The 50,649-nt window shown below is 37.5% G+C and overlaps 1 protein-coding gene across 1 annotated transcript; it reads right to left on the reverse strand.

Annotated features, from left to right (window-relative positions):
* Positions 1 to 10,523: 10,523 nt before the first annotated feature.
* Positions 10,524 to 43,032, reverse strand: LOC135466356 (alpha-1,6-mannosyl-glycoprotein 2-beta-N-acetylglucosaminyltransferase-like). Its single transcript, XM_064743791.1, has 9 exons — positions 42,934 to 43,032; positions 25,325 to 26,646; positions 24,915 to 25,012; positions 18,879 to 18,978; positions 16,358 to 16,488; positions 13,063 to 13,138; positions 12,106 to 12,195; positions 11,190 to 11,314; positions 10,524 to 10,957 (listed from the first exon to the last, which is right to left on the reverse strand). The coding sequence occupies exons 2-9, from the start codon at positions 25,904 to 25,906 to the stop codon at positions 10,729 to 10,731; spliced, it is 1,431 nt and encodes a 476-aa protein (XP_064599861.1). The 5' UTR covers positions 25,907 to 26,646; positions 42,934 to 43,032; the 3' UTR covers positions 10,524 to 10,728.
* Positions 43,033 to 50,649: the final 7,617 nt, after the last annotated feature.

Below are 50,649 nucleotides of genomic sequence, written 5' to 3' on the forward strand. Positions count from 1 at the left end.
GGTCTTGAGAAAACAATACTGGAATAATATCATTTTATTTCCTGCTAAAACCTTAGTATTCCAGAATGTTATAAGGTCTCATTTTATTCTAAAAGCTTTTAGCTCTAAACCAATTAAAATCAACTTATGTAATTGCCTTAAAGGCCTAGTATTTGATTATAAATTTAAGACTTCTTTAAAAAACTTGATTGCCTGAAATCTCTATTGAAATGCCAGTGCACCATAAAAGTGCATCATGTCCAAGATGGATAACTGCATGTATCAATCGAAAACGTAATCACTGAAGTAAACAGTTGGTTTTTGTGTAAACAAGTCTTCAAAGACATCAAATTATGCTTGCCTTATATTATCTTAAAGAGGCCATACCAGAGATTTTTTGGCCAAAAAGCCATGTTCACTGATTCAGCCATGTTTATTCTGTATTTACCTAAAATAGCTCAAATTATCAACTCTGATCTTTTCACAATACCTCATGAAACAGTTTTTTGCAACTATTGAACCCCATGGTGTTAAAATATCACCTAGACAACATATTGTCTAGGTGATATTCAGAAATTAGATTGATGAAATTGATTTCTATCCTTTGTTTTCTTCATGAACCAAACCAGTACATTTTTATATAAGCATGATGGTGATCTAAATCTTTTCTTGTTCCATCAAAATCAGATGTTAAATTCTCTTAACTCTGCCTATAATCCGTATTCGAGCAAGAAAATTGGTGATTGGTTAAATGACCTACAATTTCATCTTTGCTCTTCATCTTTTCATCTAAGTTGCACATTTTGACTCATTCTTAAGAGCTTTGTTGGTCTTTTCAGGTTATACTTGGAAGATATAATAATATCCTTCTGGAAAAATAAAGATTTCAGCACCGGAAGTTATATTTTATGGCATTTGTCTTTGCCCATACAGAAATGCACTTTCTTAGATGAAATAATAGGTCATTTACTGTGTTGAGTGCTAACATGGTAGCATTCAGGGATGTGATGGTCTTGGTAGGCCTTCAGGACAATGAATCGTTCAGTTGTTTGTATTATAAGAGTAAACTTTGTCTAGTTGATGGACTTAAATAGCCTTGTGCATGTATTAATGCAGATTACCTCAGGATTGTCCTTCACATATCCGCATGCTGTCATGAATACTGCTTTTTGTCTTAATGATTAATTTGGCTAATTCCCACTAGGAAACTGTTATAAGTGGCTTTTCTGACTATCTTCCATGCACAGGATTGGTGAAGTTGTCTTCCATGTTCTTCACACATGTTATGTCAGTAGACTGTTAGGTGTTTGTTACAAGTGATGTTTGACCATTAACCTCAGAAATGTCACTTTGTGGGGATGATTGAACTCCTTAAAGAAAGGGTAAGAATCAGGAAAAAGTGAGTGAGCATCAGAAGAAAGACCGCAATGAAAACTACACTGTATGTCTGAAAATACCGTTACTTTTTTTTTGTTCTTTATTTATTTTATTTAATTTTTTCTTTCATTGAGTCAAATGCAGTCAGATTTGGGCTTTAAAGGATCATATTGATAATATTTGTCCCCCAAATGACGTTATACAACTTTTTTTTCATGTGGGCTTTGTTTTATTTATTATTTATTTGATTGGTGTTATATGCTGTACTAAGAATTTCACTAATACAATGGCGGCCAGCATTATGTTGGGAAGAAACGGCGCAGAGCTCAGGGGAAACCAATGTTCATCTGCAGGTTGCTGGAAAACCTTTGCACGAAAAGCCAGAGAGGAAGCCAGCATGGACTTGAATTGAACAAATCTGACATTAAATACTATAACAAATTGTTTTAGAGACACTAAAAGTTGATCTGTTGTTATGGAAGACATACATGTACATTGTCAAGATGGTCCAAAAATCCCATTTGACTGCAATTGAGTGAAAAAGAAAGCTAAACAATAAAAATAGTAAATCTCTTAACAGTTTTCAGTAGTCTTTCTACTGATGTTTATTTCTATTTTAAAAGTGTCTGGAAGATGGAAATTAGAAAGCTGTCAAAGTACATGTCCACAGAGTGTTCACTCAGAACAGTTGATCCATCACCATCTTCCAGTATCTATCCCAAACCCATTCAGATAGAGCTTTAAGGATCGAAAGTATATGTACATACAATGATGGTGAGGCTGGTTTGTTCATACCCCCCACAGTGCAATAGATAGTTCTATACGGTTTTCTTTTTATGATACTTGACTCCATTAATGATCTTAAAACTGTGAAAATCGTAAATTGTGGTTTTGGCATATGATAGGCTATAACCACGTTTGTTGTAGGATTTCAGGTCAGCATTTAACATTTTTTTTAGAAAATTTTCGAATGAACCTATATGAAAAGTTTATGGGATCTTTTGAGAAGGCCTAAATTCTTGTCATAAAATAGCTTTGTCCACTTTAGTTTAATGAACTACATGTAGGTACATCAAGTCCTTACATGTAACATATTGAAATGTAGACTGCACCCCCAAATATGACCACTTCTACCTGTACATGTACCTCCTTGATGTTTTAACCCTAGATATATGATGATCACCTTTAAGCATCATTTTGTATATGTATCTGTAATTTTTAATTTTATATGATTAATAAAGAGCCAATTAGTTTTATCAAGAGCTAGGTTTTTTTTTTTTTTGCACTAAAACTTCGTAGATATTTTGCATATCATTTTTCTGTTGTATGACCTTATTGGGTCACATTTAAATAATCCAATAGTATCGATATATATATTTCATGTTTAACCCAAAATGACCAAAAAAGGCCAGGTTATGGTGACGATTGTATCACAAAATGTATTGTGGTCTGGCTGGCTTTGGTTTAAATATTAAGTTTAGCTGCTTCATTTCAGTCCATTGAACAGGTCAAGTTCAGAAAGAGCATGCTTTTGTTTATGGGAAACCAATGGATTCATGGTTTTATATTTGGTTATTTTCTTTTTTTTTTTTGTTTGTTTGTTTGTTTTGAGCTTTCTGTGGGTGTGAAAGATTATTTATCTTCCTTTTGGCAATTTTGAGTGATACCCACCCAGTTGTTCTGCAGTGATATGCAGTTTCAATAAATATTTATATCGTAATGAAGTTAGCTACACTTTCTTCGTTGTGTTCGTTTTCATTAATCTTTCCATTGGCTGTCCAGTGTTTTTGTTACTGCTACTATAAAAGCAATTACTCATTCAAAGCACAGGGGAGCTCCACATTCCAGTATTCAACAACATTCTATAACCAGAGATAACTCTAGCAAAGATGTCAAGAAGGAAGCTGTGGTGTGAAAATGAACAATCCAGTATTACAAAGAACTTCCCTTAAGAACAGAATTCCCCGATGTCTTGATAGAAGAGCATGTAGTGGTGATGGTGTTAAACATTCAGTCCCATACTGTAGAAATATTCACCTGACCTCAACATACTGTCTCCACACAAGGCTGGTCATTCTTTCTATCCACTAATGCATGGTATTAGGTGTATGATTACTGATGATTGTTATATAAAGCAGAATTCAAGTAAAGTCACATGCATGAAGTTTTACCAGCTAATTTCAAGTGAGGATATTCAATACCAGTACAGGCACCATATTTGTTGATTGCCATCCTCACTAAGGCACTTGGTCTATAAACCTTTATGGTTGCCTTCAAGGCCAAAAGTCTCCATGCTAAGAAGTAAAATGTTCTATTTAAAGGCCTATAGCTATTGCATATTGTTATCATCCAGGACATACTTTGATGTCCGTCCAAAGGTCCTACTCTACCTGCATTTATGTCTGCTGTCATTCTTGCAATGTTAGGACAGATAGTAGTATAAATACAGCTGAACCTGAAATTCAAACCTCATTGGTCAGGGCACACAGTGACAGTTGTAGTCGGCCAAAGGTCCTCATAATGTATGTACATAATGAACAGCTCCAACACTGTGGATATACATCTTCCCTGAAATACCATTCCAACTGTTCTGTGTTAGGTGTAGAAGAGCATCAGGAAGCAATTGTAAGAAATATTCTCATGTTTCCAAACAGCTGTATAGTTTGTTGGTATTTGACATTGTGATTACATGTAGCATAATGATTGGGCATAGAGATAGCAATACCAGCCATTTTGGTAATACCATACTCAAAAATGTTTCACTTAAACAAGGGCAGTCGGTTTTGTGGGTTAATTCCTGAAAGATATTTCTGACTTTAGTCAAAATTTAAAACGTTGTCACAATGCTTAGTTTTGGATTTTGGAAGTTGAAATTTTGACACATTCAACACAGGATAATATTGATGAAGTGGTCAAAATTTTAAATCACAAATCTTGAAAACAAGCTTAAAGTTAAAGTTAACACAGGATAACAATGGAACCGGCTGCTTAGCCAAACAACAGAACTGTAGAACTAATCAGTGTTCAAGACAAGTCAGAAAGGCAAATACACGTATTTCTGTTTTAAATCAAATGTTTATTGTCAGCATAAATGTAATCTATTGAGGGTCAACACAAGGTAATGCACCGACAAGCATGTACAACTTTTTTTTTTCTTTATCAAAATTTCCACAGCTGCTTGTACAAAGTATTGATTGACAGTTTGGACATGATGTGAGATCATGAAGTTAGAGTCTTCAGGCACACCTGGCCGGCTCGCAACAACCACTGAACCTCTGTCCACCTCAACTTGACTCTTTACACTTTGGCAAGAAAACAGTGCAAATATCATTTGTAAAAGTATTGAATTTCTTGTACATTTTCTATTTAATCAATGCATGGTCTTAGTTCAATACTTCTTAGTTAAATACTTGGCAGCAGGTTTGCCTTTCTTATCAAAACAAGTACAAATGTAATTAACAGCTAGTAATTGGGATTCTTATATTGCACCCAGTAACTGGCAGCCCATATGAGTTCCAAGCATGGAACAGAATTTAATTTCAAATTTGCTGTCATTTGGCTTTGTTACAAGTTTGTTTTTCATTTTGTACTTCCAGTTATTGTTACATTTTAGTTTTTCAAATTTAATGTTCATATATAATGCTTGGAACTCATGGATGGTCCATCTTTGCACAGTAGAACAGTGGTAATATTCACCTTACAGTTGCCCATAATGACATAACCACGAAGGTGAACACCTTATCAAACAAATCAACTGGCCAGACTGGCTGTCTCAGACGTACACATGGAATGCTGTGTTGCTATCTGAGTTGACCATCACATAGTAAAGTGTCTGCTTTCAGCAAGGTGAATGGAGGCTTCTCTAAACTCCATGTACAATTAACCCACAAGTTTAAATATTACAACATGTATTTGCTCCAGATATACATAAGAATAGCCATATGCATCTATTTAAAATCACATATAGATGTACATTCATTCAATGGTTGTAAGTAAGGCACTTTAAATTCATGCACCTTGATTTTTCCATCATTATCCAAAGTTTTTCTCTTCATTACCACACATGCTAACTTTCACCTACTGTCTTTTCACCGACATTTAGTTAAGAATAGGATGAATAATATGAATTTTTCATTGCACACTGATTTGTGCCACTAAGTCAGATCCATCCTTCAACATCAGTCTTGAGAATAGCTAGGGGATGGGAGGGACATACTAATAAAAGTCATAGCAAAGTAGTTACACTAACTGAAACGGTTAACCTTTTTTTGTGTCATTTTACACACACTTTGTTGTGACACTTCCTCAACCCTGTATTTCAACAAATCTTTTTTTTTTGATTCAACTGACCACAACCGAGTATATCATAAAATTTTATTCCAATCTGGTCTTCTGTAGGCCAACATAACTGCTATAGAATGTTTCTGGTAAGGAATATTCACAACCATCTGACACAAATCTGATAACACCCTGCTGATTACCATTGATGTATGACTGGTAATTACTCTGGCCTCATGGCCACAATTTTTCAGTGGACAATTCATAATGTTTGCATAACGCTGTTAAAAAAGTTTTATTCTTTTTGTTTTCTGAAAAAAGACAAAAACAAAAAAACCACAAAACTGAGACACATAATTCTTTTAGAAGTTAACACCTCCTACTTCTGTCCTCAAAATATATTGGAATTCTTTCAACAGTATTACAATGTAATGAAGCAAACAAAGACAATTCTGTTTTTCCAGCATTCCCTAGACAAAGGAAAATTGCAGGAAAAACTAGATGGATATGTAAGATGAACATAATCTAATTGTGACCTAGCATTTCATCAAAGTTGCACATTTTGCCAGAGTCTGAGAGTTTGTTGATCTCAGAAAGGTCTTTTAAATTTTGTCCATCGTAAGGTGATATCCTACTGGGAAAATGTAAGTTTTGATCAAATATAATAATTTGGGGCATTTACTTGCTTCAAAAAATGCTCTTTTGGGCAGAAAGTTTAGGTTGTTGTCAGTACTTTCCTGCATATAACGTTGATAGAAAAAGTCAAGAAGCACCATCACATAAATGCTATTTCCAGAACAGTGCTGTTTCACTCCATTATCAAAAATATTTTACTTATACATGGTTTTTAAGTAGAAGAAATCTAGCCAGCTTCCAGGGGAAGCCACTGGACTACTTAGCCAGCAAGAGCCCTTCTCAGTAGTGTCTACATCTTACACATATCCCATCTAACTAAACTCAATAATTCTGTTTCATGAAAGAACTAAGACCTTTATAAATACTTGGAGTTCTTAAATTCTTTCACAAATATTGAATGATAACTTTTATTGGGACTTATTGATTTATATCAGAATTGTTGCCATACTGTGACACATAGACAAAGACAAAACATACTGGTACTGTAAATGTACTTATTGTACTGTGATGATCAAGGCGCACCTAATTGTCCATCAAATTATACTTGTCAAGAAATAACATTTTTACAGAACAATTTTGAGCCCTATTTCACAAAACTGCACATGTACATATGTTTTTTCCATAATTTTTCTCATAAATAGCACTGCTTGTGTATAGCAGCATGACCCAAACTTGTCAAAGTTGTGAGGAAACTGATGTATTGGTAGTTTTGTGGAAGTCCATCCTTAACCTAGCAGTTGGGGAAGTGAAAGATGCAGCTGTGGTAAGCAGGAAGACAGACACATAGCCCTGGACCACTGAAAGTTAAACGGACAGTCCTAATCGCTGTAGAACATGCCGGCCTCCTCTGTGACTTTACAGTGCTTGTGTACTCCATATGTTTTCTAAGAGCACACATACCTATTTTAGTGAAGTAATAAAGGAAAGGTAATAAAGAACAGTTCAAAGCTCTGGACCATTTTGTTAGAGGCGGGACGGAGTTTTATGTGTTCCCCATTTCCACATGCTAGAAATAATGTCAAACAAATGTATTAGAGTCGTCACACACACAACAATGAGATCATAGCTGAACTTAAACCTTTAAAAATGGCAAACACATTGCAACTTCCTTCCAGAACTGAACTGCATAAAACAAATTTTCATTCTTGGCCCAGTAAAACAAACGTAAACACTAAAAATACAACAATGCCTTTGGTTACTTCCCATAAGGACATGTGATCAAAAATACATATACTAGGATAGCACAGCAATAAAACACATTAAACACAATTGCTAATATATTACTATTTTTCTTCATAGTATTAATCTATTTCTGACACTTCCCTTTCTTTCAGTCAATGCCTTATTAATATAATACATCTGACCAGTAATAAATCCAGCTGGCTGAACTCTCCTTATACAGATCACTGCTCAGCTCCCATTGAACTCCAGAAATAAAATGTGATCTTGAAACCGCCCTTACATTTGCATGGTATACACTGATTTCCTGTCATGCCACGTGTAGACGTGTGAAAGCCTCTATATGTAAACGATCTTTCAACACTAATCCTGCCATTTAGACTTCTGAATCAAACAAGTAAACCTAACATCTTCCATGTGTTGATTATGAACTTCCTGCAAAGTACACTGTACAGGCAATTCGAACATTTCAAGCCATAGGACCTTTTTCTTTTTAAGGGAACTGTAGCGATATGATTTCAGTTTGCACTTCAACAAGAGATACAATTAAAACATGGCAGATGCTCAATTGTCCTGTTTGATTGGAAATTTTAAATGGCTGGATTACTGTTAACTGATGGTTTACCGATGCAAGCTCTGACATGTCTACACATAGGATGATTTAAGGAATTTGTGTACATCAAATATAAGAAAAGATTTGAGTTGTAAAGAGAAACTGTCCTTGTACAGTTCACTGGGATAGGTGCTGATCTCAATGTATTAAGTAGAGTTCATCTACTGTGGATATCATTGTTATATACATAGCAACAAGCACATCAAAACAAAATCACGACATACCATTAACGTAAAATTGCAATAGAATAAAATTTGACGTGAGATAAATGTAATTTTAATGAAATAGTTCACACAGTGTCATAGTACTTGGGCTTCATGGATATGCCTTAATTTGAGCTGAAAGACACTGATGCAGTTTATGGTTTTGGTTTATGTAATATACTCTACTTATACCTAAAATAACAAACCTATCATGAATACTATTACTGCAAAACCTGTGATACAGCTTGAAATTACATCCTGAAAACATTCACACAATATTGCGACTCCACAAGCTGGTTCTATGTGATGATACACTTCTGCAGACACGTACATCCTTTTCCTTGCAATTATCACATACATGACTTTTGCACACTCTATGTACGTACCAGATAAAAATGCCTGAATTAAGTATGGTGCAACTGAATACGGACTAACTTATTTTCCATAGTAACCTACAATGTATCCAGTGGCAGTCACAATGGTTTTGCTCAGTATGTTGCCAGCCTTAAATGGCTAACAGCCTTTACATTGTGAAATAAATTACATGTAAACATGTGAGCGCGAAAACAGCCTAAACAAAAATAGAATGAGTAAACTGCATTTTAGATTTTTCAGACAAAACAGTGAAAGTTAACAGTGGAATTATCCGGATATATGAATTCACCCATTTGTATACAGGCCTATACATTTAGACAGACTCAAGACATGACAAACTGGTCGTTAACTGCTATGCCTCAATTTTACACAAATTAGTTAAACTTTATCTTACTCCATGAAACAGACAAAATTAATGCTGAATTTCAGAAACCACCTTCACTCCAAAAGAAATTTGCGTAACGCACTGCATTAACAAATTCAATCAAACAGTGGTAAATGAAGATAAAAATTAGAATGAAACACACACTCTGCTGAACATAGATCTGCTTCATACCTGATAAATCAGAGAGAACTGATTCACACAAGCTCAATGCTGTCACATGGCATACATTACTGCAGCTTTAATATGCTATACAGCCCAGCTTTAGTCCTCCCTTAGCGGTACCATGCACAACTACATATGTATGTAGCAAACTTCCAAAAATGAATATGAAGATATGAACTGTACCTGAGGTATTCAGTAATATTTATACATTTTTTTTCCAAACAAAATCAAATTAATACAGGTATAACATGATGTCTGCATCATTAAATGGCAGGAGCCGTCAAAGGGAACTGAAACTGGCAAGGGATAGCTTTGATTTATTTGTTTGATGTTACATGCCTTTATACTCAAGAATATCACTTACATGACGGTGGCCAGTGTTATAGTGGGAGCAAAGTGGGATGATGGCTTTGAGCAATATATACTAAGGTAGAAAGTTTTGAGTAACAGGAATAGTATCAGTAATTCCACGTATAAACAATACCTCATTAATTCCCACTCCAGCCATGCTTTGTTGCATTCATTCATCGAATGATGTTAGTCAAATGAAAAAATGGAATAAAATTTGTTGGGCAATATAAATTTTTTTGTTAAATTAAAAGAAAATTGGTAACCAGCTCACTAAAATCAAACACAACAAACCAATAAAAGAACGGATATAACTGATTCGTTTCAAAAATAAGTGTATGCAGACCATTAAAATCTCCTCTTAAAGTCCCATACGAAACCACTGCTGTCAATTATAAAAGACTGTCTCCTGTATGCACTGGTTTAAAAACTAGACATCACAATGGGCTGTGGAAGATGCTGGATAAAGCAGATCAGCTTACCTGTGATCAAGACATTGTTAATAATTACACACCATATACGTATATCACATTTTGTACAGTGTTTTTTTTTCTTGGGATCATACAAAAAGATGAGCACCAAACCAGCCCCCAATAATGAGTATACCTATATCTACAGTATGTACATGAAGACATATCAGCTTCCTGGGGACCTGTCCACAAAGTCAAACATTTGAAATCTGATTTAAATTGCAAAACATCACAAAAGGTAGAATTCAAGTTAACTTGACTCCTTCACTTGTTAAGACATTGGCCCTATGAGTCATACAAACATACTGTGCACTTTGAATCCCAACTCAGTTGGAAATTTAGAATTTACTGTGTTAACACACAGGAATCTAGTCTAGGACACGTGGGCAAGATGCATTGCACATCTGAACAAACCAAGGATTACATGTACCTAGATTATCTTTTCACTGCACATGTTTTTCTATGATTGGTCAAACTTAGTTAACTGTCAGACAAAAAAATGCCAAAAAGCAATAATGTTTACAATGTAAAAATAAACACTCTTCCTGTGTCAGAGAACTTGACTAGGGCCTCTCTAATACATTGACACCTTTCCCCTACCCCTTGTGATGACAGCCCTACTCTATGATGAACATCCCGTCCCTCATGACTTGGACCCCTAACCCCATGCTTGATGACTTGACCCCTGATGACCATGTGGCCTAAGGCCTAGCCCCACCTCTATCATCTGACTGGGACTGACACGTTCTCCTGAGTGAAGCTTAAGCATAGTTCTCTGTCCCTTAAATCCCCCCATCCACCATTAGGTTTGGGGTCGCGCAGCTTTAAGGGAGAAAATCCCGTTTTCACCAGAACATTTGGGAACAGGTGTTGTTTCTTCTCTCCAAGTAAATTCTCCACCTGCTTCTTTTTCTCTTGGGGTTGGCAGTCTTTTTTCTTCTGGTGAAGACCACTGAAAATATAGAAGAAAATTCTATAACCTTCTGACTAGAAACTAAAATAAGTGTTACAGGTCATTAAGCCATAGTGAGCTTACCATAGACTTTACAGTAAATATGGCACCCACTGAGACTTCTGTTTCAGAGGAGGCTAAATATCTGATCTTAACTTATCATTCTGGCAATAGAGAAAACACAAAAACTTAAACCAAGTCTTATGTCCAAACTATTAAATGCTCTCCTTACCATTCACCCATGTGAAACACCCGGGTTGCTTTCATTTTCATTACTTTCAGTTTCTGGGGTAGGCACTTCGTGCTTAAATGTTGAACAGTCCAATCCCAGTTGTAGTCATCAAACAGGCAATATTCCTGCAACAAGCAATAATATCCATTAGTAACAAAAGATTTTCACAAATATAAACAATAAAGACAATTTCAAAAAATTTCAAATATGGACATATTTCACAAAGTCAATGGGTGGGTATACTTAGGTTGTGGGTTGTCATTTTCAGTTCGCTGTTTTGTGGGGAAAATGTCTTCTTTTCAAAGACAAAGGAAAATCAGTTCAGTTATGAGTAACACAGCTTAGACCAGATATACATGTACATGTGGGTGACTTGCCTTAGAACAGGCGTCTATCGCTTACACGCAAAGGGGATGCGAGTAACATACATTAAGATTTAATTAAGAGATTTGCATGTAAGAGGCCACACCAGAGACTTTTGGCAAAATTTCAATATTCACTGATCACTTCAAATTTTCTCTATTTACCAAGAAAAGCCCTTCAAATAATATCTGATTTGTACCTGTACTATTTATAGTGTTAAAATGATTCGGCAAACTAAATTATAAAATATAAATCTTATGAACCATATTCCCAATTTTGAACTGTAACACATAGGCATGTGAAGTTGACATTTCATGAGAGGTAATTATCTGGTCTATTCTAAATTAATAGCAAAAATTCTACTGGATTTGTGTTGATCCATTTTCTGCCAAAAATCTCTGTTGTAGTCTATATAAAACAAGTGACAATGACTTGTACGTTCAAGCGACCTGCATTAAGAGAAGTGCACCCAAACTGCATTGAAACTAATGCAAGTGACCCACAATAAAACAATTGCAAGTAATCTGCACAATGCCAGGCAGGAGTGACTTACCTTGGCGCAAGCCCTCATCAGATTCCATAGGCGGTGGTCAATGCCCATACCCAGGTTATGTTTGGAGGATATCCAATGGGCTGTTTCCGCCTGTACAAAGGAGGACTTACATGTATATAGAATATTTACATTGCACTACCCTTAGTACATATATGCTTACTCACAAATATTTCTATGATAAGGTCAGAGTGAGGAATCCTAATTTACTCTGTTGCCTGAAGCAGCTTGTCATTCTGCTTCAGGTTAATCTTGCTGTATATCATTTTTTTCATTATACTGTTCGCTTGTCATATGAACTGACAAAAGTTAGGATATTAGTTTTCCACCCTGCTGATCTACATCACCAAATACATCATAGAGTTGTAGAGTTATCTGAAGTTTGCTGCCTGAAATTTACATGCTAATCTCTATCACAAACACAATGACATTTTTATTTTATGCTTTTTCAAAATGGCTTAAAAACTTGCAACATTTTGCCGCAACCTGTACAACGTTCAACATTATATCACATTGAGAGAGTAATCAAATCAACCACATAAGTTAGTACATGTATGATAAGCTTCGGTTATTCTACACATGACTGCTATCTTCCTGTCACTTAGGAACTTTAGATCAGACCAAGAAGTAATGACCTTGGCCTTGCACTACACTGACATAAAAAAAACAACAGAACATGGTAATATGATGATGCAGCATGGCTATCAAAATGCAAGTCAAAAAATGAAGAAGGACTAGACATAAAAACAGATTATTAGAAACAACCTGAAGACAATACCTTCCAGTCAGACAGGTTTAGATGTCATTTCAGGAATTGGATTAGGTAACAGTATTATCGTTAGAAAGTGTAATCCCTATTAACGATAAAACTGTTACTGATACTTTCCAGTGCATATACAGTACAGTTTCATATGATGTAAAAAATAAAATAAAATAAAGCAAAACAAGAATTTATCCTACCTTTCCTGAGTTGACTGGGTAATTCTGCGTCTTATCGTAATTTCCTAATGTTATGATCTGGCATTCTTTACAGTCTCTACAAACAAGCAGCACATGAATCTGTATCAGAATTGTGCACCATGCTTGAATATAACTTGTCGATAATCAAAATATGTACCTCAGACTGCAACTGTTTGAACATCCAACATGGCAATATGATTCACCATGAGAAATACACAGCCCCTAGCCCCAGGATAAGTGGAATAAGACACAATTACGAAGCAGAGCCTGAGTGCCAGAGATCCTGGACACTTTGATGGAATATCCGTAACGCACCAACTTTTTTCCCTAATAACTCGGGACATTGATTGAAGTCCATCACACAACACGCAGGATCTATCAAATACTACAAGTCAAGAGATGTACACACCATATATGCAGGGTCCTTTAGAAGTCTACATGTATACTGAAATCCAATCATGGACAATTAACAATGTCAAAACTGAAACCATCCCTCTTGTTGTAAAGCCGGCACAACAGGAAACCGTGTTCACTGGTCTGTACAACATATATAAAACAGTAGGCCCAACTTATTAATAATTGCCACCCTTAACATTTACATTAATATTACTATAGCTGTTACTCGACACTGATACCAAGGTCCATGGTACCACATAACCTACAAATACAGGTGCGCTAAAAATATCTGTCCAGGCCAATCTGCAGGTATACTGAATTTATACAAGTATACATATATTCCAGAGACAGAGTTATCTGTAAAATAGACAAAAGCTGACTGAACACTGATACATCTATACCCTAACATACTGTATGTATGTGTATACATGTACTTCCAAATATTTCATTTATTTATTTATTTATTTGTTTTATTCTGTTTGTCAAGAATACCATACCCAACATATTTCATGGTAAAATTTATCAATGAATGAAACCTCTTCCCTGAGGCACACATAGCAGGAGCTGTATATGTTAATATGCTACCTCATTGGTCAAAGGCTAGTCGTCAGTAACAGTACAGAAAACATAAAAAACAACAATATTATAATTATAATACACAGCACCTGGTGGGGAGGAAACTGGACAGAGCCCTGAGGAAAACCCATGACCATCCACAGGTTGCTGCCAGACCTTTCCATGTACAGCCAGAGAGGAAGCCAGCATGAGCTGGGCTGGAACTCACAGCGACCGCATTGGTCATAAAAAATGAGGACCTGAATTCCCAGTCAACACGAAATTATTTTGTAATTGTTTTTTTCTTATTTTGTGCTGGTTTGACAGTGTAATAATCATCTAAAGTCGCCTTCACAGCTGCAGTAACCTCTGAATCTTAACTCTGGCATTTAATGGAGACACTGATACATCTCCAGGGTACTTGAAACAAAATAAGTCATTTTCCTAAATTAACTAAGTATAAATTAAAAGCCAATGTTGAATAACCAAAACCATGAAAAAAAGAAGAATACAATGTGGTGAAAAATTTTCCCAGGTGATGATGAAATATTCAGTTCAGAGAATGACTGAGGCAATTGCATTTTATAAATTATACAGCCTGGTAATACCATAAATACTGTTTTATTACGCATCCACTTCCTCTAAAATTTAATATTGCATGTGATCAGGGTGAAGAATCCATCACACATTAACAACTCATCCAAACAGATAAATCACAGGGATGACAACAACAGCCAATGACTTTATAATGCATGCTACAAAACTGATACAATTAAAAAAAAAAAAATTCATTAAGAATTTATAATACCACATGCATCTTATAACTAAACTGAGGTTTACCTAAAATAAATGCCTGATACACTTTGAAACCACATCAGCATCTCTAAAAAATGAGCTCAGAACACAGCCTGCAGCTCTCCCATATCACACAGCCATGGAGGAAGACACAGTAAGATGTAACAGTATTGATTAAAATTGCTTCAATTAAAGCAACTGTGATGTAGATGGCTGTAGTGCACATCAGAGATTAGTCGAGGAGAAACAACTAACATCATCTCATTACCGGAGATGAAATGGGAGTGCGTCTCGTGTTTAACAAGAAAATCAGTTCGAATCTGCAGAGAACTCTCCAATCTGGCCGCTCAGCAGAAGATCCAGTTCATGACTCACAAGAGACTGGAGTTGCACTGTGATTTACCAGGATCTACTTCTGAATGGCAATCAGGCTGTATTTCTTCTGATGATACCGTCAACACTAAACAGTTCAGGCCTGTGGCACCGATAAGGATCATGCTGTCCATTAGCCCCAGCACAACCATTCAGACCCGACCACTTGTGTGTAAATGGTCAGGAGTTGGTGGACACTGCCAGGCAGGATAAGCACATCTCTAATCCTCACACACACCCTAATTCCAACAGTTCTAATACCATTCCCCACCCTGACAAATCAATAGTGCTCAATGCCAGTTCCTTGGACACACATACATGTAGGTATAGACATACATCAGTAGGCAGAAAATCACCAATAAACACTGAAATCACCCTTCTATCTGTTAATGGATTAGATGAAATAGGCAAAAGTCATATCTCATCATGAATTCCTCAGCATCGCCCTTGTTAATGAGAATGAATATGTAAACAAATCAATGCCCCAGGGGACTAAACCTCATATTTATTTAAATAATAGCAAGTAATAGCATGAAGAGAATCCCTACAGTTGGCTAGAAACCATGGGTGAATGACTCGCAGGCAGGCATCAGGATAACAGCTCAATTGTCCGTCTTCCTACAGACGGGGAGGCCAATGGTAATTACTCCACTCAATCTGAGCTATTGTGTCTGAGTACCTAACAGTATGCCATGGCACTTATTCCACAGAATTCTTTGTGCATGAGTTTACAACACAATGAGGTGATCGCTGACAACAGTGTGGCATAACTCTTAATCCAGAAAAAAATTCTGAAATTTAGTATCTGAGAAAGAGACAGATCCAGAACCAGATTGGAAAATCCTGTTAAATCTTATCTTATACAAATGAATTCCATTAAAAGTAGTTTGAATCTTCATTAAACAGGCTCTTAGATTCTAACTAACAAATTGGTCAGTTGACAATTAAGATTCAACATTCCACTACCATTCATCTGGCTTTCAGCTGCTATAGGAGCAGCTATTACTGTTAGCTGTGGGTATGATAAGTCTTGACCAGCCACGTGGCACATCCAAAATCATTCTACTGGCAAACCGAAGGCATAGCATTGGCACACCATTAGCTGACTAGTGGCTGGGTGACCATGTACTGTACTTCATACCTGTATTCTGCGTGCCATCTGTTCACATGTACTTACTTGTTCCTCAGGTGGTTTAACATCTGTAACACAGTAATAGAGTCCTCAGCCAGGTAATAGTCCTCCTCAAGTAACAACACCAGACCATGGTAATTCTTCATGATGGTCAGCCCATCAAACACTCGACTCAACTGGAGTAAAACATACACACAATGATACATGCAATGAGAAGAGTCTGGCAACCTATACAGAATACAAGATACATGTAAGCACACAGAGAGAAGACATTACTGTCTGTGTACTAATTATGGCTGAGTGACTGAGGGTTAAAATGCCACACTGACAATATTTTAGTCATAATGTAGCAATTTACGAGCCCATGTAAACTTTTCAAAGGAATTATCCTGAAATCAATTTACAATGCACATTTAATTGAAGATGTTAGTAAACTGGATTTGTTATTTAACAGTCCAGGTTGAATAGTATTGTCTAACTTTACAGCTGGAGTAATGTGCTACATGTAACAAGCTGTAAATGTTAAGCAGTGTGGTCACGCATGAACATGATAAGTTGATCAAACTGCACTTGTGTCCTTGTGTTCATCCTCATGCTGAAATTATGTAAACCCTATCATCAAGTGCTTTCTTCTTCCGCTAGATGTTCTCACAAAGTGGTAGTTAATCATAATTATTTCTGTATTTGATTGATATTTAATGCCATACAACAAATTTTTTCACTTCTACCACCATGATCAGGCACATGGGTGGAGGAAACCGAAGTGCCCAAAGTAACTGTAAACCACTGATCTTCGCCTGTTACCTCACAACCCTTTTGACTTAAAGTCAAAGCTAAAGCAGCAAGAGTTGGATTTGAACAGGTGACCTCCTAGGTGGCGGTGAGTCACTAAGCCCTGTGTTACTACACATGAAACTTTTGTTTAGGATTACACACACATAAACCATGCATAATTCAGCTACATGTGTGAACAGTCTGGCCATGAAACTTTTGTTTAGGATTACACACACATAAACCATGCATAATTCAGCTACATGTGTGAACAGTCCGGCCATGAAACTTTTGTTTAGGATTACACACACATAAACCATGCATAATTCAGCTACATGTGTGAACAGTCTGGCCATTAAGCAGACGAATACTTAATGGTGAATCCATGGGGATTCTCCTAAACTCTTATACTATTCATCACATACTAAAACACAAGGCCGTGAATGAAATATAAACAATTCATGATTTTTTTTCTGGAAACATTCTGCATCTAGAAGCTTTCTGTGTAGATTTACAGCCATTATTAGTGCCTGGATGACATGTCTAAACATGCTTTATACTGTTATACTGTACAATGAAAGTACAATAGTCCATCATTGGATTTCCTAGTCTGGTGACTCTGCTGGTTGACAGCTCATAAAACTGGCCTCAATGATAATGAATTGGTGTTTTGTTCACAGAGCAGACATACAGAATGGTAAATAACGTAAAACTTTTCCCCCTAAAGGTGAATTTTTCGAGGCAAATATATGTTCTAAAATATTGCTTTGGGAGCTGAAATCAGTTGAATATCATGCTACCTCCCACACAAACATCAACAAGCCTTTCGCATATTAACTGAACTTCTTAGAACCAGGCAATATGTACAACAGTTTATGGGCAAAACTTTATCATAGCCTGACATTTGCTGGAATTATTAGCTTTCATTTGAAGACAGGGCTATGGTAGAGGGGATGGAGGAAGAGAGGTCGAGTTTGTTCAGTTTCCCTGATGTCAGCTGACAAGGGATTAGGGATCTTTTCAATATTTCAAAGAAGCAACACTTAAATAATCTATTATAATTATTTCCTTGATTAAGGCCCTATCCCAGTATAGAGTAAATCACAATGACGTCTTCCACAGACAATGGCTATAAATATTTATTTATTTCTGTCATTGGTGTTTTACGCCGTACTCAAGAATATTTCACTTATCACGGCGGCCAGCATTATGGTGGGAGGAAACCGGGCAGAGCCCAGGGAAAACCCACAACTAAACGCAGGATACTGGCAGACCTTCCCATGTACGGCTGGAGAGGAAGCCAGCATGAGCTGGACTTTACCTCACAGCAACCGCATTGGTGAGAGGTTCCTGGGTCATGGCTACCAATAAGAACTCCTTCGACACAAATGTACCATAGAAAAGAAATAAAGATTATTTTATGACATTTCCTTAAGATGTGTCAATTGACGTACATGCAATGCTTTATATGACTCAAGCATGGCAAGCAGACAACACGAAGTGAGCTAGTGACAAACAGGAGATTTCTGCTGGATCCATCATACATGTAATTCTAATGCATGATCATGTTTAAACATAAAGTCTTGATTTGTTTACAGTGTAACCAAACATAAAAGCACTGCACATGTACATGATATTCAACCACAAAGACAATGTCATCAGAAAAACCTTTTAACTTTGCTCTCATTTTTATACTGCACAGATAATGGCTGTAAACTATCAATCAAATCTGCAGCCATGTGACACTTGAACGTAGTCATCACTGCCTCGACAACCCAAGTAACCGATGACCTACCTTCCACCACCAGTGGTGCTTCGTCTGGGAGTACTTGGCTTCACGGTAATGACCATATTTATCCGGGTGTAGAGCATTATTACAGTTTCGTTTCACAGCCCTTCAAAGATAAAACAAAAAGAGAAACTTAATATAGCTTCATGCAGTTCCTTCTTCTGCCAGCATTTGAATGTCCTACGTTTATGAACACTGCATGTGATACAGAGTAAGAATAAGTAACACAAAGACATCTTAAAAAGTATGTGTAGATACATAAAGGTAGAAATTGTGACACCAGAGTATAAACACCAGAGACTTTTCCAATGTCTTACTAAATAAGTTTCAAATGAAAATGGATTAGAGTCCACTCCTGGTCATTTCTTGGTACATGTACAATGTCAAAACACTGGAGAAGAATAAATGAGAGACATAGCCTAGAAGTTGATCTCTTTGTAAAGTCGTCATCAAGTTTCAAAACAAAGGATGAGTGCAGTATTCCAAGAGAGATCACATGGACAAGATTTTTTTCTGCTAAAAAATCACAATACCCTAAAAGTTTATCAGCTCTGGAAGATCTTGTCCCATACATGTAGTTTAAAGACAAATTTAACTTTTGGTTAAAGATTAGCTCATTGATTCTTAAGACATTGCCTGGACTGTACATATAGTTTATCAAGGACACCCAGCGCAGACACAATATGTCTCCCTTAGGCCACATATAACAGGATAGGGAGGAGAATATACAATAGACAATATGCTCTTGTGCATTTAATCAGGGTATGGGAGAAAACAACCAAGGAGCTAAATGTTTTTCTGACAGTCTGGACTAAACCATTTCACTTGTAAATGATTATTAAAGGGTGAAATATTTCCACATGTATAAGCAAAATGTTCATTTGTGTCAAGCAGATTAAAATAATTATCTATTGAACTATTGTTTCACATTGTTCTCTAGAACATTCCCTACACGATAATGATCAGGAATTCTGGACGCATGCCACACCTGATCAACACACAAATGTCAATTATAAGATTAAAGCTGCTTAGTGATCAATCTGTGATCCGTGTGCACATCACAATGAGCCTAGCTGGGCTGGTCTACAGGCTGCACATATTTAAAAATATTTTCATCTGGAAAACACTGGTCCTCAAGGTCTACTGCATCTCTTTGAACTTAATCCTGCTCAGCTGGCAATAAAAGAGCTTAAAAACAATACAGAGCAATGTTTGAAACTGAAAACATGCTAATCACATGGGAATGGTCTCGACTTTGTTTTCTTCTTTATGGCTGTTTTTTTAGGTGCGGGGGCGGGTTGGGGGGGGGGGGGGTAGGGGCATAACAATCCAATTTAGTATCTCATCTGTTAGGACAATAATTGAGCAATACATCATTTCTCTCCACAGAAAAACTACCTGATAAATTACAAAGTTGCTTTTCATCCTTTTGACAATCCCCAACGGACTGCACATCTGATCATCATTCATGGTTATTTCGGGCCAGAACTTTGGCATTATCCCACTGATATCATTTTAAACAATAAACAAAAACACCATGGCAGCTTTATACACAATGTTTTGCCTGGGTATGGCTGGCAGGCACGTGGTAGCCAAAGTTTAGGAGGTGGAGAGAGAAGCAGCAGCCAACCTGACGACCAGACAACCACGCTAATTTCCCTATGTGGACATAAATAATACCTCCACATATCCCTACTGACAAAACCTCCATTCCAAGGGCAAATGATGAGCACGGTCTGTCACAGCATTTCTCACTAAATCTCACCCATCCAATTCCTGTAAAATCATAGAGGACAGTCTGTTTGGGGGAGGGCAACTCAGATTGAAGCCTATACAAGTATGTGGTGTAAAGTGGAGTTCAACTGGGGGAAGCCTCATAACTGCGACCAAAATCACACTGATCTATTTAGACATTGAAAGCCCATCACCAGTACGGCCACCCATGGGGTTAGACATGTTAGATGTGTAATCCTGTAATGGGTACCATAAAGACAGCTTTAACTCCACAGCAATTTCCGCTGTGCTCCATTAACATGACTCTGCATCTTCATCAAATACACTTCTCTTGTCCACAACACCAGATAATCCTAGCTTTGACGGTATATACAGCCAAATCTAGGCAAGCCCCATAAACCCAGATAAACCTTCATTTGTGGCGGCAATTTTTGTGGATGAACCTTAAATTATTCCCACAAAAAAATCATAGGTCTACATGTATATTTCATTAGTATTCGTTATGAATAAACATAGTATATTATTGCATATTAATAATTGTGAGCCTCTGAGAATCACAGACTGTATTATTTCATTTGCTACTGTTTGCTACCGGACTGACAAACAGTTAATACGACACATACACATGGTCAAACCAGGTATTAGCCAGGATTCCGAAAGAGGGAGTCCAACATATATTTATAGCACTCTCTCACAGCCTCTCATGATTGTACATCACCATAAAACAGATCATAGCTATTCCAAAACTGTGTATACAAATACAATCCCTTGTTGGTGTGCGTGAAGTCTAGCTGTATGTCATATGTACAGTTATATGTATCAGGAATAACAGCAGAAAAAAATCCCCAGGACTTCAGACGAGCAGGTCATAAAGATGGACATGTACAAAATCCACTAACTCTCTTCCAAATTCAGCCAACTCGCAAGCTGCGAGAAACCAGCGGACACATTGCTGAATATTTCAGTCCAATTCACAACCTGTGCATGACAGCACACAGTATGAGGGCAAGGAATTAAGAAATAATATTCCCCCTATGGGTGTCTAACGGCAGTTTCAATCAATAAGCTGGACAACATTATCATTTTAGGTCCAAGGCATCAGATGAGACCTTAAATTTTACAACATCGTCCACATTATTGAGTGTAAAACTGCCGCAAGACTCCCAAAGCAGGAATATTACTTCTAGTTTACAGTCCTCATCAAAACATTTAATTAATGTTGATAATAAGTAATTAAATAAGAAAAAACTGAATCATGTAAAGACTTTCACACCCATGGGAAGTATTGCTGGAAGATCCCACCACAGTTATTCTAACTGCCATATGGCCTACAACATCACACATACCAGATAAAACAATTGCTTCTAAATGAGGCATACCTGTCTACATGAACAAGTACAAGGTAGGTGATTTTAAATGGAACGAGTATCAAATTGATTGCAAGGCGGCTGTTGGAGATTAATGTGCAATCTGTTTTGGATAATGTAGCAGATACCAATTTGTTTTTTAAACTTTGACAATGTCATTTTCCCAGGTCAGGACATATGTTCAGTCTCTCAGTGACATTATGACATCACAATGGGAGACAAATGCTACACAAAAGGGGCCAAATTGCTGTAGAACACGTAATTATTTTCTGTGAAGTTGCCATGCTTATGTACCACGTGTTTTATGATCACACATACACCAATAATCATGATGTGATACAGCAAAGGACAAAACAGTTCATAGTTTTGGACATTTTAAATACAAGCAGAGAAGAGTCTTACAAGTTCCCTATTGCCTTCGCAGGAAATCGAATCAAAAATCAACTGTCACATCATTGGTTACGTATGTTTAACCTGTTATGTCATGACATCATGTATCCATTGATTTTCATCAACATAAACAGCATTCCATATTATAATGGAGTCAAAAATGAAATTTTGGTCTTTGGTCGACTTTATCTATCCAATACTAAAAAGGTGACAGAATAATCAGTTCTTGGCCACAGCCTACAGTAGAGCACTTGAAATGTTCTTGGGTCACAAGGGTGACAGAATAATCAGTTCTTGGCCACAGCCTATAGTAGAGCACTTGAAATGCTTTTGGGTCACAAGAGTGACAGAATAATCAGTTCTTGGCCACAGCCTACAGTAGAGCACTTGAAATGTTCTTGGGTCAAAATGCTGCACCAGGAGATTGATTTTGATCTTTCATGCTCCAAAAATTTGGAAGAAACAATCCATTTACACAAAAGTGCAAAGTGTCTTTCTGTGCAAAAAAACACAAAAAACACACACACACGCTGTGCTCCATAACAGTTTAGAAGAGGAGGACTCGTAGGTGCAATGGAGCATGTACAAATCAGATGTGCCTGCTGAACATCTTGCCTCCAGCAGACCTGACTCTGGCAGCTACAACGCCTCCCATATTAGCGTACTGTTAGCCCAGTGACAGGCTTGGCTGTCAGCCTATGCTAAAGAGACTCCAACACGCCATCATTTGGCACAAAAGCACATATTCATTACTTTACGTTGACAGCCCTGTTGCCATCACCATGGACTGTCTCCTTTAAAACACTTTATCTGTCTTGTAACCACTATAAGAATAACACATGTGCATCTTAAGGATTTTGGTTTCCAGACAAGTAACACAGACATATACATACTGTCTAATGCATGTACATATAAGTTCAATATCATATTCAAATTTTAACAGCAGGTTTCATACAACATCAGAAACTCAAACTGAAATCAATACATTAAAAAAAAAAAACCACAACATTACATAATACATAATCACTTTCTTGCACTTGGGCACAACATTTAAAGCACCATTTCAAACAGTAAAATTTTTATCTAGAATAAAATAACTCCATACAAAATATATCTCAATTTCATACTTAAAGGACTTGATGGAACATGTATTTCTTTTTATAAGAATAACAAATCCTGCTTCTTAAATGAGCTTCAAACTAAAGTAACTGCAAATTCAAATTTAATCTCTGCTTTTTAATTCATATTGTATGTACATTTAATCTATATTTGATATTTTGAGCCAAAAATGAGATAGAGTTTGAGGTCATTTTATGTAATTTATCATTTATGTTTCTTAAAGCATGACTTTTTGATTGATTCAGAGTTATCTCCTTGGTGACATAGGCCCAATTTGAAATCATGTTTTATTTTGAGCTTTTCAAAATGACCCATATTTTAACACCTGTAATGTTACAACCAATCTATCTTAATTTATTTGAAGGATTGTCACAGTGCCTAATGGTTCAATTAATCATGTATACCGATCAGCAAATACCTGAACTACAGGAATAGTATCATGTATTGTGGGTCTGTAAAGTCTAAATGACTTTCAACGTACTGTGTGCTTGACTGAAAAGGAACACAAACAACTTACAATTTTAATTTTCTACATGTATGCTCCTTTCCATGCTGAACAAATAGTTTAATGAAAAAGCAGCAAAATGCTTCCCAGTCAGCCCACATTCCTCTGGGTTGAAGCTAATAACTGCTTACAACCAAACTTCACAACATTATCCCAGAGCTCTTTCTCTTCTTCCTTATTACCCCTTGGCTTTAACTCTTACTTTGCATCATCATAAAGCATGTGGTTTATGCTCTGCAGGCCTGTTATTGGGTAACAAAAAGATGTTTTGTGTAATTTAAGGGGTGTTTGAAATGGCTTCTCAGGGACTTTAGCTTTCTAATTCCCACAAAGGGTCACATTGAAGACAGTGGTATTGTGGTTTATGATTCCAGCATTTCACACACATCACACTGGTCATATATTTACTGCCAAGGTGCTTTTCACTGCCAGCACCATAATATAACAGAGTTTTTGTACGTTGTACTCCTATATATGGACTGCTATTGTTATATAATTATTCGGTGTATTGATCACTACATATATACAACAGATTACTAGGAAAAATAATTCTGATGTTAACTTTAGGAAAGAGATATGTGTGTTACTTACTGTTGGCTAGGCAGGTAAAATAACCCATTCAATAAAAAGCTCAGTACTAATATCCCAATCTTATGTCAACAGTTGTTTTCATTGATTTTTCCGTTTTCGTTCCACTTATGAAAGATTACTTTAATAGTCATGTATCATGTGACAAAAGTCAGCTTAGATACACTTTGTATAAATTACTCTTGCATTACAGTATACATGTATACTATGTTCTACTGCTTTGAAATATTTTCTGCATTTCACATTTCCTGTAAACACAACACAAAAACTATTAAGCTTCTCACATGAACTTCAACAGAACAGCATAAACACACAAATATGAACAAGCGCAGTACTCACTCATCTCTTTTGATATCTCTTGGACAGTCATTAGGGTCATCTCCAGGAAACTGGTTTGGATAAGCTTGGATGGAATATGGGAAAAAAATCTGCATGATCTGCAAATGAATTACAAGAATTACAGGTACTAAAAAAACTAAAATACTATAAAACCAAAACAAGTAACAAGGGCAAAGTACTTAAATTCTTACAAAGTGAAACAAAGACACAATGTAATGCCTAGTTGATAAGTCTTCTGTCTAATTAATGTTCTTATTGAAAAGTCAAACAGTATGTGGTTTTTACAAAACCCCAGATATGGAATATAGCCATTGAGTGCTCATGTAGTATCAAATTTATTATGAGAGTGAAAAACATTTGCCAATCTGAAATGTAGCATATCCTTAGAAATTTGAAAGTGGTAAACTTACTGGGCAGAAATCCACACTCTGGACAATGGCATTGAGGGTTTCTGAATACACATCATGACTGACTATCACAAGGGCTCGCTCAATCCCGCGCACATTTCGCAGAGAGTCCAGTAAAATCTTCAGATACTCTGCACGGCTGTGAGCTTGGATGACTATCACAGTGCTTTCAGAGTTCAGCTTGAGGCCAAACTTCCTCAAATTGAATATGTGTTGTTCATCGTTTATTTTCTTAATAGCGGCTCTGATCATTGTAAGGTTGGTGATATCTACGACTGGGAAAGTGCGATTCTCTAAATGACTCATGTTCTTTACTGGGGGGATGACCAAGCCGGGCTCACCCTGGTGCTGATCATTTCCCAGCCAGTTCCCACCCTGATCTCCGGGCCCATCCTGTGGAATTTGAAACTGAACATGTCCATCTTCCGATAGCTGGTGATTGTGCTGCATTCCGTTCCTACGGAAATGGTTTCCACTGGGTGGCCCAGCCTGTAGGTTCAGAAGCACATGCATGTTTAACAGGGCAAACAACAGGACAATAAATACAAGACCAGAGCGCAACAGCCTCATGGGGTGAACCCTCATACCTGACCCACACACACAGGGAATTCCTTCCCCTTCACAGCGAGCAAAACAAGGAGGCAAATCTGTCCGTCTGTGTACCGCTGTGTCCCTTAGTACGGAATAGTGAACGTCTACCTTCTACCAGAGGCTACAGGCATGAATCAAGACTGTTAGCAGAGATAGGCCAACATCCGACCTGGTCTGCAAGGATTAACATGTGTTCCTGGTACAGACACAATCCTATGTGATAGGGAGTGGGGGAAGTCACTAAGATGTCAACTCCTAGATAAACACACATTTCCACTCACATCCGGACATCCTAAAACCATTTTGCTTCCTCATCTAGCAATGTGGCACATGTTTTAACTGTCCCTGGCACTTGACTGCTCACGTAACTACTGAAAGGGAACCCAGTATGTTTTTTTTTTCCACATGGTTGTCTGTCAATAATACGGCAGTGCAGGTGAGACGGTGAAGGTCTGCAACGGTAGCCACATCTTGCAGATACCCCAGACAGACGTGGCTTGACTCACGTCCTTCCCAATGGTAAAGCTGATGCCAGCCAAACAGCCGTTAAATCTGTCGTTACCGCCGTGGTTCTAGCGCGGTCCTCTGATGGTCTGTATGATGGGTTTGGTGGGGCTGTCTGCCCGATGGCACTCTGTTCAGGCACTCATGTCGGGAATGGTGATATCACAACTCCCTAATCACTTGGCATCCTTCACTGGTCACCTTCCTTTAGCACAGCTCCCTGACAGCCACTGTAAGCCGACAAAATAAAAGGCAATCTTAATTCATATTCGTATGGTAGATGGATGACACTGGGTACAAACAAAATCAAGAGTGCTACAGAGGCAGACAATTAGATTCCGTCTTGCTGCAATGCTGTGTCGGGTACCTGGGGTGTTCGTCAAATTCTATTAGGGAGCAGAGGTTTGGAAGACACACCAGTATATAGGGTTACTGGAGCCGGGATGAAAGCTTGAGCTGGCAGCCTGGCTATTGATTCAAGGCCAGATCAATACCTAAACCTACTACTGCCAGCAGACAAAGCCTTTGGTAATAGTGACTGCCATTTAAGAGGTAATACACCACTAGAATGGTAAGCTAATCAAAAACAATAGGCTATTAATCAAGGCACAGGTAGATGTACCACTAATTACTCACAGTGTCAGTCATCTTTTTCAAAGCCTATTACGAGTACAAATTAGGCAATTCCTCTGACTTCAAGAACCATGAGATTAAAGTTCCTGGCTACCAACATGTACAGGTACATGTACATGTATACAAGTATGTGAAGGCACAATGTGTCACATACTCGACAACTTCTTGTAGCCTATTTATTTATTTGATTGGTATTTTACGCCGTTCTCAAGAATATTTCACTTATTCGACAGCGGCCAGCATTATGGTGGGAGGGAGACCGGGTAGAGCCCCTGGGAAAACCATGACCATCCGCAGGTTGATGACAAACCTTCCCACATACGGCCGGAGAGGAAGCCAGCATGATCTGGACTTGAACTCACAGCGACCGCACTGGTGAGAGACTCCTGGGTCATTATGCTGCGCTAGCACACTAACCAATTGCGCCCGTGTAACCTAAGCTATTAATGTGCTGTGTCTTACTAAAAAGCTAATGGTAAAAAATCCATGCCCATGTTACGAAAGAATACGAGTGAATAGTTTAACTGCGTTTCTCCTGACTATACAAATAAAATATGTCTAATCAATCCAATGAATAACTGAAGTGAGCTCCATATTACAAATGTACATGATGTCAGCATGTTACCAAAATCCAAGTAAATGACTTTGGTACAAAGAATAAAAAAAGTATACATAAATCACTATTAACTGGTAAGAGTTGACATTAAACCGAATGCCATCTGAATGACAATAAACTTTAATCTATACCTAAAGCCCTGATAAATTCCCTCACCATCTACTCAGTGCAGCTGGTAATTCATGAAGTCCTAAACAGATATGCAATTTAAATATCAGCACTGAATGTATTGTAGTACAAGTGTACTTTCATCACCATGGCATTACATACCCACAGACAGGAATCCCAAACTCTGCCAGGTTAATCATCAATTCCCATCTAACATTAATGTACAAAACATAAAACCTGAATCCACAATGTACTCCTTCCTACTGAAAAACCACTGTTGTATCTGACATCTGCACGATTTGTACATGTATGAGTTTCAGTTAAATCTACTTACACGTTAAACATGGTCGAAATCATTATTTTCACATTAGCATTTACCACTGCAAATTCAAGAAGTGGACCGACTTAAAACCTTAAGCAAACAAGGATATAATGTTAATCCCCCATTAAGCCGAGAGGGCCAGTATTACATGTGCTGTTTAGAACTCTGGTTGAGGTTTTCTCATACACATGTACTTATATATTATTTACACTGTACACTACTTATTTTTGCCAAATATAAACGGAAATAAATCCAGCCACGGTGTAACAAGCACATGACAAGCCAAACAATATCAGGATAAATGAACCAATTTAACAAATACAGACAGCCAGTTGAAACACAGAAACCCACGGATTTACACCAATTCCTCCTAACAAAAGATATTACTGGCTGATGAATAGCTGACAGGTACATGTATGTGGGTTATCTTTAACACTAGCAGACTAATGCTACACAGATAAATGTGAAGTATTAGGTGTGGTACACCTGTGCTCTGTTCATTATATTCACCTGAAGTGTTAAGGGTACATGTACTGTGCATATGTACATTATACATGTGCTGTATAATTCTCTTTGGAGAAGATAAATTTAACAGAGTGTTTATTATACCTCAATAAATATTAAATCCTAAACCTGTGAACTTTCTGGGAAGAAAGGAAACGCACCATGTTGAATATGCCACATTCATGTACATGTACAGTCTAACAAAAATGTAACTGCACATTTAACCTGTGGCTTAAGCTGTGCGTAGATCGGCCTTGAGACTGGGAGCAACTGTATTTTTGGCGACTGGAAGCAACTGGAAGCAACTGGGAGCATATGATCAGATGCTGGTTTCAGTCGATCTAAGTACCCTTGCGATCACCAAAACAGCTGACTCAGCAGTTGCTTTGAGTTGAACATATTCTACTATTCTGCGACTCAAGCATCCAGTTGTACCCAGTTGGGTTGATTTGCTTGCGTCCATTTGGTCACAGTTGTTTACAGTGACGCATGAGAATGACACTATGAAAATGGCAACCACTGAGTGGGCCGATAAAGTGGACAATAATCTCATCGATATTTGAAGGCTTAGCCGGTGCTTGTACGACACCTCTTGCAAGGCACAGATGAATCATATCATGTATATGGGGAGTGTAGAAAAGTTGGAATAAATGGACAAGACAATTTTCTGAGAAACCTTAAATTTCAAAAGAAAAGACAACTTAAAGGAACATTATATTATATCAATTACATCCACACATCATGTACAAGGGCCCCTGGTGTCATAAGCACTCAAGTTGCTAGAAGTATCTGCTCACAGTTGCCTCCGGTCGTAGTCGACCCTCAGACACCGCCAGTTGCTCACGATCGTCAAACTTTTCGACATAAGTGCTTTGCGTAGGTCTGTTGTATTGTACAGGTATATAAGGACAATTGTTATTGGAGTGTGCCCATGTGAATACCAATTATGTATTATATATTTATATTAATGTAAAGAATTATTGTATCATTCTATGTTCATTGGAACATGTGAATAAATCGTGGTATCGGTTAGGTATTACCTGTATATATTAAGGTAAAGAATTATTGTATGTTCATATGCGTATCAAGTGGGTATACACATATGAATTAATTGTGTATTTTTATATACCAGTATGGTCTTATTTTTAACAATTAAGATGTAGGAATAAGTGTGTATTATTTTGCCATGCTAAATGCGCAAGACTTATTACTACTGATTTATTAGGTACATTGTTGAAATCAGTGCAAACCTGCAGGCCTTGCCTTAATTTGGGTTTGTTTAATAATCAGTAGTCCTGTGGTTACCATGTCTAATGAGACGGTGATTAGATATTAGATCACCATAGGGAACACAACACAAGAGTAACCTGAAGGGACACGTCGTGGTTGACAACTGTTCTCTGTGTCTTTATAAGGACAGCCATCAGTGAACACATTACTCACAAACTGGACTGCCAAATAAAGAGAAGAACTAATGGTCAACACGGTGTTTTCCCTTCAGATTATTATATGGAACACAACAGGTCTACTACATCGAGTTGTACCCAGGTGTTTATGATCACAAGTCAACCTACCCCCTGCTTTAGACATACATGTACATGTACATGTATATTTAAGTTGAACAGCTAAACAATTATATGTAACTCAATGAAACATCTACTCACAAACGTTCCATATGGTGAATAGGAATCCATATTAGCTTACAACCACACCTACAAATGTATAATGTACCAAAAAGGTTTAGAGCTACAGAAATTACACCTCAAGAAACTGGAGAAATTTTAAGGCCAAAAGTTATTCAACCATGCAAATTCTTTACCTGTACCTAAGCATATTTGAGGGTACACTGCATGTATAACTGTAATAAATAATGTAACTATGACCAGTTACTTCATACGAACTTACCCATAACCTGGTATGCTCATGTATTTTCATGCAGGTTTCACCTAAACTTCACCTCACTTCACCTCAATATCATTAATGCACCTAAACAGACTGACTATATACTCACTCTGGTGAACCATTGTACAGCAAATTAATGCCGTCTGATGAGAATTTTAACATGTCCCTGACTAGAGTCACTCACTGGATCAGAGATTTTCTGAATACTGATATGCACTGCCAGTTTACATGTATGTATATGTACTATAGGTACACAGACACTTACACATGACCTGTGCCTCAAAATAGCCCAATATTCAGATTATTACATCTGTATTTGATGACCTTTACATTTCCATAAGTAACCCAAAACAATCGGATAATGAATGCCCAGATCCTGAGGTTAGCCATGAATGAATAGACTCCACTCCCAGATATCCCACCAGCTTCTTCAGACTTTAAGAACCCATGGAGGTACATATATCAGTATGTGATAATTTGTACAACCTTGCCACCATGCACTTCTAGGAAATTCAAATACAAACAGGTGTGCTTCCAAATTTGATGATATTAAGTTCATTCATTTTGGAATTTCCAATCACTGAAATGCTAATGTGACTAGATGAAGGGACACACCGGCATACATAATCAAAGCACAGTATTAATATTTGTGTACTAATATAAGTATACATAAAGTGTCAATTTTTATAGCTACAAATGTATAAATGTCGTCCAATGAAACCAGTCATATTGTACCACATGGCTGTCCTGTACTTTGCTCGCCGTGTTTCTGCAAACATTGATGAGGTTGAAATGTTGACTGAGGAATAAATTTCATTATTTGCTTGATATTCAAATTTCCCAAAATACTATTGCGAAGGTCAAACGTGATTTCGGGATATATAAGTGCAGAGTACAGACTGCTTTACCTGACCAAAACGGGAGATCAAAAACTTTCTCCACTCCAGGCCAGCTAAATCTGTATGTGTATCTTCAGATATCATTTGTATGGGAGGTGAAGGTCCTTGAACAGGTTGAGCTATATAACAAATAGGTCATTGTGAAGTGTTTGGTACACTGTAGGGTGGTATGATACTTGCCATATGGTGTTGGAAATCAGCACTGAACTCTTCAACACATCATGGACACCTACCTAACAATACCACTCCATAACATACAAAACACTTCACAATAACCTAATAATATTTCAGAGTGAGGGTAATAAAAGATATTTATAGACTTACAAGTCGTAAATCTTGAGTTTTGTGTGTTTCACCAAACAAATGGTTTCACGAATTAAGCCCAAATTATGTGTATGTTAACTACATGTACATAAAATTATAGCTAAACACTGGCTAACTGTACACAGATTATGAGACACAAGACAGTCTCCATCATTCATAGTGGTAAAATGTGTGAGCTTATTAATTTTATTTATTTAATTGGTGTTTTACAGTTTCACTTATACAAACAGCAGCCAGTATTATGGTGGAATGAAAGCAGGCTGAGCCCAGGGGAAATCCAAGAACAACTGCATGTTACCAGCAGACGTTCCCACATACCAGCAGCTCTACGACGGCAGCACGAGGTGGACTTGAACTCAAAGCGACCACAACGGTGATACACTCTGGAGTCATTGTGCTGCATGTGTAAGTAAATTCAAAGTTAATTTGCATGTACAAAGACTCATGACGAACATTTAAAAATTATTCCAAAATGACCAATACATGGAGTGTGCAGTTAGTCAGAAATACCACGATATGCCATTTTTGGCAAACTTAAATAGTTATGACTAGATGATCAATACACACACACACAAAACACACATTGGGGGACAGAGTGTGTTCTTGTTTGACATCAATTCTGTCAAGAGTGAGTGAGTGCTTGGGGTTTAAGAGGTAGATTAAATAAAACTTTGATTACCATACTTACATGTACATGTAAATGAAGGTGAAACCCTTCCAATTCGACAGACACTGAATTAATACATGAGATATTTCTAATATTGTTTGTGTGTGTGTGGGGGGGGGGGATTCTCTCACTACTTATCACTTAACACATAACAGCTACATGTATGGCCTCAATATGGTATTTTTTTCACAACCCCCACAGTTGTCCTATTGGCTGAAAACTAAGCTCATCACAAAAACTGCCACTGGGCTTTCCTGTTCACCAGTGCATTCGTCAGCACTAAACACATATGTAAACACATGTACAAGGAGTGATTCTGTATATTGTGTAGTGAGGTGGTGTACTTATAACTACATGATGTACATCCACAGGCCTTTCGGAAAGCCCCCTTTTCTTCCCCTGCCCCCTGAAGGAAGCTTATATACACCCTAATAACAATAAAATTCATCCATGACTAACTTGCCCATTTCTGCTGATTCTGAGAGTTCTACTGATTTTAGAAACATGTTTTGAGGTTTGCTTGGAAGATGGGAAAATTTTAAGTTTCAGCACTTAAAATAATACTTAATATTTGTCTCTAAAAATGCACTTTCATGGATGAATTTTCAGGTCATTTGGGGTTTATGTGTACATGTACGCACAACATTGTCAATATATGTACATGTAATAATGTTTTGTTTCCAGCAAAATGCCCATGTTTCTGTTTTCAGAAAAATTAAAATATTAGAAAAACATTTATTATCACAATTAAATATACTTGCATGTCCACTGATGACTTCATGAAGGACTAAAAATGTAAATGTACACACAGGCTTAACGGCATAATCATACATAATGACAATATAAAAATTGTGTGAGTGCATATGAGCAACATGCCCAAGGCAATATAGAAGTAACAGGTCTTCATTGTGAACATAAGACAAAAGCTGTTATACATGTATATGCGTTTTCACTCTGAAGGTAGTGTCATGCCAAAATGCCATAATAGCTGCACTTTTTGGGGGGAAAAACAAACACAACATAGGGTTCCCTTTCATGTGATGATGACGTAAGATCTTACAGGCATAAACACATGTACACATATCACAACTTTGTGATATGGAATGAGGTGCCTATGGTATTGGAAATTATTATATGCATACATTGCTACATGACAGCTTTTGCTGAAAATCCACTAATGTTACAGAATAATAAGATTGCAAGTTCAAATCCAGCTTATGCTTGTGATACCACTGCTTATGCCAAATGGTTTATGCAGTTAAATATTCATGTACCTGACAAGATGCAGTGTTTTAGCCCACTGGCTTCAGCCCCATGTTCTGCTTGGGTCTTTCATCCTACAGGTGAACTTTGTACTAGTGAGCATGCCAGAAAAGATCCTATAAACAATGCTTGTGTGACCCCATAAACTTTTACATGCATGATGTATACATGTACACCTAAGGCAAACTGTGCAAGATAATTTATACCAGCTCATGCATCACATATCACCTTTAAAAGTCATCCTACACTGTTTGGAAGTTAGCCCCCAAGCTAGGTGTACATGTAGCGAACTGATGCAATTGACTAAATTGATGCAAACAACTCGATTTGTTTTAAGTAAGAGTTGCTCACTGCACTGGTTAAATGCTGTCTCCAAGTTTCCTTTTTCTAAACAGATTTATAGAGGCCAAGATCTATGATCTATTGCCAAATCTGCGTCTTGTATCCACATGAGAGGCTGTTTATCAAACTTTATAATAAAAAACAATAAATAATATAACCTTATTCAGAAGAGAACTGAAACAGACCTAAAAAGCCACAGTTATTCTTTTTCTGGTGTCCTTGGTAACACAAAAAAATAAATGTTTATTCTGGGATTCCTATGCCATGTTAAAGCAATCGGAAACACGATGTCATATCACTCGTACCAAAAAGGTAAACCAGGGTTCAGGTGATGTAAGTGGAAGAGCTGTGTTCTCTGTGGTTATAGAGATAACTTACCCCTGATCAAAATTGATAACACAGTGGCTCTATCAATTTCTCAATGAGTGCAATTTTGCTTACTTTAAACTGCAATATCTCTGTTATGCAACCAACTTACCCCTGATCAAAACTGATAACACAGTGGCTTTATCAATTTCTCAATGTGTGCAATTTTGCTCACTTTAAACTGCAATATATATGTTATGCAACATCCCAAAGACAAAATGTAATGCTTTTTAATCTTCAAGTGGGATACTTTATCAGTACATATACAATTTAGTCTGGTGCTAATTTTACTTTTAACAATAGATTATGTAATACTACATATTAAATGTTACAATCACACGTGCATCATTTACTTCCAACATACGTCCAGAAAGAAAGCCAGCATGAGTTGGACTTCAACTCACAGCGACCACACTGGTGAGGGACTCCTGGGTCCTTGCCCCACACTGGCATGCTAACCACCTTAGCCACATAAGAGCCCCAGTTTACCTATATATGTACAGTATTTGTTCCCGCAGTTCTGAAGCATGAAAACAATTGTCAAAATTGGTCAAAGACAATGACATGTATATGTAGGAATGTAAGACATAACAAACAAAATGTATAAATGAACAAAGAGAACCCCTGTCTGTTCTGCCCAATCTGGACACACAATGTGTTCCGGTTGCTTACCACACTCATATTACAATAGAAACAACCCCACAGCCAAATAGAATAAAGCCTACACAGTGAAGATTAACCAAACTACCCTTACTACAGGTAGCAACATGCACATACTGAACAAAGTAGAATTCAGCACATGAAACCATACAGCAAAACATACACATACATGTACTTGTGAATTTTTGTGACCACGCCATTAAAATGTCCTACCTAGTCAGTCCATGGGTGACCTACCAGAATTCATTTCAGTGTATATTTGTAAGAGACTCTGAGGGACTTACAAGTATGTTATTATCTCTTATCTGTAAGTACAGGCATGAGCCGAGAGAGACAGATAAGACAGATGAAATATGTCCAGCTTACACCAGCACACAACCAAAAGATAAAGCTGAGAAGAGCCAGCTTTACCTTGCCTTTAGGTTTAACTAAACATAAGGAGATTATTATTCCGTAGGTGTCATTATATATGCTTACCACTAACACATCAATGTTACATTATATACGCTTACCATTACACACACCTGACACATCAATGCTACATTTATTTATTTATTTATTTGATTGGTGTTTTATGCCGTACTCAAGAATATTTCACTTATACAACGGCGGTCAGCATTATGGTGGGTGGAAACCGGGCAGAGCACGGGGGAAACCCACGACCATCCGCAGGTTGCTGACAGACCTTCCCACATATGGCTGCAGAGGAAGCCAGCATAAGCTGGACTTGAACTCACAGCTGCCGCATTATATATGCTTACCATTACACACACCTGACACATCAATGTTACATTATATATGCTTACCATTACACACACCTAACACATCAATATTACATTATATATGTTTACCATTACACACACGACACATCAATGTTACCTTATACGTGCTTAAAATTACACACAAGGGCCGCCTCCGTGGCTCCGTTGGTTAGCAAGATGACCCAGGATTTAGCGTAATGACCCAGGAGTCTCTCACCAATGAGTCTCTTACCATTACACACACCTGACACATCAATGTTACATTAGATATGCTTACCATTACACACCCCTGTCACATCAATGTTACATAATATATGCTTACCATTACACACACCTGAAATCTTTTACAAATATGGCAATCCCCCTGCCTTCAAAAAAAAATTACTGACTTTCCTAGTTCAATTTTAACATTCATTTCCATAGCCAACGCATTTACTGGCTCCTTGAAATTATTGCATGTGTATGTGATTATTAAAATCTGTAAAATACACAGTTGTCAATGTATAAAGTTATTACTCACACATATGTAAATCTGCTGACACTGACAGTATACTACCTCACCTGAACACGTGATTTTAAGTATGAGCACATTTGCCCAGTATTTCAGGTAGTAAAATACAGGCAGCTAGGGGCACATTTCCATGACAATGTCACTATGTACATGTAATATAATATAAGTGATCATGGTGCCATGAGATATGCAATGTAGGTCAGGTAAAGGTAATCCTATCACATCCTGGTTGGTATCCATGGCAAAGGTCAAGATAAAGACACCTAGAGCTTTTGGTATGATCAGGCCTTATGTAAAATGGAGTTACGTGAGCATTAGGGGCTGATCTAGCCGTAGAGTTTGGGACCTATATGCCTAACACATCCAGACAGAAAGTTTCTGGGTTACAACCACCACAGCAGACCGAATTACTGAAAGTTTTGTAAACTGATGACTTATGTTTTAAATAATTTGTAAGCGTCTTTAATGTAGTAATCAAACATTCAAAACCTGTTCATTTACCCGTGTTGTTCATGTATGTCACTTGACACACAGTTCTCATTCTCAATGCATGCTGCCAATTTGTTATAGAACTCTCAAAACTAAATCAAGGTAAAGCTAGTGGGAATGATAACATTAGTCAAAGATTTCTTGTGTCAGCAGCCCCATGACTTGCGGGTTCTTTGACAACAATTCTCAATAAATGTACATGTATCACTAACAGCAAATGTCCAGAAGTTTGGAAACAAGCCAAAGTCATCTGTGTCCACAAGGGAGGTGGGGAAAGACAATGTAGAAAACTACAGACCAATTTCAATCCTCCAAATTCTGTTTGAAATCTTCAAAAGACCTGTTTATGATCAATTTTACAATTTCCTAACTAAATTTAACATGCCTAGTGATTCTCAGTCAGGATTTCAGAACCAACATTCCTGTGAAACTGCTCTCATTAAAATAGTTAGATCATGGCACAGTGGTGCAAGGCTATTGACAAGTGAGAGCTAGTTGGATCTGTCTTTAATGACTTCATGAAAGCATTCAACACTATTAACCACACTCACATGTATTGTAAGTATTAAAAAGAAACTACAACTTCATAAATTTGACCAAAGTGGAACTGAATTCTTCAGCCCATGTGTATAGCTATGTAGCCTGAGAGTCTATGTGGGAGGAGAGATATCTGTTTCTAATGCCATATGCTCAGGCCCTTTATACAGCTGTTCTGATAAGCTACCTGTAATCTGTGATCACACTAATGATGAAGTGAATAAAAATCAAATCCTGGTGTACTGAAAACCAGATGTTCATCAATCTCCAAAAAGCTCAATGTATGTTTATTGGGTGTATGCAGCGTTTAAGATGTATTGTGAATTCATTAACTGTTTCATTAAACCCTTGAAAGAGTTGCTCATACAAAGCTTCTCTGTGTTTGTACTGATGAAAACTTGTCCTGGAACAATCATTTTGAAAACATAAGTGTAATAGTCAGCCTGCTTTTTGGCATTTTTAGACATTATACACTTAAGAACAGTTTAAGTAAATTCTCTTGTTAATTGTTCTACAAACTCAACATACTATCACGCCTTGACTATTGCTGTAGTGTCTGGGGTAGGAGATCAGCAGTGAACATTGAGAAGCTTACCAAAATCCTGAAAAGATCGGGTCATATTACATTAAGTGCTAAAATAACTGTTAGTAGTACAACCCTCTTTGGTCAACAGAAATTTTTGGTGTTAATTTTAGACCTTTTGTTTAAAAACATCAACAACGCAGCCCTAAGTCATCTAAAAGAATTGTCTTTGCCAACAAATAAATATGTGTATGTACATTCCAAAATGTCTAAATGGCTCAAAAATGGTTTCTCTGTGCTGGGTCCAACGTTATGGAATTCTCTACCAATTGAAATAAAAGCCAGTTTCTCCATTCCATCCTTGAAAAGTAAACTGCTAAAATCCTACCATTCTGGTAGATAAAGGCTCATGATCAATTAGAGCACGCCTGTTAATGCTTTTCGAATGACTGATTAGGAGATTAGGAGTGCTTTTATAATTAATCTTACATTGTTTATTAATTAGTTCATGTAACACTCTTACATGTGTATCTCCTATACATTTATCAATTATGCCAAATGACTGTGTCACCTTCAATAAATTATTATTATTACTCTTTATTGCAACCATGTGACAGTCTTGCTGGAAGAAGACATTTTAAACATATATGAATACTGAAAAAAAAAAATATATATTTTATGTGATTTTCACATTCTGATTTCTGTTTATTTCAGCTGGTTTTAAAAGCACTGTATGTATGTGTTCTGAAAAAGCAACTGTTTCCTGATTTTAACATACTCACACCATGATATGGCTGAAATCTTTTGAATAAGGCATTAAACCCTTATCATTCATTCAGGGGCCTCCGTGGCTCAGTCGGTTAAAGCGCTAGCGCAGCGTAATGACCCAGGAGTCTCTCACCAATGCGGTCGATGTGAGTTCAAGTCCAGCTCATGCTGGCTTCCTCTCCGGCCGTACGTGAGAAGGTCTGTCAGCAACCTGCGGATGGTCGTGGGTTTCCCCCGGGCTCTGCCCGGTTTCCACCCACCATAATGCTGGCCGCCGTCGTATAAGTGAAATATTCTTGAGTACGGCGTAAAACACCAATCAAAAAAAAAAAAAAAAAAAATCATTCATTCACTTCAAAGAATCTTCTGAACATTTATGGTCATTTTTACATGATAAAACAGCAGAGTGCGAGTACATGTATTTGAGTATCTTTCTATAAATGAACTACTGGATATGTGTATACGTGCAATTCTTTATCACATTCAACAAGTGGTAATCTATTCAGTATTGATTCCTGTGTTAATGTTGTTTTTTTATCAGTAACATATGGTAACATGTTTCAACTGGAATGTTACAAATGAATTTATTGAAAACCATTTTCCTACAAATCAATATCATGTGACGTGCTGTTGCTGCTTCACAACCATGATATGGAAATTTATTCCAAACATTTTAAAGTGTCCTGATTTCCAACAAAGTGTTGTGTTAACCATATACAACATGTACAATGCCAGAAAACTCTGTTGGCCCAGACATTTATTCAAAGAATTAAGATGATATCTTACATATTTAAACCTTCCATTTAATGCTCATATGACATTACACAGATATGGGTATTTACCAATCAAAACTGTTTACATATTTATTTCATTAATAACAGTGAAAACAGACAGGTAAATGTGTGGACGAAACCTGGAAACTCCCAGACAAAACCACCGTTCATTTTAAAGAGTATGCCATCTGACGTAAAGTCAGAACTAAGCAGAACCTGAGGAAATGTAACAGTGTATTAATGGTTGGTGGTCCCAATCTAGGAAAGTCCCTGACTAAATACCTACTGATACTAACAATATACAAATGTATACTGATTGCAATGACATCTGCTAAAATGGAGATAAGAGTTCAATAGAGTAAATCTTCTTATCCTTACAATGCAGTATCCTACACCGAGGTAACACATGCGGCGAAGGCAGTTCAACTAGATGAAAACCAGAAAACTACTCTGTAGATGCCATTCTTTAGACTGGTAACATGTGGCAGTATGAATACCCCTTAGACAAAAAGTGGCTGAAAACAGGATTGGCTACATTTGTGTAAGTAACCTTGTGTACTGATTAAAACATCGATTGATTAATATCATGTGTTCTTGTATGTGGTGTGACACAGACACACACACATAGGGTTGTTACACCAGCAGCATGACTATATGTATGTTGTACAGCATGAAGTCCCTGTGTGTGGGTGTGAAAAAAATGCACCCCTGTTGCCCTACAAGTATGAAGATAATGCCCCCAACTCCCATCACCCACAACAAGTTTTTTCTGTTGATTTAAATTCAATTAATTTATTTATTTATTTGATTGGTGTTTTACAATGTACTCAAGAATATTTCACTCATACGCCAGTGGCCAGCATTATGGTGGGTGGAGATCAGGTAGAACACAGGAGAAACTCATAACCATCTGCAGGTTGCTTGCAGACTTTACCACATATACCTCAGAGGAAGCCATCATTTTAAATATGAACAGATTTTGATAAGAAGGATCACCATGTCAGCAGAGGTTGTTTTACCTTGACAAGCTGCAGATAAAAACAGAGACTATGTGTACCTTCATCTGTTAATTGTATACATTGCACATACATGTAAAAACAAGTTATTTTTATTGGCTTTTCGACAGGGCAAAAGTTTATGGCAATTTATATGTAACCGGCTCTTGTACATGTACGTGATTCAATGCATACATTATCAGCAAAATGTCACACTCTCTACTCTTCCTGTAGGCACATGTACATGATAACCTGTCCTTGTATATACACTGCATAATGGTAAGACAAATACAGTATCCGAGCACTCTGAGGGAGCACGCATATCGTTCACTTTTCTACATAATTCCTCTTTCATTATGTGTATATATGTATATACACAAATCTGGAATGAATACATGCATGCAAGGTTTAACTTGGACAAACTCTCCATAATGATGTTATTATATATTATAGTTCATGCAATGCTCAGAGCAGACAAGGATCAGACCATTACACTAAAGACTGTGTCTTTCTGTCTTAATATAGCATTTACATGCACTTCCAAATTATACACTCACGAACAAATATTACCTACATAATACAATATACATTATAGAACTGCTTTATGCACATACACATGACGTCAGCCTAATATATGTATTATTATTCAGATGTGTTTTTAGAGCCATTGTACTGTCTAGACTGGCATAAAGAAAATTTGCTTAACTTTATGTAAAGCCCTGAAATTCACTGAAGTGAATCTCCATAACCTCTATGTATGTATCTATGTATAATACTGTTACTACAATAACATGTACCTCACAAAAATGTGAGCATTGTACATTGTACATACACATCTGTGGCATTAATGGGCACACCTTCCTTATTTACTCTCTGAAGGTTTTCTTGATAATACCCAGGGACTTCAGAATTTTATTGAATTTTATCTTTGTCAAGGCATTTCTTGTAACTTTTTTAATACTGAACTAAATGGTGAGGGTCGGACAGCTCGTAACAGTTGGACTAGTATGAAACTGGACTCATTATCTACCAATTTTAAGTGCCATATTACCTCAAATAATGAGCCCTTTTTTAATAATTTTTAAACTCAGTTTAGCAATATATATATACATGTACTGAGGTAGCCAATTATGAGTAAATGATAAATCTGGACACTAATCTTTTAGCCCAAGTGAGAAAGGCATTGAAGAAGATTTTATTTAAAAAAATGAAAAACATAGCTTTCAGGTAAAAAATTCTTTCTGGAAAAGTAATCAGGATGTGTCTAGCCTTCAAATATGATAGTTTCAGTGGCATGTAGTACCTTGAACTAGTACTTTAAATTTCGTCCATTTAGCTCTATGTTACTTATCACCTCCTGCTCCTTGCCAGGAACCTGGGTGCTCGAAGCAATGAAAAATATCATGCAGGGTAATGCAGGTAATATCATGCAGCTATAAATCTGCTGGGAGACATTCATTCTGGAGCCAAATTAATGTCATACTATATTCTCTTAGGTGCTGAAACTTTCATTTTCCAGCAAAGGGATCATCCTACATTTCAAATAGCAATTAAACCCTTTCTTAAGATCAACAGAGCCCTGAAATCAGGCAATTTAATGTGCATCATAATCATGTGCAAAATAATAGGTCATTTACCGTACATAGATCATTTAAGCTGAATTGATGTTTGCTAAGGTTTCAGAGTAAAAACAAAATGTAAAGTAAAAAGCGGTTGGGTATACAGCTATTCTGTATACTTACCCATAATACATATACTGCTAATCGGCCTATATTAAAAACACCTATCAACCTGCAGATGGTCGTGGGCTTCCCCCTGGACTCTGCCCTTTTTCCTCCCACCATGATGATGGCCGCTGTTGTAAAAGTGAAATATTCTTGAGTATTGCATAAAACACCAATCAAATACATGAATACATAAAATACCTTTCATCAGGTCAAATGCCTTGAAACAAGCTTGCAGCATGCAGAGTTCCCTTGAATAGTTCTTAAATATTAAGTCAAAACTATTTCTTTGGTGCAGGTATTCACTATGTTCTGTATTTTACCTAAAGGTGTATATTATTGTCAATCATTCCATGCAATCAATCAAGCCATTGGCTCTACCTCTCTGCCTAAACCTACTTTCCTACTGTTGTTGCAAACAAAGGTAATCTGGGGGCGTAGCTGGTTCAGTATTTGTTTTATCCTTATATACACATTAAACAATACAAACATGCACAATTATACTGTCTAGGCTATAGTTTGATTTTATTATAGACTTAAATATTAGACTACCGTAGCAGATATCATGCACGACAAATCTTTTAATAAATTAGACTGTTAAATTTGAGAGAGAGATGAACTGGTGGAAGAATCTGATTTCCTTTAAACAACTATCTGAGTCTAGTTAATGAAAAGAGGCTTTTGAGCCATGCACAGTTGTACAGCCGGCTGACACATCGTGACTTTAGTATGTGACATCGCTCGGTTCAAAAGTTCCTTCCGAAACAAATACTGTGATCCTTTCAATCGTCTCGACGATTTTCTGAAAAGAAGACTAAAACAAAACTTACATATCAAAGGCCGATTCCAGTCAGAATCTGGTGGAACCACTCAAAATACGATGGAAAATTGGGAAGTAAAGAAGCTTCTTCAGGCTAGCAAAGGGATTTACCAAACATCCGCAGTCAAGAGCGCCACAAAGGGAGGTAACCCGCGACTACAATGAGTAGGAAAAGCCTTACAGCACTGTTTATATTTCTGCACGCTTTGCTATACGAATTTTGAGTTTTCCATCAAACACTATATGCTGCTTAGCCTGTATATAGTGTACCTGCATACACGCAGGGTCTATAATTCTGTAATTAGCCTACTGAAATTCGTGGTCTGCTTTAGATGTAACTTCACTAACAGATTTTGGTCTGGGTTAATTACAGCCAGTTTCTTCCCTTTTCTTAGCGCCTACTAAACTCTCAATGCTTTAATATTTGGAGATTTTTTTGCTTTTTCCTTTTTATGTGCCGCTCAGTTAACCCTTTGGACAGATATACTTTACATAAGATTCAAAAATTCAGTGTGATGCACTTAAGGCATAAACATAAACATTAAGTCGTATAGAGGCACAGATATGCCTGGGCCACGGAGACGTGCCTATAATGTGCCCTGATAAACTCTGTCCGCCTCCCTCCACCCCCCCCCCCCCCCCACCCGCTACCTCCCACCCTCCCTCAACCACCTCCGGCCTGGCCCCAAATTTTAATCCCTTCAATTTTTAAACCATGTCGCTGTCACGTCTCTTTGCTCTTTAAACCCAATGTCTCTGTGCCCCAGCTTTGAATGTCTGCCCAAGAATACGTTTTTTATATAGCAATCTGAGGTTGCGGAGCCTCCGGAGCCAAAGCTGCCCTTGGACACTGGCCTGAAGTGCTGCATGGGATAACCTTTTAAAACTTTCATTTCTCAGCATGTCACTTTTATGGCTCTATACCCTACACAGCCCATCTGTCAATGTCCCGAATTAGCTGAGATCTCATCAACGGCAGTTTAGAGTCGCGAAGCTTCCGGGTTCCATAGGCGGCCCCTGGACCCTCGCCTGATGTAATGTGATAGCTGGACCCCAGTTTCAGTTTCCTCCCGACGACACGGTAACATCTATATATGCATGAGCTTATGTTGATCCATGTGAGCAACAGACTCTAAATGTATATCTCTATTTAGGAGGCTGTTGCAAGGGCAAAACCAAATATAGTGACAAGCTGTATGAGTGAATCCTGCCAGAAATATGGGATTTTCAGCTTTATCGAGTTCATCTATGCATATATTGTTGTATAATGTTGGGCCATCTAGAATATTTCACGCATCCTTGCATAGAAATTACTCGAATAGAACCACCCTTCATTTAACTCTCATACAACACCATACGATTTCGCAGCAAATACCACACTGAATGCATCCCGTGTATCCAACGGACCTGGCGGTATAAGTTATATGTATACATGCATGTTGTCTTTTAAGTACATATATACGTGCAAATAACTACAACTAGTGACAAATTCAAACTTTCACGGGGAGGATATACTGTGTAAAAATGTGTATTTCCTTGGGAGGTCATAATTATCCAACTCATTTTAATGTTATGAATAATAATGACAATTATAGCTTATTTTAACGAAGAGAAGAGACATGTCATTATATGTATAAGCCATTAATTTGATAATGCGTACAGTGAATTTCCATTATAAGCTGCATATTACAACTAACCACGCATCGTCATGCTGCTGTTAGACATCGACCCTCTTTGAATGAATACACAAATGTATATATTCTTAAACTTTTCATCCTTTCTACCAATTGGAATGGTAATAATTGAAATGATACGTTAGGAAAATTTTGACAAAGGAAAGCCCTAAATTGTAAGCGTCAATAAACATCTCTCTTATATATACATTTCTGGCAAAGTATATACATACACCAATCTTAGCAGATGATATTTTCTGTCATAAACATAACCATAACGGACTAAGCGTATTGTTAATGCTCCGCGTCTGACCCTGGCCGGCCTTTAATAGTGGATTATAGTAAACGACTTTCTTGTGACAAGTGACGTCATATGTTCGAAATTAGGCCCCTGTTGATCGCTATATATATATAGTATGCATTCAGACATTCAGATTTCATTCAGACGCTAAACACCCTCGTACATACATAAGAGTAAAATTCTTCCAAGAACATGTAGCCATAGCAGTCTGACGTGAATAAGTATTTCTCCTTGTGGTTATACACATTATTAGCATAGTGGACCTAAAATGCATGGAAGATGAGAAGTTTCAACAACGGAAACGGATAGTTAGACCGTATAGTGCCCCAGTATATATATATCCTTACGTATACCGTGTACATTTCCCTGCATTTCTCAAGGTGAGTGTGCATGGTTCAAGTCATACCAAAGATTTCAAAAATGATACTTGCTTCTACCTCGCTTGTCGCTCAGCAGTGAGAGGTTAGACCAAAGAAATATGACTGCGTGGTTGGCTCGGTGTCAGTATAATGTGACTAGGTGAGGTGTTATGTCTGGTGCATGTCTTCGGCCTAATGCTTCAGTGGCTGTAGCACTTTGGCAGCATGGGCTCGCCCTGCCACAAGAAGACACAATATGTATACACACACCTAATGACTCCTCGTTGTTATATGACTTAAAATTTGTTAAGTACGATGCTAAACCCCAAAACATACATGTAATCAGATCTATCTATGATCAGGGAACATCTTGTTGTGGGAATCCCAACTGCCGTGATTTCTAAGACTTTATCGCATGAAATAAAATTCGTTTTGAACGTTCGCTTGATACAAAAATCGTCTTCATGTAGGCCTACACATGGTATCTATAACCTATATAGTACATACGCTTTTAAATCGTTGCACCGGCGCCTTTGTGTCATAATAAATAATACATAAATAACATGCATGAGTTCGGTATATAGTGAATGTGATGTCCTGGTCCATAGGCAGCCGATGTCATCTAATTTACTGACAGTTGTATAATTGCGTTGATGTTTGAACGAGAGTATACTGCCGAAAAGTTATACACGTTATAATTTGAGATACAGATAATATGAGTTTGCTCATTTTCCTGTTTCTCCCAACACTCCAGCACGTGGGACAAGCAAGCGGTAAAGGATGGATGCAGAGAATCCTGCAGGTGCTGATAAGGTTCCGGGCATAGTCCAGAAGGTTCTAGGCTTTAGGGTCTGCGGATAGTCTATGTGCGGACTATAGAACTGTACCCTCTCACTCTTGATGTACATGCCATCGTTGACATGACTATAGATGCGGCCGACGTCCGGGTGTTTCGAAGCGTCAGTCCGCGTCCGTCTGTTGATGAGCTTGCAGGTGGTTGATGGAAGACCCATCCTGACAATCTCCCTCTCTGTCACTGTCCCTCGATACTGAGACCGGACCTTCTTTACACCTGTCTTTTTAAACTTCACTTTTACACCCGGGGTCTTCTCCACGCAACCGGATCTGTCTTTTGCTTCCATCATTAAACAAAGCAACACTCATCAGGCGGATATACATACGAACATAATTAACTGAACACTGTAACTTTAGAATAGTTAGGATTGAATGCACGCATAAACTGTTCTTTTACAAGTATACATAATTTTATACACAGGCGTGAAAAGTTACAAACAATGCGATTGCTAAATGAGGCCTGCCAAAGTACTGCTGTTATAATATACAAGATCCGCAATGTCACCCATCGTTTTGATTACACGCATAGTATTAGTATAGGCCTATATAAGGTTTCAAAATGTTTTTGGTCAACTCTGAATAATGCCTCTTTGCATATGGGTTAAATTTTACAACCAATTTGATAACAACTCCTCTTACCTGACCCAAGAAACAGCAGTGGTTAGTATAGTTGCATATGACGTTGACGCATTGCATAGCGCCCTAACGTCAGCCGTCTTGTCGCGTCCTCAGTTTGTTTCTAGTTCGCGTCCAACGTCACGGTTCTAGTGCTTGTGCCTTATGACGTGACACGTTGTCAACTGTGGCGTAGAAAATCAAAAACGTTGAAAAACGTAATCCGTGGCCATATTAGAGAGTTAAATACTTCAGTCTGAAGTACTCGCTGCTACATGCTCCAGTCCGAAATTAACAAGATATATCAAAGAATTAGTTTTCTCAAACCATGGACCTTTTCATAGCTCCATGCTCAAACTAAATACTTCGGGAACTCCAGATTTGTTCCTGATTATACGGTACTATGTAAAGATCACGCGGGAGTGGGTTCACATGAAAAGCTCCATTCTTCCAGGATTTATTTCCATACTTCTAACAATGTTTCCCACTGTCATATGTCTCGGTCGCTGATCTGTATCTGGAATTGGGTCCGGGATATTTGTTTCTTTCCCATTTTCACATGTCATCAACTTGGTCTCGGTATATACAAGAACCAGTCTATTACTTTTGGATCTTGTCTGGATCAGGATCCAAGAATATTCTATACCATTCTTCATGCACTATTGCCAGATGGTTCCTCGCTCAATTTTAACAACTTTGCGGAAAAAGTTATGCAAACTTTGTATTGAGCTTGGCATGGATACAAGAACCAGTCCATTAAGTTTCCTGGGTGCTTTTTAGTTAAAGTAGATTCGTTGTTCAATGAATTTTTCTTGTATATGATGGCAGTCAGTCCGTTGGTAGAGAAAGTAGGAATGCTCGGGTAGCCCATCGACATGTGACAAGTAATTGGCAAACCTTTTTCCGTGTGGCGTACAGATATGTATGTACTCCACATTGGTAGAATACAACTGGTCTTCAAGGAACGTTAGGCTTCAAGTGACGGGGCTTACCATGTGGGGATTTGAATCAGCAATCTCTAGGTTTCCAGTCCACTAAACTGAAAGTGAAATTCCCCCGAGGCTGGGGATAAACAGCGCTTATATACCACCCTGTTACATTCACGACACCCAAGCAAACTTTGGAAACAGGAAATCTGATATAAGGACACATGTTATTTCTGTCATTATTTCAGACCTATAATTCTGTGTAGATGATATCCTGTCACACATCCAATCATTGCTTGTCACCGTTATAAGGTTGATCTGAAAAGACATTTTGTAACCATGTATACATGTATTTTATATTGCAATATGCATTCATACCAATAAACACCACCATTGCATGCAGGGTGGAAAGTGGATCGTGGCTTGAGTGGTCAAGTGTTTATCTTTCAGTCGCTCTATATAGTATACTCACAGGTACGGGTTCAATGTCTGCTCGAGACAATTTGGACATTACCCAGCTATCCGTGTGCGTGGGGCCGTGGTGACAAAAGCTAAATATTGGCAGCACGCCTGCCTGTATATCTGTTTCGGCAGTCTTGCGTTCGTTACGGACCGCCTTTCTTTAACATTTTTTTTATTTAACTGATGTTTTTCGCCGTACCCAAGAATATTTCACTTTTATGACGGCGGCCAGCATTATGTAGGGAATAAACCAGGCATAGCCTGGTAGAAACCCACGACCATCCGCAGGTTGCTGGGAGACCTTCCCACGAACGGCCACTCCTTTCTTTAACTAACTTGGTTCCAGTTTCACAAAGATGTCGTACATGTACGATAATCGCACATACAGGACAGTGGTACCGTAAACGTGGCGTACAAAGTACCGTGCGACAAATGCAGGATAAAAAATGTCGTACGGCGCTATGTGAAACTGAGCCGTGGTGTGTATATATCTGTACGTTACACGTGAGGAAATACGACAGTGACTTGCCAAAGTCAATTGTTTTCCTTTACAGTTTCTTTCGCCCGTATAAAGTGACCATGTATCCTTGAGTATATAGGGCGTTAAACAATCAAGGGCATAAATAAATATTGTTGCTTGGTAGCAATGAAAATGATGTAGTTATTTGATTGTTGCTGAACACAAAAATATATGCATTATATTTGAGTGCAGATTATAATAGAGCTTACATACATACGCATTGTCGTAAACGGCAATCAATGTAGGCCTACACAGGAATATATACCATTCTTCAACAAGTTGTCTACATATACGCAAACACAATAAACAGATAAAAATCACTCGTATTTTCATCTTATGAAATCAGTCAGATTTTGTGTGATCCAGTCATGTGGAATTACATATAGCCAAATTTTATCTGCATAATCAGAAATATATTTGACTGAGGTCATGCAACGAGCGTCCTTATACATGTACTCATATGCTCGCATGTATAAAGTTTAGTATGTTTAAAGCATCTCCTCACTTACATCGTCTCATATATGAGAGATATAAAATTCGAAGGTCATCGTGTACGCATGGCCAGAGGCATCGCTTGCAATATGCAGCTATATATATATATATATATATATATATATATATATATATATATATATATATATATATATATATATATATTGCAAAACTAACATGTTGATGTAATTTATCTACGGAGGAAAATATTTCTACTATACCTAAAAGTTTCAGGTTACTTATACATATATGTATGTTTTGTACGTATGTGGAAATATTTTGTAATATATATATACAAAGGAATTGGATATGTACACGGTTCGTTTGCACATAGGCCTATATATTATAAGAATGTACAAATATGGCTAGATTCATTCCAGAGACCTCCTTCCTTTTACATAACTGCAGCGAACAGAAAGCCCTTCACGCATAATGCAGTCCATGTAAGCACCGAGAGCAAGAATTATAGCTCACTTAAATAGGTTTTGTATAAAACAGTTTCCCGTATTAAACTGGCGATTACAACCACTGAATATTTCACTTTAAAAAAGAAAGGCTTTAAACTGTCATGACAAAGATGGAAATTAGAGTCTAAGATCCAACCTTAGATCAGCATTAAGGCCGTGCTAAGTTTATTTGTGTCTATAACCATGAGTATAGGGCATAATTAATTACCGTGTACATAATTTAGCAAGTTCTGACCGGGGACTCCGGATCCCTCCGCTCATATAAACTGACAACCATCGTGTAATAAACAAAGAATTTAGGTTATATGATTAATTGTGTCCATGGAGTCAGTTCTCTCTTATTCCCGCATGCAAACTTTGTAGGCTATATAGGCCTTTATCAGGTGTAAACCCTTTAATATGCTTAAAAGCTGTATCAACTTTAATGGATGTGACTTCTTTATGGCAGTAATATACATTTGTTATTTAGTCACCTGTCTACATCCCGTTTCTGCAGTGTTGACCTGTGAATGGAAGATCAACCGGTCTCTGTTTATACAGGTGAAGTAACCAAACGAAAAAATGTCAAGCTCACTAAAAATCCATACATTCCTGTCAATAGTGTTATATACTGGAATGCCACGTGGTGCGAAACACGTACAAGGCTATTCAAATACAACAGTCGCCTGGGAAATTATGAATCAATGATTGGTATATACAGATCACCCTGCATGCCCGTGGATATGTTGGCCTCCCAAACATTATGATGTTTTTATAGACTATGTTAAGAAGAGTCCCGTTCTGGGTTTAAGGTAGAGATCGAGACTGTGTGGAATTAAGCACCATAATTTGCACAAAGTGGAAGGCTATATACCGGATAGTCCTATTATAGCTTCCTATCGTATAGCCCAGCAGATTACCGAAGCAATCGTTCATTTGGTCATCCAAGCATCAAATTTGGAACGAATCTGGAACTTCTTAAGCACTCCTTTGTTAAAAACAACACGGTAGCCACCTAAAAATCCAATATGGCGATCATTTTTATCAAGATGACCGCCATAGTATGTTATTCCTATT

This window comes from Liolophura sinensis, chromosome 6, assembly GCF_032854445.1.
Source record: "Liolophura sinensis isolate JHLJ2023 chromosome 6, CUHK_Ljap_v2, whole genome shotgun sequence".
Classification (NCBI taxonomy): domain Eukaryota; kingdom Metazoa; phylum Mollusca; class Polyplacophora; order Chitonida; family Chitonidae; genus Liolophura; species Liolophura sinensis.

Excerpts from the sequence above, each read along its gene's own strand:
- LOC135466356 (XM_064743791.1), bottom strand. The coding sequence starts at position 25,906 with ATGAGGGTTCACCCCATGAGGCTGTTGCGCTCTGGTCTTGTATTTATT. Across the intron at positions 16,489-18,878 it reads AGCACCACTGGTGGTGGAAG|TTGAGTCGAGTGTTTGATGG; the intron begins GTAGGTCATCGG and ends GTTTTACTCCAG. Across the intron at positions 13,139-16,357 it reads TTAAACCACCTGAGGAACAA|AGACTGTAAAGAATGCCAGA; the intron begins GTAAGTACATGT and ends GCTTGTTTGTAG.